The 72,089-nt window shown below is 42.8% G+C and overlaps 1 protein-coding gene, 1 non-coding gene and 2 pseudogenes across 2 annotated transcripts; 2 read left to right on the forward strand and 2 right to left on the reverse strand.

Moving 5' to 3' along the window:
* The first annotated feature begins 33,944 nt into the window (after positions 1-33,944).
* On the forward strand, positions 33,945-34,051 carry LOC136455672 (small nucleolar RNA R71). Its single transcript, XR_010759154.1, has one exon. It is a non-coding gene; the product is annotated as a small nucleolar RNA R71 (small nucleolar RNA).
* A 4,817-nt stretch (positions 34,052-38,868) lies between these two features.
* LOC136454823 (uncharacterized) lies at positions 38,869-39,684 on the forward strand. The gene is made up of 2 exons (XM_066455092.1): positions 38,869-39,469; positions 39,671-39,684. Exons 1-2 carry the CDS (start codon positions 38,869-38,871, stop codon positions 39,682-39,684), a joined length of 615 nt encoding a protein of 204 aa, XP_066311189.1.
* Positions 39,685-39,763: 79 nt separating this feature from the next.
* On the reverse strand, positions 39,764-40,543 carry LOC136452446 (protein DMP3-like; annotated as a pseudogene).
* Positions 40,544-50,663: 10,120 nt separating this feature from the next.
* LOC136454825 (uncharacterized) lies at positions 50,664-51,872 on the reverse strand (annotated as a pseudogene).
* Between the last annotated feature and the right edge of the window lie 20,217 nt (positions 51,873-72,089).

Below are 72,089 nucleotides of genomic sequence, written 5' to 3' on the forward strand. Positions count from 1 at the left end.
CGCTGCCTCCCCTTGTCGTGCCCTCCTCTAGCGCGCGTTGGCACCCCTGGCCCTAGGTGCTATTGGGTCCTGGGCCCCCTGCTAAACCACTAGGCCCACTGTGGGGAACCCCATTTGGGAGCATGACATAGCCCCCCTTCTCTGCTTGGCTCGTCCTCGAGCCAAATCATTAGCCATGCCTCATGGTGGTGTAGCCATCCTAGGTACTAGTTCAATGTGGATGAGTAGGTCACCGTGGAGAACTCCCATGCATGGATAGCAGGTTACGGTAGTTGTTGTTGATGATGAACTCAAAGCAGTATTATAGATTGTTGATGTAGCCATAGAGCCAGTAGCGGTGTTCTCCTATGGTCACATGGGGGAAGAGATGCTACTATGCTCAGACAAGTGCTGCCCTAGAGATGTTGGCGTCGATGCGGAAGTGGTGCGTGTCCAGCGAAGGTTGCTCAAAGCCCCATACCTTGTTGTTTGTGTTGGGGGGGATGTAGCTAGGTACTTTGCAGTAGATGGTAGAAGGCACATGTATAGCTGGCACGGTCATCAAGTAGAGCATCTCACCAAAATTGAACTCGATGCCATTGAGGTCATATGGCGAGATCAAGTGGCAGCAGTTGCTGGTGTTGAAGTCAATGGCAACATTATTGACGGTTATGCATCAACAACCCATGTTGTCGAAGAAGGTGACTTTTGCCTAGAGCGGGCTTCCACTTTGCCATGGGCGGGTGAGCAGTATGCTGATGACAAGCTGTAGGTCTGCGTCACTCATGTCGGGAGGGTATGGAACCCTACTGCTAGATGGTTGAGGTTATGGATGCGACCGTCGCTGATCAGTGTGTCGATGACGGCTGGAAGTAGTGGTGAAGCCACTGGTATGTAGGAGGCACCCATCGAAGAAGATGTAGCCAGCATCTATCGACCATGCTCTAGCCGCCGTCTTGTTGATGATGCTAATGGTGATGTTGCATAGTTCCGCCTCATGCAAGGTCGCCTAGAGGAGTGCATCGAAGACTAGTGCCCCTATGTCGATGTTCTCAAGGCAGGTGGGGCTTCGAGGGTCATGTTGCCCAATTTAGGCGGCAATGCATTGGCGCTGGTAGTGGAGGGGACCCTGGCTACTGGGCAGCTGGTCTGGGCATCATCATCATTAATGTCGGAGAGGGGAGCCATAGTAGTTGGGCGGTCAATGCTGCTGCCCATGTTGCTAGTGGTGGTGCCGGCGATGCATCTAGAGGCGTCACTGCCCATGTTGGCAGCATTGGTGTTGGCACTACTGCTGGTAGTGCTAGGGTCAGTGCAGGTGATGCCGGTAGGGTGAGGGGCTGCAGTGGTGCTTGACGATCTAGGATGCTGGTGAAGGTGACCGTGCAGTTGCCCCACTGGAATTGCATCTCTAGGGATGTAAAATTTCAGAGGGTGTTGTCGACGTCTACTAGCCATGGTGCACCCAAGATGATGTTGATGTTGTCACCAATGGAGAGGAGGAAGGCATCAATCTAGAACGTCTCACCGATGATGCGTAGCGATATGGTGAAGCAGGCTCCTCGACATGCAAGCTCCGTGCCACTACAAACAAGCACGGTAGTGGTGATGTGGCACTCGGTGAGGCCGATGATGCGGGCGGTGTTGCTGTTGATGATGTTGTGAGTGGAACCTGTGTCGATGAGGATCCAGATGCCCTAGTCGAGGATGGCTCCCACCAAGAGGATGGTGCATCCTCCTTATACCCCTGAGTTTAGGGCAATAGTGAGCATCATCATGTGGTCATCGGTGTTGATTCTATCATCATCATCGTCATCATGGATAATCTATGATGAGGACCATGTAGTTGTAGCAGTGGTGTCGGCAATGCTCTTTGGTAGATCCATGGGTGGAGAAGCTATGGTAACAGCTTGCTCACCACGGCCTCCACAAGATCGGGTGGCATGGTCATGTGGGGCCTCTTGCTTCCATTTGAGAAACATGTGGACGGCATCCTCCATGATGTGCTTGGTCTCCTCCTCGAGCTCCTTAGCTATAGCTTCACATGCCTTGGGGGAGTGTTGGCACTCAATGTTGGTGAGGCATGTGTTGAGCTTCATGAAGTTTATGTTGACTTCATCAAAGCGGTCATTCATGTTGACGGAGAAGATTGTCATCATCTTCTTCATCTCGGTGATTGTGGCGGAGGCAGTCATGGGATTGATTTGGTCTTTGGATACTAGGTGTTATGGTCTTTCTTAGGAGGGGCCAGTTAAGGGCGGCTAGGGTAGGGCCGAGCGATGGCTTAGGCAAGGTGGGCAACATGAGCAGGGCGGTAGCAGTGGCAATGCTAGGCACAGGGAAAGGATGGCGGTGCTAGGAGCCAGAGAGAGATTTGTTTAAAGATCAATGCTCTATTTCCTTCTTGAATTGAAACAGTTATAATGCCCCTATATTTATAGTCCCTGTTGGACTTGCAAACTAAGAAATCTACGAAGGAGTTCTTATAGATTTGGACACCTTTTTCCTAAAGCAAAACTTCCTTCTTTCCTAAAAAATATCAACTCCTTTTCCTAAACAAATCTCTACCTTTTATTCCTTTTTTTCCTAAATCTTTTAATTTGCCTAATTCTTCTAAAACATAGGATAACGTGGTAGTGGAGGGGCTCCGCCCCCTGCTGTGCCCTCCTCTAGCATGCACAGGGCGCCTCAGCCCTATGCGTCGCCGGGTCCCAGGCCCCTGCCGGCCTGCTAGGCCTGCTTTGGGGAACCCCATTTGGGAGCATGACAATATATGTGTTGGCCACGACCATGGTAACCATCATTGCCTAGTTCTTAAATTACCTAAGCCCGTGGCCATGCAGCTTTCAGTGGCTAGTGTCGTGGGTTTGTAACCATGGCAAGGCATTGTCTTCTACACCACATTAGCTCAAGTGGCTTGCTATAAACATTCAGCATTGTCATTGACTCCACCTCCACCAGTACTTTGGCTCGAGGTGTTTGTGGTCAACCTTTGGTCGTCGTTGACTCTACCTCTACCACTATTTGCTCAAGGGGCCCGTCATCAACCTTCAACTTGTATTTCTTCACATATGCCATTCCTTTTCATTCTCTTTTTTTGGGTTATATTATGACCATTGTTGTCTGCATTACTTTGATAAAACATAACCAAATGACTTGAACCATTTCAACACATATAGATTCAAGGCATGGCTTCAAGTCACTTCTTCTCTAGAGGGGTGAATAGGTGTTTCCAAAATTTAATAATAAACATAACTCCGTAGTAGATTAATAGAGTGCAGAGCTTCCATGCAATTTCACAACTTCTGCACAATCTCATGAAACTTTCGCACAACACAAAATTATACAAAGTTTGCTATGCCAAGAGAGATCAAACTCAAACCTAACTTGAAGATGTGTTTAGATATGTTTAGTAGCTAGTTCACGAAATACCTACACTCACAAACACATACAAACCTGACTTGTAGATGTGTTTGCTATTTCTTCATAATGTCATTATTATTGATATTCATTCTTCATAATTCTAGCTTGATCAATATCAATGTATAGTGACTTTCCAAGTCTTTGTCATCCATACAAGCAAACCAATATTGATATCATCTTATATCCAATACATATTGTCTATTTTGTATTTTGACCTTTGCTTTACATTTTTTGACTTATGCATTCTTGACTCATCGTTCAATAATTAACCAATACCAATCAACTTATCAATCTCTTCTTGTTTGTGCAAAGCAAGCCAATTGTATGAGACCAATCCATGTTCATCAACTTATGTCTCATTTGCCATTTGCCAAATATGCTTGCTTTCATGTGATGCCATGATATCCCACGACATAGAAGTCATTTCACTAATTCCATTTGTGTTGTTATCTTCTACTTGATGAACTAGATTTTCTCCATAATATTCTACCACAACAATACACAACTTTCAATTTATTTGTACTCAACATGAGATACCATCAAGTTTGCCTTCTTATTGAACCTTTGATACACTTCTCGTATACAATCTTCAAGTGTATGCAATATACTCATTTTTTCTATTCAACACTTAGCAAACTTGTTAGACCTTTAATTATGTTGGCATTCAATCCACCAAAACCCACTAAAGGGCTAGAGGCACTTTCACAACATCAGCATGCCATGTATGCTACTAGGTGCTAACATGGGTAACATGTGTAACACCCCTGGTGTTACGAGCTTGCTTAGCACCGAGATTTAGGTCCGAGAGGGATTAGCCTAACAAGTTTTCGGGTTTTAAAAATTTATAACGCACGTGAAATGATAAGTGAATCCTATGTGACTCACTTGTGTGGACTCAAATAAATATCAAAGTAAACTTACTTGGTGCATAAAAGTGCTAATGAAAATCCTAACTAGAAAAATGGGAGTTCAAAAAATAAGTCATTTTAATTGTTTGGCACGAAAAACAATTTATATAAACAAAAATAAAATATAACTTGTGTGTAATACTTAAGTAAAGATGACGAGCAAGTGGTGTAGTTGAAGATGCAACTTTAATTTGTGAAAATAAATAGTGTTAACTAGTGCTCTTGGGAGCTCAAAAATTAAATTTGGCGTTAAGATAAGCTCTTTTCGTTAAGTCGGCAAACACTTTAACTATTGTTTAAAATACCATTTTTGGTGAATTATATTCAGCAAAATAGTTAAATAGTGCTTAAATATTTTGCTCCTATGGGTTAGTATAAGGTATGGACTATTGCATGAAATACTTGTTGGTAGCAGTTAATAGGGTTTAGGCCTTTTAAAAATTGTAACAAAAGTGTTAATGGCTGTTAGTTCGAACTGAACCTTAACTTTTCTAAGTATGGGAAAAGTAGTAAGACAATGCTATTTTGACATTTAATTTCTAACAAAAATGTTTAAACACTAGATCCATGTTTTTGTACAATTGGTTGCTTCTAAGTAAGCACTTGAGTATGGTGTCGGTCGAAGTTGTGTTGGATGTCACATTGCTCTCGTAAAAATTGCCCAAACCTCTTTAGAACGTGTTGTGAACCATGCTTTGGTGCTCGGTTCATGAACCGATGTTCAGTGCGATGAACCTATCTTGGTGTCTATCCATGTTCCTCTTTGGTCGTCCTCTGGTTGTAGGAATTGCTTCGTTAGCTAGTCGTCGGTGCTGATTTTGGGTTCGTGGACTTGGTTGAGCTTTTGTCGAATTAGTAAGTGGATTTCACTCTGCTTTGAAAAGAATGCATGGCGTCATTCCCAGTCTCTCAGCCTGAGCCCTGTGGTCACCACGCGAGCACGATGCCACTACCGGGCCACGCCTGGCCGTAGCCGCTGCTCCGCTAGCCGACCTCATCGGCTACCGGCCACATGTAGGGCTATGTTGACCCCCCAGCCGTCTTCCATGGGTCTAGGTGGTGCTCCTGCTACGTGGCTGCCATGTGCACGCTGCCGGCACCGCCGTGCGTGGGGCCGAGCCGATGCCGCGGTAGTCGTCGTCTGATCGTCATGGCACCCGTCTTGCCACTCGTTCTACCTACCCATCAAGTCACCATTGTCTTGGCTACCTCGTAGCGCTACCATTTCACCACCGCTGCCTTGCCACCGACGTGCCATTGTCACCTTAGCATGCTATGCCTAGCGCTCCTGCTTGTCCTATTTCCATCCTTATCCCCTCACTAACGGACGCGTCTTTGTTATGCTCGCACAGCCATGCCCCCACGTGGCTATGCCCTCGTCATGTCTTGGTAGGCCCATGTTAAGTCGAGGCCATGGGCCACGACGTAGCAGCAGTAGCACACCATCCCCTTCTAAATCCCTAGCTCGGGATCCTAGTCCAATCCCTCATACCGTAAAGAAGTACAAGAAGTTAATTAGGCATCCCTTCCTCCTCAAGCCCGCCCGAGCACTATCGACCAAAAATTTGATGTTTTTCCCGCCGCTGGCCAGGTGCTTTGTCATGCCAGCGAAATTGGGGTAAGGTCTGAATTGGTTCAATTGTTTGTATCCATGATCTCACCTTGACCTCCTCTATCTGGTGCTCATGCCATTTGGCTAGGGCGCTTATCGGAGATGTGGTGTCGCATGGGTGTCCATCTCGGAGCACCGCTGCCCCGGCGGCTCGCACATGGCTAGACCGTCGCAGTGCTCCCCTGGTTCAACCGTCAATAGGGCATACACCATAGTGAGCTACTGATGCATCTCTACCATTCCGTGAGGGCATAGGCTTGCCGGAACAGTTGCACCACCACCACGGATAGCCGCTCGCCGCTACAGTGCGCCTCCAAGTCCCTAACCACCACTCATCTTAGTGTGTTTAGCCGTAGATGGCGATCAACCTGCTAAATGGGTCCACACAGGCCCCTGGTGGCCGGCATGGATGCCCAGTGCCGCCGCTCGCCACGCCGCTGTTCACGGGGTGGCCGAGGGTGCGCGCGGGGAAATTTTGAAAAATCAAGGGGGTTAAGTGAATTCGCTAGAGAAAGGAAGAAATGGTATTAGGACCTAGTTGTGGTTCAAGAAAAGTCTGAGGGCTCATTTGCTAAAGTGCCAGTGCAGGTTCCTCACGCTGAGCCGTCGGCCTGCTAGGCCGAATGGTTGCCACCGACCCTTTTCCTTTTCTAAGCATTTTCTAATTTAGTTTATAAGGTAAATTTATAAATTCAATATAAAATTGTGTAGTTAACCGAAAATTGTGAAACTAATTTTGTTAGGTTCCTAAAATCATGATCTATCTGCTAGTATATTTTGTTCACACAGTTTTGTAATATTTTTAGGAGTAATCCAATTAAATTGAGATGCTTAATATTGTAAGATATAAACTTGTAGGAATTATTGTGATAAATGGGTGATAGTGTTGGCTCTAAAACTTTCACAGTAGGTTTCACTGTAATTTTTGTAGCTCCATAATAATTAGTTTGCTAGGGTAGCTAAAGGAACGCTAGTTAAAAAATATATATTTAATCAATAAAAAGCCAAAACACCTTGGGATTGTAGGACTAAAATATTTTTCTAGAGACAAAGCCTTACTTGATGATGTGGATACGTAGACTAGTACGTTAGTCATTAAAGCTAGCTCATTAGCTTGCGGAGCGTAATCATATTTTAGAGTTGTAGTTGCCATTGACTATTTATGTCTCTGGGTTGCATCCACGTATATCATACTAGGAACAACGATGGGTCATGGAGTCGACCGAAGTAGCAGAAAAGATGGTGCCTGATGATTGTGTCGCCATGATCGAATGCTAACTTTGGTTTATATCTTACCCAGGCAAGCCCTGGTGCATAACCCTTATTATTCTGCACTTTTATGCTTGTGCATTAAATTTTAAGGAGTTGAATGAAAACCACTTGCATATATATCCTTATCCTATGAGTCCTACTAGTATGTTAGGATCATGTAGATTGCTATGCTATAGGATTCGGTAGAAGTCGAGTGATTACCTATCACTCGCGAGAGATAGGAAAGATATTATTGTTGTTATTATCATATTACTATCACATGAAATATATATATCAGGATGATAATTGGAGACCGGCAGAATGGTACTTTGGATCTAGACTTGGTTAGGCATTCAAGCGAGGCTTGGGTTGCATTTGTTCCGCCTATGTCAATTGAGGACCATCCGTTGCTGTGGATGGTAGTCAGATCATAGACTTATTATCCTGAACACATACTTGCTTATGGGAGTAGGAAGGCTCATTACGCTCTTGTTGTGGGTTCTGGCTCTTTCCGGACGGACTGATTGGAGGCAGAGAAAGGTGGAGGTCTAAGCACCATATTGAGACCGGGTCTCAAGTGTGGGGGCTTGGAGTCCAAGTTTGGACGGGGACTTGGACCCCTTGATAGGAGTGGAATGGGTTGGTCTTGTTTGTGCTTGGGGTACAAATGGGGCATGTGTTTCGAGGTACCCAGCTAGGATACATTGATTCGTGAATCGTCATTTTTATGAGATGGTACGACTTGGCTATGGTCTAGCTCCGTACTAAGAACTGGAATATGAAAGATGATAAAAATGGTTCTGAATTTTCACCACCTGCTTGTAAGTAGCAGAGGAGCTTACATAGAATAGATAGTTAATGAACTAATGATGACTGCTAATAAAATTTAATATAAGGATGCACATTTAATAATGCTTCCACAGATGCAACAATCCACAAGCCAAATAAGCCTTGCATATCCTTGGAGTCTTTTATTTTTCTCCTGTCAGGTGAGTCTTGCTAAATACAATCGAGTACTCAAGGTTCTTTTCCCTCTGTTGTAGGTGATCGGATGATACATAGAGCTAACTCTTGTGTGTGGAAACCTCCTAGTGGCTCAGAGAGGATTCCTTTCATGCTATGACTGTAGTGTTTATTTATAATCCTCACTAAAGGTTTTTATAAGAAAAGATGTAAAATCTGCTAGCATCTCTCGTATATAAATGTCCACTATGTTAATGCTCCACCATGTCATTAAATTAATCTTTGCTTCCTCTGTAACTCTGATAACATTGTTATATTCCGCTATTATAATCAATTGAGGTAATATTCTACTATTGTAATAAAGTGATGTAAGAAATGACTTAAGAATGTTGTAAGCTTTATTCTCTCATTTATGATCCTGATGGAAAAATGTGGATTTTTGAGTTCTCCCTTGGGGTGTGCTCAACGGAACTGCATAGTTTAGTGTCCTCTCTTGAGTACTTAGTGTCTAATGGAAGACAAGTACTCTTGGGAGGCATTATATTAGGTGGTTATGCCACAACATGGACCCACAATGCCCCATCAAGCAAATTTAGTAACCTAGAAATATGTTTTTAGAGTTTGTGGTTTGTGCGTGTATTTAACTTTTTAGATTTTTCTTAATTTTAAGGATTATCAAAATTAATATTCGAACCAACATAGATGTTACTGTTGGTTGTCCATAAATCCCAAATCTGACTATCAATTCAATCATAAAAATAAACAAACAAACAATTCCAACATAGTGGTAGGGTTTAATTCTAATAAATTCCACAAGTGTTAGTGTTTATTTGTAGGTAGGAGCTTTGGAGGTAAATAATGGAGATGGGGATCCTGATCTTCCGTCAGGTTCAAGATAAACAACGATTTGTTCGGAGAGCGATACACCGATCCGGTTTCAGATCACAAAGACCCGAACCCTGCAACCTTAGCACCACGTCTCCTCTGGTTATCAACCGTGTCACAATCCGGTTGACCTCGCCAAGAAGGCTAATCCCTGCTGCAAATCGAAGAACACAAGCAAGAACAAGATAAAAAGCAACTCAATTAAAGTGATAATTGCGGATGAATGATTAAGCACTCGAAGTTGGGGTCTTGCAAACCGATAACGGCGACTGTTCAATGATAGATTGATCTAAAACAAAACCCAAAACCTAATATAGGTGGTGGCTACTGATTATATAGCCTAAGGGACATCCAAGGATCCCTCTTCACGTCCTAAAGGTGTCCCAACACGTTACAAGGCCCAACGGCCCAAAAGAAGGTGTCGCAGCACCCTGACAGATTCTGGATGCTGAATTGTTTCGACGATTCCTATTGATTCCGAAGAGCTTTTGATGTGAAACCACTTGGATTGGCTTCCTTATCAAATTATCTTTCCATGCATATGTGGATCATCGAAAACGGAGTTCGGATGCGTCCTAGGCATCCGTTTTATTGCAGACTAGTCCTGACGGCCGAGGCAGACTCGAACTCGGATTGGACTGGGCCTCTGGCTTGGCTTGGACGTCCTTGCTGGCCTCCTAAGGTGGTGGCCAAGGAGGAGGACGTCCAAGGCCATATCTTAGGTGTTCTCCATCTTCTTGGGGCATGCTCCAACTTGGGCCTGGGTCCCAAGGATGTCTAACAAGCCCATGACGGCAGTGTAGCTCCCGCCAGAAATAGCGACAGAATATATTGGTGATTTGGAGGCCTTGCCGATGTGATATTGATATGGGACCAGATCTATTTGAAAGCTTATCAAACAAGCTTTCCATCAAGTGCTCATTGACCTCGATCGCACTCCAGATGGATGAGTTATGGCCTTCCCAATGAGGCACTGTCGGGCTGCCGACGAACCAAAAGTTCAACTTTGATGAACTTCCATTATGAAACACATTTGAACCTACAATCAAATAGTGACATGTACATGTGGAACCAAGTGAATTATAACCAAAGCCACTATGCAAATGTAGGAACGAGCGCACCTTATAATCATTGTTCGTATCCGAAGGTGCCATGTCCTCATCATCCTCCCCTTCTTGACAACAAACCGTCCTCGGTTTGAGCTTAGCTAGAGGACAAGTTGTCGGTAGTAGCCAACATTGCTCCCCTTCTTGAAATTTAACCTGTTGCCTCATTACAAAACTTGGGGATTTCGACATGACAACATTATCGCTATTGGTGCCCTCTAGTTGATCATATTTTTGCACAATGAAAGGAGATTTCAGAGTTGAACAAATATAGACACGATGCACCATATACTCTCGTTTACAATTATATTTGCCAATAAAGTGATATGTATAAGTAGGCAACCATGACAATTCAACACATTTAAGTTTCTCTTCTAAACTACTAAGAGCATATAAAGTATCAAACTCAATATAACCCAAAGTATTTGAAGAATACAATAATTTCTTTTCTTTTTTTCGGTAGCAATGGGAAGCAAACGTTTATGTTTAGCATAAGTAATTGGTTCCAAAACATGGAAAACTGAAGCATCATTAACTAATTCATCTTTATCACAAGGAACATCAAGCAAATTATCATGGGACAAAGATAAATCAAGAGAGGGTTCCACTAACAATTGCTCTATGATAGCATGGTTTGTGGAAAAATTTAGTACATTAAGACAATTTTCACCTTCCGTGAGTGTAGCACCATGGGCATTACTTGTGTTCTCAGCAGGAGTAATAGATGCATTGTGAAGTGATGGTTTTGAATTTGCATATGAGGTTGTGAGCTCCTCATTTTCTTCCATGTCATCCTCTCGCTTATGGATATTATCTTGCAGAAGGTTAGTCATAGCAAGAGGAATAACAATAGATTCTTCCTCCAAATGGTGCACCTCATCATATGAAATCAAAACAGGAGGTGGATTAACAAAGGTTTCTCGCATAAGAAGTTTCATATCATTCCAAGTTTAAGGTTTATCAGAAGGATCTAAAGACTCCCACCAAGATAAAGCAGAATGTCGCAAAACACTAGCTGCATTTTTTACCTTCCTCCTTGGACACATAAAGCGAGTAGCAAATATGTTGTCGATGGCAATTTCCCACTCCATGTACTCATCAGCACCTATACCATCATAAGTTGGTGGATACGAACAACCTGTCATTGTTAGAAGACAGCAAAAGACAATACAAAAATATTATCCCTATCAAAAGACTACGTTGTTGCAGTGGTGTCACTTTTGATAGCAAGTGGAAGCGTCTTACCAAGCTCTTACAAAATTCTTACCAATGCAAGCAGTGGGCGGTACAACCGGCGGCTGGTTTGTGATACCTATGAGGTAGTGGTACCGAGATTGCAAGGACCTTTTTTCTGTACTGATCTGAAGTATATATGTGGAGCTTGGGAGGCACGAAAAAAAAACAAATATATATATGTGGCACACAAGTCAGTGACAGACAGCAATATTGAATAAATGTCCAGAGCACTTGTCCTAGTTGCTGGCCTATACGTGTTCCTATCACCAGTTGTGATAAACAAGAGAGGAAACAAGGATGAAAGGAAACAAGTATTAAAGGTAGCAACGGATATGAACAAGGCAAAAGGTACCACAAACAATAGAGCTATTGAGTGTTCCTTATGTGCTCCTTTTCGATATCTTCTATTCTCTTTTACTATTTTTTTTCTTTTATTTTTTTTGTCCAATCTTTTTTTCTTGCTTTTGCTCTTTTGATATTTTTTCTCAGCAAGGAGCACACAAGAATAAACCACAAAAAATTTGAGCTCAATTGAATAAAAGATGTGGCCTATAGAAAATTAGGACTGTGCTCTAAAAAGCATACCAAAACTTGTGGGCCTAGAAACTCAATTTTCCTAATTGAATTTCGCAAATCTAATTTTTGCGAACCCAGCAATGCTGGGATGAAATAGATCTAAAATTTTCTGGCGTTCTCCGTAGATATAAAATTTTCCCCGTTTCAAGTTCGGATGCAAAAGTTATGACTGTTTTAAGGAAGCTGCTCGAATAAGGGTTTTAGTGGACACAAGATGCAAACCGATGGTGATACGGAATAGCGGCGGGTGGAGGGATCAACACAAACTAGAAAAGAACACAATCTAAACCAGCAACAAGACTTTGACCTAGGACACAAACTCAACAACGGAATCTAAAACTGAAACATGCAAAGGCTATGGCGCGGAAGGTTCTAGGATAGGAAATAAAAGTATGGCACTGGACTATGGGACGAATGCGAAATACTCAAAACTAGGGAATAAAAGTGAACCTAACGGTATACCTTAGCTCTAATTACCACTTAATGGAGACGGGGATCCCGATCTTCCGTCAGGTTCAAGATAAACAACAATTTGTTCGGAGAGCGACACACCGATCCGGTTTCAAATCACAAAGACCCGAACCCTGCAACCTTAGCACCACATCTCCTCTGGTTATCAACCGTGTCACAATCCAGTTGACCTCGCTAAGAAGGCTAATCCCTGCTGCAAATCAAAGAACACAAACAAGAACAAGATAAAAAGCAACTCAATTAAAGTGACAATTGCGGATGAATGATTAAGCACTCGAAGTTGGGGTCTTGCAAACCGATAACAGCGACTGTTCAATGATAGATTAATCTAAAACAAAACCCAAAACCTAATGTAGGTGGTGGCTACTGATTATATAGCCTAAGGGACGTCCAAGGATCCCTCTTCACGTCCTAAAGGTGTCCCAACACGTTACAAGGCCCAATGGCCCAAAAGAAGGTGTCGCAGCACCCTGATAGATTCTGGATGCTGAATTGTTTCGACGATTCCCAATGATTCCGAAGAGCTTTTGATGTGAAACCACTTGTATTGGCTTTCTTATCAAATTATCTTTCCATCCATATGTGAATCATCGAAAACGGAGTTCAGATGCGTCCTGGGCATCCGTTTTATTGCAGACTAGTCCTGACGGCCGAGGCAGACTCGAACTCGGATTGGACTGGGCCTCTGGCTTGGCTTGGACGTCCTTGCGGGCCTCCTAAGGTGGTGTCCAAGGAGGAGGACGTCCAAGGCCATCTCTTAGGTGTTCTCCATCTTCTTGGGGCGTGCTCCAACTTGGGCCTGGGTCCCAAGGATGTCTAACAAGCCCATGACGGCAGTGTAGCTCCCGCCAGAAATAGCAACAGAATATATTGGTGATTTGGAGGCCTTGCCGACATGATATTGATATGGGACCAGATCTATTTGAAAGCTTATCAAACAAGCTTTCCATCAAGTGCTCATTGACCTCGATCGCACTCCAGATGGATGAGTTATGGCCTTCCCAATGAGGCACTGTTGGGCAGCCGACGAACCGAAAGTTCAACTTTGATGAACTTCCATTATGAAACACATTTGAACCTACAATCAAATAGTGACATGTACATGTGGAACCAAGTGAATTATAACCAAAGCCACTATGCAAATGTAGGAACGGGCGCACCTTATAATCATTGTTCGTATCCGAAGGTGCCATGTCCTCATCAGTAAATACAAAGAAATACATGTGTAGAAGGCGAGGAAACACAACTCCGACCAATCAAAGCTTGCCACACATGCACAAGGTCCATTATCCCATAGACCTAAGGAAACCACTTCAACACTTTAGTCTGCAGGCATATCCATGACTATGGCCGATAGGGGAACCACCCCACCAATGATGGGCCCAAACAAGCACTAAAATGGTTTAGCCAAACCACCTTAGGGTTTAGGTTAGGTCGAACCTCCACTGAGCCCAAATAGGCCCAATTTTGACAAGCGCACTCTCCACCGCCCCTTGAAGCAAGCATGGCCTGTGTATCCCAAAGATAAGGCAGTTTGAGATTGGTTTGGAGCAGGAGAGGATAAGGACACAATAAATGAGAGGGGAATATTCCTTTGAATATTTCCACCTCCTCAAGGCACCTCCACTCCTATAAATAGAGGAGGCATCCCCCTCCCATTACACAAACAAGAAGTAGAATAAAGCTCCATTCCAAAGGTATAGTCCTACTTTGTAGTGCTAGTATAGGGAGAGAGTGAGGGAGAGTTATGGAGGAGTGTCGGGTTTGTCAGCCCGTGCCCAGCTTGTACCTCATCGGGTGTGACCTCATCTGAGTCCACACCGAGGATTACTAAGGTGATTAAGCGCAAGTTGAAGCAAGTATGGTTCTCTATTTTTTTATAGATTCATCGCTCTGTATTGACTGCTCTAGTCTTTTGGTCAAGATTATAGTAGTAATCCATAATGTATATGTGGTGTCTAAGTTATAGGTTACCTTTGTTTGTTATGTGCTCTACAGGTTGTGGAGCTAGGCGATAGGTGGTGACAGCCATGTTTGTCATTTGTAATCCTCCATGTTTGGGTATGTAGTAGTGCTATAGGCCGGAATGTCCTAGCTACCACTAGTTCAAAGCCAGCGCCCAAAGTAAACGCTAGAGAATGAGTCTTATAAAACTTACATTCATAACCCTTAGTTATCCTCTCTACTCTCGTCTATTTTATCTTGTTGCCCTTGGATGAACCTGTGCCTTTGATAAAATAGTCACATCCCTGTGGATTCAATAACCTAGGAATACTCTAGGGTACATGAAAGCTATTTTGATATTCGATATCCATATGCTTGGATTTATCTATAAATGTTAAAAATACCAATAGTTATTAGGATGAAGAGGTATGGACAAGCAATCACATATATGTGGCTGCATTTATGAAAAATTAGAGCTTGAAAATACTTCCATATCTGTCACCCTATTTGGATGATGGTTTTTGTGGCTGATAAGTGTTGGCATTCCTTAGCGTCACTACTAGGATTTGTGTTTCCTAGCAATGGCACCAGAAACGCCGTGATGATATTCCTAAACACATGTAGAAATACTCCACAAGCATATGGATATATCATTGTAGCATTTCACCTAGAAGTATTCGGGTATCAGTTCATTTATATTTTCCCAAAGGAAGGCATGGTATAAAAGTCTCTAATAGGGACATGGTAAAAATAACATGACCGTATAATAGACCAAAGTTCATAATAGGGGTAAGCCAGGATAAACATTGGATAGTGTGACACACACACTTAAGCTAGGATAAACATTGGATAGTGTGACACACACACTCTCTTTTCGATAATTGCCTTTTTATTTGAAAGTATCGACTATCTTTATTTTTTTCTTTTCTTCATGCTTTTTAGGATGGGATTTTTTTCTCATGCTCTTTGGCATGCATTTTTTTCTCTTTTTTTCTCTCATGCTCTTTGGCATGGATTTTTTTAGCATAACCCATACATCCTTTTTGTCACATGAAAACTTTTAAAGAGAGAGACTCATGATAAAAAGTGAATAGAGTATTTATTTTTTGTGGACAGAGAAGCATGTTTTTACGTAACTCTCAGTGTAAGAGTCAACATTTTATTTATGGGTGTACGTGAATCTTGATCATGGGTGTATGACAAGAATCTCAACAAGGGTCACTGTATGATCTCTGGTTGACCTAGAGGGGGTGAATAGGCCTGTCAAAACAAACACTCAATTTTTATTAATTCACCCTGTGGCACTGCCACTCTGGATTGCAGCACTACCAGACTATGGCACTGCTAGGCCAGAACAGCGACACTACCGACACCTACAAACAACTTCAAGTCATAGCTCAAAATCCATGAACGAAAACTTAGATTGGAGAAATTTCCTAGCTTACTGCAGGTATGACAATCATAGATCAAGAGCTAGAAGTGGTAGGAACACCACACACAAGTAGATCGACTAGAAACCCTAGAAATCACCTCAATCACAATATGTTATGCAAGTAATATAAATCAAGCATAAATGACATAATGATTTATCCTATGGTTCGGCTCGCCACCAAGGCTTGCCTACCTCCACGTTGTTGAGGTTAGCCACTAAAGCTTAGGGCTTTCCAACCCTTCCTCGTTCTCAAATCAAGAGACTAAACTCTTGAGATGAGGGTGAGTTTACTAACTTCAAGAGATGGTTACAAACCTCCCTAGAGCTGCCACACAAGTTGGCAAGCTCCACGGGCGATGCTCTAGCCGGCTAGGAGCCAAGCTCCAAGAGTAACAAACACAACTACCGACCAAAACATGAACCAAGTGCTCTTTTGAGTTGGAGAATCAATAGAGCTTCTCTCTAATCGAGTTTTGGACCATTTTCCCTCAAGGATTGATGGGGAAATCAAAGGACTTGCTTGGGGGCTTGAGGTCAACAATGGAGGGAGATAGAGAGCTCCATTTCTATTTTGAACCACTTGGAATGAGCAGGAGCCATAAGAGAGACGTTGGGGAGGAAGAGGATTGGTATAAATACCCCCTCAGCCCCAACGGTCACTTAAGTCATGGCAGTGCCTCTCTTCAAGTGCAACAATGCCACACCATGCAAGACAGCAAGGGTAAGAGTGAAGTGTAGACTATCTTGGCTGTGAATCTGAGGATGCATGTGTATGTTTGATCACTTGGTAGCACATATTAGCTTAAGCATTGTGTCCCTCTTTATAGTATGGCTTTTCCCTTACTCAAATTCAAAATATAAAAGAATTTAAACCTCCTTTGAGTTTGAAGTCATCTACATTTATAATTGGGGCTCCTCCATTTTGTGTAGCATCCTCGAACATGAATTCCCTGCTTGTCATCTCGATAAATCTCATTAGTTCTCTAATTGCGTGGTCATTATCACCAAAACCCACAATTAGGGCTTGATTGCACTTTCAATCTCCCCTTTTTGGTGATTGATGATAACCCTAATTAGAGCTTACAAAATATATGAAATAAATACTGAGATTTACAAGCCATGGGGTGAAGAGCCTCCCCCTAAGTATGTGAATAGAAAATTGAATTCTCAAATTGGCATAAGAAGCCAAGGATGCATATTTTAGTGAAAGCGAAGGGGCTCCCCCTACATCCATGCTCCTATGGGGTGCTGCAAACTGTGTCAGGTATGTAAAATGTGATGCAAATTACAGTTTATGCACAACATGTTTTGTTGTTTGCAACTGGGTGCGGCACTGCCGCACTTGCTGTAACAGCACAGATCAGAACAGACACCACACAATATGTGATAAATATAAAGACATATATTCTAGCACAATTGTATCACAAGCGACAACATAGATTAATATATGTCTATATCCCACACATATAAAAAGTACTTAAGTAGCACTATTACATAAATAGAGTTTCTAATGAACTCTCAAACTCTCACCTAACGAAGACTACTCTAAACAGATACGAACATGACTTCTAGCTACAGCAACCTCCATGGCGTCAAAAAAGTTGTTGCCCCTCTAATTTCTCCCCTTTGGCATAAAGCACCAAAAAGAGAACAAAGAAGAAAAACCAACCACTCACCCCTCATCCTCTTGGATGGTGTCCCAATCGACATCATCCCCACAAGTAGCTCCACTAGCACCTGCAACATCCTTCTCTCCACCATCATCATAGTCGTCGGAGGAGGAGAATAAGAAGACACCATCGCCCTCCCTTGGTGATGAGTGGTCAAAGTGTGGTGCTCATGCTTGGTGCTCCTCCTCATGGACTACAAGTTGGACCTCAAACTCATGTGATGATCAAGCTCTGGCTGCTCCTGCTCCTGCTCCTCCTCCTCCTTATCCTCTGAATCTATCTCAAAAAGACTAGGGAGGTCATCAAACCTTGGCGATGACTAAACTAGAGAAAGAGGTGGCAGCCCTACACACTCTCTAGCCTCCCGGTTGGCTTCACGGTTCTCCAACTGGTCCGGATATGTGGTCCTCACTGCATAAGTGCAAGTGGTGAAAATGGCTTTAATCCATCTCCCAAACTTCTCCATCTTCTTTCCCTGTGAGGCCTAGATCGGGATGACTCAGGCACATCCTCAACTGATGGAGAGCATCTCACTGCCCTGCTAGCACCTGCTCCTCGGGTCTTCTTAATTTTGTAGATGGTGTGAAGACAATCTTTCTCAAATCTATAGCCAGTGACCCTCTCAATCATAAACATGAGATACGGGGCATAGGGTATCCCCTTTCTCCCATCCTCCATGGTGTTCCTCAGCTCATGCAACATGAAGCGAGGGACATTAAACCTGTCACCTCTAGGAGCAAATCTAGCAAGCACATTCCTCACATATCCATTAAGATCAAAAGCTGCTCCATCCTTGGGATTGATATTGTGCCTGATCAAATTGTTCAGAATGTAATAATAGCTCTTTAGGCCACTAACCTTCCCATCTGCACTTCTTCTATTAATCCACATATATGCAATGTCATGGATCTCATCTCTAGCCTCATCATGAATGTAAGTGAAGCCCCGCTCCTCCTCTCCAAAACCAAGGATCCGACTAAAAGTCACAAAATCAACTCTATAATGCCGTCCCTCAGTCATCTAGTGAATCTCATCAGTGTAGATACTATAGAAGAAAGTGGCATGGAACTAGGCTAGCACTTCCTCATTCCAATTATATCTGAAGCTCATAATATTAGTGAGGCCAAATAACTCATAATCCTTGATCACCTTATTGAATTTTGGCTCATTCTTTGCCTTCATCTCCTCCCAATCAACATAATGCATCTTCACAACCTTGGATTTCTTAGAGTTGAAGTTCATAGATGCATAGAAGTTGGAATGAAACTTATTCCAAAACCTGTAGTAAATCTCCAAATCCTTTGGCTGCTCATAGGGATTATTCTCACGTGCTTCCTCCACCATCTTCAGCTTTCCCACATAGTTGAGCACGGGATGAGCACGTGTGTCAACAGGACACCTCATGACTACATCCTCATAGTACTCTCTGATGTAGCTCCTATCAAACTCCTCAAGATGAGGTGGAGTATCTGGGCAAGCACCTAGAGGAATGGTGTGGCCAGCCCTCTCCAGGTTCTCCTCCTCCTAGATCATCTGGTCTCTCCTTCCCCTATCTCTGCCAATATCTTTGCTTATTGCACTATTGCTGCCCCCTGTGGTCCTACCACAACAAAGAAAGGCATCTACTTATCCTGAGGCTCTGTCATCTTCCTCTTTCCCCTCCAGTCATCATCACCTCCGGAGGACATCTATGCAAATAAATATAGGTTCAAATAAGAAACTGTACATAAGAGGTATAGAAGAACACTTGTAAAACACTCTGGATAGATGAGATGATTCAAATCTCAAGTTAGGAAAGCACTCTGAACTAATCAGGTCAGAGGGTGCGGCACTGCCGCACCTAGTGCTTCACCTCTCCCACGATTCAATTCTTCTCAACTATTCAGACTATTTCTCAAACATTCTCCTAAACCACTAGACAATCTTAGAATGAGTAGACCTAAACAAATACATGGAGTTGTCTACAATGTAGGTAAAATGGCTACATGTTTAAGATGGAAACAAATCTGGTGCACAAATCCAACCAAAACAGAGAGCCATTGATGGAACAACATCTGCATTTACAAGTTCAATCTGTTGAGTGCGACACTACCGCACCCAACATGCGACACTCTCGTGAGTATAGATGAGGCTCAAACAATGAATCATTGTTTTGATTCAATTCATCCATCAAACAAGTTTCTACCCTAATCATGCAGTCACTAGAAACCATCTTCCAACAAATATAGAACTCCATGGCATAGATCGGGATTAGGTTAGTGTTTCACCTTGGTTCACATGGATTGAAGAGGAAAGGAAAAGAATATTGCCATCCACGAGCTAGAGTTGCTGCTGTTGTTAGTGAGGAAGAGTACCAGCAGGCTGCGGCACAGTCGAAGCGGTGACGCGACAGTAAGGAGACGGTGGTGGCTGGCTATGCACGCGTGGAGAGAGGGGGCGGCGGCAGCAGTGGTGAATGAGGGAGAGTTACCCTGGGGGCTAGTAGAAATAAGAGATAAGATGGGCCCCATGATAATAGCTGATATGGGCTGAATTTCTAGTTGAAATTCAAAGTGCGGCACTGCCGCTCGACACACGTGGCACTGCCACAGTGTGGCACAGTCGCACTTCCCAGTACAACAAATTTAGCTACTAACTAAATACCTCTATATATAGGATATGGACACATATCTCAAGCACACTATGATCAGCAACAAATAATCAATACAAACAGTTATCATAATGCACTTGTTTCTTATGATAAAAAAATTTAAGCATAATATTTATACTTTTTGCAATTCATTTCTCCTATCCATGCTAGTTCATCAATCAACGTGTGTTATAGTTCAAACCACATTACGAGAATCTAGTATATTTAGCTCACTACGCAAAGCACAAAACCTTGACTCATCAAGAGGCTTAGTGAAGATATCAGCTAGTTGCTTTTTGGTGCTCACATGGCGAATTTCGATATCTCCTTTAGCTTCGTGGTCTCTCAAGAAATAATGTCGAATATCTATGTTCTTAGTTCTTGAGTGGCTTACGGGATTTTCAAACTTTATGGCACTTTCGTTGTCACACAAGAGTGGGATTTTAGTGAAGTGACATCCGAAATATTGAAGGGTTTGCCTCATCCAAAGTAGTTGAGCACAACATGCACTGGCTGCAACATACTCAGCCTCAGCGATGGAAAGGGCTACACAATTTTGCTTTTTAGAACTCTAAGACACTAGGGACCGTCGAAGGAATTGACATGTCTCCGAAGTGCTTTTTCGATCTACTTTGCAACCGGTGTAATCGGAATCCGAATACCCAAGTAGATCAAACCTAGAGCTCTTAGGATACCACAAGCCAAGGTTAGGAGTGTGTACTAAATATCTCAAGATTCTCTTAACGACCACTAAGTGACAATCTTTCGGGTTAGCTTGAATCTAGCACACATGCACACACTAAGCATAATATAGGGCCTAGATGCGCATAAATAAAGTAGAGAGCCGATCATGGAGCGATATACCTTAGTATCCACGGCTTTCCCTTCATCATTGAGATCTAGATGTCCATTGGTTGGCATGGGAGTTTTGATAGGCTTGGCATTCACCATGTCAAACTTCCTGAACATATCATGGGTGTACTTCGTTTGGCTAATAAAAGTTCCATCCTTCACTTGCTTGATTTGAAACCCAAGGAAGAACTTCAATTCACCCATCATGGATATCTCAAATCTTTTGGTCATGATCCTACTAAATTCCTCACAAAAACAATGATTAGTATTACCAAATATTATGTCATCGACATATATTTGGCACACTAATATATCTTTGCCAACTTTGTGAGTGAAAAGGGTAGGATTGGCTTTGCCTATTTCAAAGCCTTGTTTAAGCAATAATTCCTTAAGGCATTCATACCATGCTCTTGGTGCTTGCTTAAGCCCAGAGAGCTCCTTTTGGAGTTTGTAGACATGGTTGGGAAACTTGTGATCTTCAAAGCCCGGTGGTTGTCAACATAGACAAGTTCCTGAATAGGGCCATTGAGAAATGCAATCTTCACATCGATTTGATATAGCTTGAAGTTGTGATGAGCGGCATAGGCTAGAAGCAATCGAATTGCTTCAAGTCTTGCCACTAGTGCATATGTTTCTTCAAAGTCGAAGCCCTCTACTTGAGTGAAACCTTGAGCAACCAACCTTGCCTTGTTTCTTGTCACAACTCCATTCTCATCTTGCTTGTTGCGGAAGACCCACTTGGTGCCAATGACATTGGTATTGGGTTGTTCCACCAAAGTCCACACTTGGTTTCTTTCAAAGTTGTTTAGCTCTTCTTGCATGGCCATCACCCAATCTGGGTCTCCAAGTGCTTGTTCTACCTTAAGAGGCTCCAAAGAGGAAACAAACGAGTAAAATTGGCAAAAGTTTGCTAAATGTGAACGAGTTGTTACCCCCCTTTTGAAGACTTCCAAGGATGTTGTCAATGGGAAGATCTCATTGTATGGTTTGCCATAGCCTTGGATGCTCAATGGCCTCTTATTCATCTTCTGTATCTTCATCATCATCTTGCTCAAATATGGGTTGTAGGTTGTCCTCGAGTTGGAGTCGAATCAGGTGCGGCACTGCCGCGCTTTGGAGTTGCAGCAGATGCTTGCTGCAGTGTAGCATCAGGTACATAAGCAAAAATAGGTGCAGCAGCAACTTGAGGAACCTCCACTTCAGAGACTTCTTCTTCTTGTGGTCTAATATCACCAATAGCCAATTGTTGATTGCTTCACATGGTGGATCCTCATTTCCTACAACACTTGAATCAACTTGCTCCACTTGAGAGCCATTAGATTCATCAAATGTCACGTCTACCGCAATCTCAACTCTTCAGGAAGTTTTGTTGAAGACACAGTAGGCATGCTCATTTGATCCATAACCAACAAGAAAACCTTCATCAACTTTAGGTGCAAACTTAGAGATTTTGGGTTTCTTGTTAAGTATGAAACACTTGCACCTAAACACTCTAAAGTAAGACATCTTAGGCTCATTACTGGTTAGAAGCTCATATGAAGTTTTCTTCAACTTCTTGTGTAGGTAGAGGCGGTTGATGGCATGGCAAGCGGTATTGATGGCGTCACACCAAAAGATGTCCGGTGTCTTGTACTCATCTATCATTGTCCTTGCCATGTCAATGAGTGTACGGTTCTTCCTCTCTACTACACCATTTTGTTGAGGGGTGTATGGAGTTGAAAACTCATGCTAGATGCCCTCTTCATCAAGAAACTCCTCAACTAGAGTATTCTTGAATTTGGTCCCATTATCGCTTCTCACTTTCTTGATGGGAAGACCGAACTCCTTTTGAGCTCTTCTAACAAATATCTTCACCTTCTCTTGAACTTGGCACTTGTCATGCAAGAAAAATACCCAAGTGAAATGGGAATAGTCATCAATAATAACAAAACTATATTTGTTACCGCCGATACTTAGGTAGGCGACCAATCCAAAGAGATCCATATGTATTAGCTCCAATGGTTGCTTGGTGGTCATGATGCTCTTTGGTGGGTGAGGTGCTCCAACTTGCTTTCCGTCTTGACAAGCGCTACAAATCCTATCTTTCTCAAAGTGAACATTTGTTAGTCCAAGAATGTGTTCATCTTTTAGAAGTTCGGCCAAGTTCCTCATCCCAACATGGGCTAGTCGGTGATGCCAAAGCCAACCCATGCTAGATTTTGCCACTAAACAAGTCTCAAGCTTAGCTTTACTTTTGTTGAAATCAACTAAGTAGAGCTTGTTCTTTAATTAACCCGTAAAGATAATAGAGGAATCCTCCCTTCTAAAGACTTCCACACCCTTATCTAAAAAGCGACAATTGTAGCCCATCTCACACATTTGAGAAACGGACAACAAATTGTAACTCAATGAATCAACATGTAATACATTTGTAATTGAATGCTCAAGAGTTATAGCAACTTTACCGAGACTAATCACATCCCCTTTTGAATTGTCTCCAAAGACAATATTTTCATTTGAGTGCATCATCGGGGAATATGATGAGAACATACTTCTTTCTCCTGTCATATGATTTGTACATCCACTATCAAGCACCCAACTTGATCCACCGGAGGAGTATGCCTACAAAACAAGTTTACTTGCTAGGTTTAGGTCCCTAATTTGACTTGGGGCCTTGCATGTTAGTCACAAGAATCTTAGGAACCCAAATATATGTTGGTTTCCTTTCCAACATATTTTGCAACCACTTTCCCACTGCTATTGTTCCTCAAAACAAAGCATGATGTCAAGCTTTGTTGAGGTGCATAAGTCTTCGGTTGATAGGCATACTTATTCTTGGTGGCCCACACTAATTCCTTAGGCTTCTGGAAAACTTGTTTCTCCTGGTACACCTTCTTCTTGGGCTTAGTTTGATCAGGAGTAGAATTGGTAGCCTTCCCATTTTTGCGGGACGCGGCACTGCCGCCCTTCACAATGGCACTGCCGCTCGTGGACGCTGCACTGTCACGGTCTATGCAGCCTGATCTATACCAATTTTGCCCTTCCTTTCAAACTACACACACTCATAGCCATTCACTATCCTTCTTCCATTTGTCTTAGCTCCTTTTGTGTGTCCAAGCCCATGCTTGATTGAGGGATGTCTCTCTTGCTTGAATTGTGACCCTTTTGATTCATCATTCTTCTTGTCATTAGATTGAGTCTTACCTATCCACCCTTTTCCAATGACTTCATTGAGCCTAGCAATTTCCTTTCTCATAGCCTCCATGTTTGCAAGGTTAGTGGAATAGGCATTCAAATCAAGATTAAAACATTTTCCACAACCTTGACTAGTGGAGGGAGTAGAGGTTTCCTTTGCCTTAGGGAGATGTGAGTTCCTATCCCAAAGAATGCCATATTACATCTCAAGTTCTTTGTGCTTTTCATCCAAGTCACAATACTTTTTTCTTGAGAGATTTATTTGCTTTCTTTGTAATAGCATGGTCGCAAGGATTCCACCTCACTTCTCTCTAATGCAAGAGCTTCTTTGCTAGCAATGTAGAGATCCTCTTGTTGGATAAGAGTCTCTTCTTTAGATTCTAGCTTGGCTTGGACACTCTCTAAATCCTCCATTAGCTTAGTGATGAATAATTTGGTCTTTCCATCCAAATTTTTAGTTGTCATGTTTATTTCTTCATCACTAGATTCATCATCACTAGAGCTATCACTAATATCACTACTAGAGATATCACTAGGAGGTGGAGGAGATTTGGCCTTCGATTAGGATTTTACCTTCTCACCCTTTGCCATGAGACAAATGTGAGGGGAGTAGTAGTCATCATCGGACATGTCGTTGAATAGTCTTGGTGTAGGGGATGACTTGTGAATAGCAATAGGTTTAACCTTCTCATCCTCTTCACTTGTGCTCTCTTTAGTTGAATCCCATTCATGCCCAATGTGAGCCTCTCCCATGTACTTCTTGCTCTTTTTACGGTCGGCCTTCTCCTCTTTCTTGTCCTTCTTGTACATGTTGTCCTTGATCTCATATGGACACTTGGCAATGAAGTGATCAGTGCTTCCACAATTGTAGCATGTCCTCTTTTTCTTGTTTGAAAAGTTTCTCTTCACTACCTTGTAGCCTTGCTTCTTTAGCCCCTTGTGATACCTCTTCATAAAGAGAGCAACATCATCAACTTTCTGATATTGATCATCATCATTTTCACTTTCACTTGAAGATGATGTGGTCTCTACTCTTTCTTGAACTTGCTTTCTTGCTTTGGGCTTGCTAGTTGAAGCTTGTTGGTTGATCTTGGACTTGCTTGTAGAGCCTTGCTTGCTTGCTTTGTTGGCCTTGAGAGCTACATCTTTGATCTTGATGCCCTCTAACTTTGCTTGCAATTCTCCAAGTTTCTTCCTCTCATTTGCTTCTCCTCTTTGCATGTCAAAGGTCAAGATCCTCCCAAGTACATCATTTGGTGTGAAGTACTCAAACTTCTTCTTGTCTCTAATTAGAGTGACTACGGTCTCATTTCTAGGTGAATAAGCATCCAACATAATCTTGACAACTTTGTGATCATCTAGCTCATCACAACCATACCCTATAATCTTTCCCACCATCATCATCAACCTATCAAACATCTTTTATGGCCTCTCTCCATCCAAGATTACAAACCGGTTGAGCTTTGACATCAACAAGTCAATTCTTGCCTTTCTCACTTTGTCAACCCCTTCATGTGCTAGGTGCAAAGTGTCCCATATTTGCTTGGCAACATCAACTCCAATCACTCTATTGTACTCATCACCATCAAAGGCACTAAGCAACACACTTATGGCTTGACCATTGAGGTGAATGATTCTCATCTCTTCTAGTGTTGGGTTCTTGGGATCAACTGGTGGCTCAAATCCATTGCAAACATCTCCCAAATAACAGGGTGAAGACCTATAAGATAGGCTCTCATCAAGTGCTTCCACTTGGCACAGTTAGTCCCATTGAAATGAGGTAACTTGCCTGTGGGCACATTGATGAAAGACTTCCAATCATGGTTAGTCATAGGAATAGAAGAATAGTTAAAGGATACGGCGGCATATTTTTTGTTGTCGGCCTTGCCCTTTCCTTTCTTCTTCTTGTTCCCCTTCGACACTTGGTATGACTCATCATCATCTTTATCTTTGGAACTACTTGATATGCTTGATGATGCACTAGTTGCCTTCTCTTCTTCTTCCTTCTTCTTCCTAGCTTCTCTTCTTTTTCTTCTTGCTTCTCTCTTGAGCCTTTTTTCTTCTTTCCTTTGCTTCTTCTCCTCTAACCACTGCTCCTCCTTCTTCTCTCTTGCTTCTCTTTTTAGCTTTCTTGCCTCCTTCCTTCTTCTTCCCTCATTAACATCGAGAGCTCTTTCGGCATCGGTAGCCTCAAGATGTGGTAGTGTGGTGTTGCTTGATGTCGACGCGCTCAGCTCACTGTTGTCCGTGTCAACATCCACCCGCTTCATGTTACTAGTTCCTCCTCTAGGCTCCATACCTCATGTGGTGAAGCGTATATAAGGTAACCTGCTCTGATACCACTTGTAGGATCTCTGGTTGGCCTAGAGGGGGGGTGAATCGGCCTATCAAAACAAACACTCAAACTTTTATCAAAATCACCCTGTGGCACTGCCGCTCTAGAGGGCGGCACTGCTGGGCTAGAACAGCGGCACTACCGCACTTGCAGACAACTTCGAGTCATAATTCAAAATCTGTGAACGAAAACTTAGATCAGAGAAATTTCCTAGCTTACTACAGGTATGACAATCACAGATCAAGATCTAAAAGTGGTAGGAACACCACACACAAGTAGATCGACTAGAAACCCTAGAAATCACCTCAATCACAATATGTTATGCAAGTAATGTAAATCAAGCACAAATGACACAATGATTTATCCCATGGTTTGGCTCGCCACAAAAGCTTGCCTACCTTCACATTGTTGAGGTTAGCCACTAAGGCTTAGGGCTTTCCAACACTTCCCCATTCTCAAATCAAGAGACTTAACTCTTGAGATGAGGGGTGAGTCTACTAACTTCAAAAGATAGTTACAAACCTCCCGGGGCTGCCACACAAGTTAGCAAGCTCCACGGGCGACGCTCTAGCCGGCTAGGAGCCAAGCTCCAAGAGTAACAAACACAACCGTTGGCCAAAACGTGAACCAAATGCTCTTTCAAGTTGGGGAATCAATGGAGCTGCTCTCTAATCGAGTTTTGGACCCTTTTCCCTCAAGGATTGATGGGGAAATCAATGGACTTGCTTAGGGCTTGAGGTCAAAAATGGAGGGAGAGAGATAGAACTCCTTTTCTATTTTGAACCACTTGGAATGAGCAGGAGCCAGAAGAGAGACATTGTGGAGGAAGAGGATGGGTATAAATACCCCCTCAGCCCCAACGGTCACTTAAGTCGCGGTAGTGCCTCTCTTCAAGTGCGGCAGTGCTGCACCATGCAAGACAGCAATGGTAAGAGTGAAGTGTAGACTGTCTTGGCTATGAATCTAAGGATGCATGTGTATGTTTGAGCACTTGGTAGCACATATTAGCTTAAGCATTGTGTCCCCCTTTATAGTATGGCTTTTCCTATACTCAAATTCAAAATATAAAAGAATTTAAACCTCCTTTGAGTTTGAAGCCATCTACATTTGTAATTGAGGGCTCTTTCGTTTCATGTAGCATCCTCGAACATGAATTCCCTGCTTGTCATCTCGATAAATCTCATTAGTTCTCTAATTGTGTGGTCATTATCACCAAAACCCACAATTAGGGCTTGATTGCACTTTCAGTCACAACAATTTGACAAAGCTCAATACAATAACAAGCAGCATATGACTAAGGTTTTGTATTTGTAGAACATATCATATGGCCTTGGTAGGAAATATAAATTACCGAGGAACTTTTGATTTTTAGTATTTTGAAAATAAGACTCCGGATATCAAATCTTTCTTAGAACAAAGTTATAGCAAATTTCCGTTGCACCATATCTTATCTCACAACAACTTGGACTAGATTAAGCATTTGCAACCCACAAGTTTCAAGTGTTTTTAGGATGAGACATTTTAGCCAATAAACTCAAATCTTGGGGAAAGCTAAGTTATAAACTAGGCACAGTCAAAATATAAGACAGAGCAACTATTCATCATTTCAACAAGGATGAACTAAACATTTTTACTACACATATGTGGAGTGGAATAAATATTATTGTTTATTATTATTATCATCATTATTATTTATTATTATTATTGTATATATATTTATTATTTTAATCAAGGTTCACAGACAAATTTTCATCTCTGTTGTCGTCTCAAAGACTTACCCTCATGAAGTTGATAAATTACTGCAAGGGTTAGTCCATATAATCAACCAATATCTATACTTAACAATTTTGGTTCAATATTCAAACTAGACACCATATCTAATTTGATCAAGGCAGGCTAATTAACCTAAGCACCATGCTTAAATTAAAAAGGTTATAAAAGAATGATTATTACATCCAAACTTCAAACTAAGCACCATGCTTAATTTAAATGATGTATAACCAACACTCCCAAACCAAAGCATGTCGGCATGGAGAGAGGAAGCATGAAAAGATAAACAAGAATCATACAACAGAGGTGAAAACATTGAATAGTGAACAAAACAACTATAAGTTTTTATTTATTTCTATCTTTTTTATGCAAGCTAACGAAAAGTAGTGAGTGTAAGATACATGTTACCTTGTGGGGGTCCTCCCCCAAGCTAGCTCAAAGCCTGTGGTTTAGAGTTGTACTCCCGTGCTTCTTGGCTTCTCCTATATGGTTAGGATATGGTAGATCATGAGTGGACTTACCATCCCTCGTCATTACCGCATTGACATTCTCAAATGAAATTTTAGGTTGCTCCGGGATCTTTTCAAAATCATATGTAGGAATTGAAGCGACAATCTGAGCTAGTTGGGTTTCAAACTTTTTATAAAGGCTTAATTGATCTTTGAAGGGAAAGGTTAAGCCTTTTGTTGGTGCAAAAATGTGTCGATGCAGTCAACACATAGCAAGTCGAACGATCTGAACGGAATGTGATTGGAGATCTGCTTGGCTTCAACACAGGACCAGTCGATTATGGAAATCCAACGACATGCTAGTCAATTTGACCTGCAATTGACAAGGAGAGAAAGTCTTATTAGTAGTTTCAGGTGGAACATATCAGTGTTCCTCCAGACAGTTCCAAATATGTGGCTAAACAGCCGATTCGATGGGGCTATTGACTAAATAGTCGATATCCAACATATTAGTAAAGCACGGATCGCTAAATTAAAGATTATCGTCTATTATCAATGATGATGGTACTAATTCAAAATAACCGATACTCATGGGTCATAGCGATTTTATTATGATTGATTAATCCAGACAGAACAAGTGCAATACACCCAAATATAAATAATATGAAGAAACTTCATCAGCTAGATGGATATAACTAGTGTAAAGCATTGAGACATCTAATTCATCGGCCTAGGCCTATCTGTAGGACCAATATCTATCTTCTCTAATTCATCGGCCGATGTAAAGCCATGTCCTAGTTTACCCTCTGTACCATCTATTGGATTATCCATTAAAACAAACTCTTAGAGCCGACTACTTGGATCGGCTATTGGCTTTCATCATAGATATTAATGAAGCCTCCTTCCCATCGCTTGCCAGAAAAACACTCAAAATCTTCTAATTCCCAATACATTAGGTCAGTTGTTGCTATACTCATAGAATCATCTGCATGAACCTGCTTAGCATCATCTCCATGCCACTGAATCAAGCATTGATGCATAGTTGATGGTACACAATAATTTGCAGGAATCCAATCACGACCAAGGAGTAAACTATATGAACCCTTTCCATCAATGACAAAGAATGTAGTGAGCAAAGTTTTACTTCCAATTATCTATTCAACATGTTATTGCACCCCTTGGTCTTGGATGCAGTTACCCCCAAAATCCTTAAGCATCATGTCAGTCTCAATCAAATCTCCTCGTCCCTTACCAAGCTCAGTGAAAAGTAGTATAAGGCATAAGATTAACAGAAGCACCTCCATCCACCAACATTTTGCTCATCGGCTTTCCAACAACAAAACCTTTCACATATAAAGCCTTCAAGTGCTGATGCTTGACTGGCTTATCAAATATAGCTTGTTGTATCACTGTCAATTTGGCAACCATCTCCACATATTCTGATTCATCAAAATCTGAATAGACTTCTTGATCTGCTGGAGCTCTAAATTCTGATGGCAAAAGAAAAGCCATTTTAATATTAGCCGATGGTTGACCCTTATCGGTTGTTTGTTTAGCACACCATACTTGAGGTTTACCATATTTCTAAGCCTGTTCTAGCTCTCTATTCCTTAGGCATTGTACCCTTCTTTTCTGACTTCTTATTAAACCTCCTAGACACCATTGCCCTTCCTGCCAAACATATTCTTCCTCATCACCTTCTTCTTCATAATCAGCCCCATTTTGATCAACAACTCGCTTTCCAAACCGATCATGAACACTTCTATTTTTTAAGCGCCAATCCATATTATCATGATGATACTCAATTCGAGCATGGGTAGACCGGCGGTTGGCTTAAGATTGCCTAAACTCCCAATATTGTTCACTACACTTTGGACAATTATTTCTAGTAGGCAATTTCAAACCTTCATTCTAACAATGTCTGAAAAAGAACAATTTCAATGTGATTCAGCTTGTTCTCTTTCATACCTCTCCTCTTCTTTTTATGCTAATATTCTTTCTCTTCTAACCAATGATGGTAATCCTTTTCTTTTTGTCGTTGCCATTTATTCAACTAAAATTCAAGATGTAACACTGCGGCCTCATTGCCCCATTTCTTGATGTCTCTCCCTGCTCATATCGGCTCTTCTAGTTGGTCATGATGCCTTTTAATTTCTTTATATTCATCCACCGATATTTGCATCTCTGGATCAATTGTTTTCAGTTTCCTTTGCCCTAATTGATGTTAGAACTTTAGTCTTCCCTTTGAGCAACTTAGCATCAACCATATTCTGATCTTTTGGCAAAGGATTATCATCAACTTTCATCTTCTGAGGTGTATCAAATTTAAACTTCCCTTGCTGAATAGCCCTCTGTATATGTTGCTGAAAATTCTGCACTCATTAGTAGAATGAGAAGTAGTGTTATGAAATTTGCAGAACTTCTTATTCTTCAACTAATCAGGAGGTAATATAACATGATTGGCAGGGCAATTTGATCTGTCCTTTCTTAAGCAAGAAATCAAAGAGCTTGTCTGATTTTGTGATGTCAAAATCATAACTTTCTTCAACTCCTTTTCCCCAATGATTTGAAACATCACTATCTTCTTACCCTAGTTCCATTCAGCAACAGCAATCTCATCTTCTTCATCATCCTCACTATCATCATCAACTAAATATGGATTATAAGCTTCAACAATTGCAGCATTCTTTCGAAATCGGGTATCTCTGCGCATATTCTGAAATTGGCTATTAAGTGCTACCACCCGTTGAGCCAACTGACCTAAATTGTCAAACTCTTGCCCAAGAAGTTTTTCTCTCCATGTTAGCAACATTCCTTGAACAGCCAAAGCAACTAGCTGATCATCAGTCAGATTCAATGAAAAATACAAATTTCTTATTTCTCGGAACCTCTGAAGAAACTCAGCACCCGATTCATTAGTTCTTTGCCTTATGGTCTCAAATCTGTGATTTTTCTTTCTTGTGTCCTAGTATAGAAATATGTATGAAATTTCTTCTCCAGGTTAGCCCAATTGGCAATAGAATTAATTGGTAACTGATGAAAACCAGGTGAAAGTTGGTCCTGATAGGGACAAAGAGAAGAAACAAACTCGATGAGCTTCTTCAATGGATACTTCATCCAACTAAGTAAGATACCGACTGACATGTTCTATTGTACTTGTACTATCTTGACCAGTGAACTTAGCAAATTCTGGAAGCCTGTAATTTGTAGGAAGAGCAACTAAATTATATCACTCTGGATATGGACGTTTGTACGAAAAGGTTTTCCCTTTTGGTTTTAAACCGAACTGATTCTTCATCATTTTAGTTACTCTGAGCAACAACTCATCAGCATTTGAATTTGGATTTCTTTGCAATTGCTGTACCCATCTACGGATTAAAATTTTGGGTACCTTGACTACTCGGGATTTGGAATCATATGAAGGGTATTATAATCTGTGCCATAATGATATCCTTGTGGAACCTCTATCTATTGAGTCATTTGCTGATTTGTTGCTTGAAGTCTCCGATTGTAAATATTGGGATCTGTATCTCTATGAATCCTTTGAACTGGTGGTGCTATTTTTTGAGCCGACGGCGGTATTTGGCCTGATGTGCCAAAATTAACCATTTGATTCTGAACTTGCCCCGTCGACTGTGGCACATGCTGCACTGATGATCCAGGATTATACTATATTTGATTAGTAGTAGTACCCTGAACTTGTTCAGATGAGCTCTGAACTGCCTGGATATCATCATTGCCAGCTAGTGCTGCTTCTTGGTGGCTAGTACTAGCTTGATTAGTCCTCTGAGTCGATGAATGTCAAATGTTGTAATAAGCCGGTCCAATCTGATCAATTGGATATCCATGAAACACCTCCTTCATGGTATTGTGGAATGTGTTCAGGAAAGTTGTATTATGATTCAACATGGCATCATGAACTGATTTGCTAACACCATCTACAAAGAAACGCCTATCATCAGCTTCATTTGTATCTGACTGTCCTTTATCAAAACTCTTGGTAGTGGATTTATCTGAACAACTTTATTGTCACGTGTCTTGATGTAGGACAACAAACACTTGTTCTGAAACTCCTCTATAGCTTTACTAATGACATGTTTATCCTCATCAGGTAAGTCTTCATAAGGCACCATAAGAATGTCCCTATTGTTATGAGCTGCCATGACGATTATGGTCCCACCGGGCAGTGCCAAAAAGTGTGTTGGTGCAAAAATGTGGCGATGCAGTCAACACACAGCAAGCCAGGACGATCTGAACGGAATGAGATTAGAGATCTGCTTGGCTTCAACACAGGACCAGTCGATTCTGAAAATCCAACGGCATGCCAATCAATTTGACCTGATAATTGACAAGGAGAGAAAGTCTTATCAGTAGTTTAAGGTGGAACATAGTCGGTGTTGCTCCAGACAGTTTCAAATATGTGGCTAAACAGCCGATTCGATGGGGCTATCGACTAAATAGTCGATATCCAACATATCAGTAAAGCAAGGATCACTGAATTGAAGATTATCGGCTATTATCAATGATGATAGTATGAATTCAAAAATAACCGATACTCATGGGTCATAGCAATTTTATTATGATTGATTAATCCAGACAGAACAAGTGCAATACACCCAAATATAAATAATATGAAGAAACTCCATCAGCTAGATGGATATAACCAGAGTAAAGCATTGAGTCAATAAGTTTAACAAGAAAGGATATTTTCAAAAGTTTTATTGTTTAGAGGCAAGATTTATAATTAGATTTTCATTTATTTTGGCTTGCCCTAACATAAGTTCTTTCAAGGAAGGTTGATTTGTGAAATTTGAAAGAGCATAGTTCCTTTCCTGATTTTGTGGGTGCGACTAATTCCACCCTAGATCTCCTTGTGGATAGAACCCGTTGTAGTTGTTATACCACGCATCTACCTAGGTTTTAAGGAAGTCGTTCCCCGAATGTCTAAAGTCTCCTCACATCTCGCATGGTATATGCAAGTAGAGCGATTGGACGGTACCATAAGTTGCTCCTTTTATGGCACCATGCTTGTCCAAGCATTTTATTAAGAGATCTAACTTTGCGGCCATCATATCTGTTTCCCCCATGGTATGTATGTTGTCTTTTGGGTTTGGAGTCTATCTTCACTCCAACCCTGGTTTAAGACCATCTTCTCAATGAGAGCCACAGCTTCGCTAACTGTGAGTGAGAGGAAGGCTCCTTCGGCAGCAGCATCTATGTGGGCTCTGGATGTGGAAGTTAGCCCGTTGTAGAAGTTCTAAAGGATCAACCAGTCTTCCATCCCATGGTGTGGGCAGGCAAGGATGTATTCTTGTAGCCTCTCCCACACTTCTGGGATGGATTCTGATGCTGTCTGTTGGAAGTTGGAAATTCTTCCACGAAGGGCATTGGTTTTGCCCTTCGGGAAGAACTTCACGAGGAATGCCGTGGAACACTTGTTCCATGTGTTGATAGCTTCCCGGTCCTTGTAGAACCACTATTTCGCTCTCCCCTGGAGGGAGAATGGGAACAAGTGGATTCTAATTACCTCCGATGCGACACCCTCCGTGACGACAGTGTCGCACAGCTCCAGGAAGTGTTGGAGATGTGTGTTGGCGTCCTCGCTAGGCAATCCACAGAATGGATTTGCCTGCACCATCATGATTAGGCCGGTCTTCAATTCAGCCATGGTGTTTGGTATAGATGGTGCTGGGGTGACAGGTTTGGTTGCCGGTGGAGTAGCTGAAGGAGGATAGACACGGGATCGGGCCTACTTTTGGAATGACTCTAGCTTCTTGGCGAAGGTTATCGGCAAGTCGAAACCATCTTATACTATCCTATTTTTATCCATAATAGGAGAAAATAAGCAAAGTTATCCTGTTATGAGCAATGGCTATTACATATGCATATTATCATGAACATGTCCTAATAGATTCTTTTAACCAGTGCCTTCCCTGGCAACGGTGCTAGAAATGCTTGTTGTTGTTTCTTGGCGTCACTACTAGGATTTGTGTTTCCTAGCAATGGCACCAGAAATGCCGTGATGATATTTCTAAACACATGCAGAAATACTCCGCAAGCGTACGGATATATCGTTGTAGCATTTCACCCGGAAGTATTCGGGTATCGTTCATTTATATTTTCCCAAAGGAAGGCAAGGTATAAAAGTCTCTAATAGGGACATGGTCAAAATAACATGACCGTATAATAGACCAAAGTTCATAACAGGGGTAAGCCAGGATAAACATTGGATAGTGTGACACACACACTTAAGTCAATCTCAAGGATAAAGGTAAAAGAAAGAATAAAAAATAAAAAATATACCTAAACAGGAGCATGCTTATCCTATATAGCTATGCTAAGATGAGCAGATCATACAACTACATGAATATCTAAGGGTAGCGATCCTAAGTTAAGATAGCTTTGGTCACTATAAACTTACTTCGGGCACCGGCATACACCTGGTCCGCCAAGCGATACCGACCGATGGCTCTAAGTTGTATCCGAACATGGGAGATTCCGAGGGATGGACAAAGCTCTACACTATAAAGTTTCATATGCTGAATGAATAACATAAGAACTTGGCTCTAATTTCATAACATAGCTATATTGATAAAATGAGAATAAGAACATAAGGGAACTCTTCATATCATTCATACCAAGTTTGCCCCAAGAGGTTCAAGCTCTCCAATGAAGCTTGCCTTGCTCCAAACACTACTAAAAATAGTAAAAGAGTATAATTATGGAGTGAGAGAGAGCTCAAGTGTGGTGTGTGTTTTTGGTGTGTGGCTCTACTCCACTATTTATAGATGTTTAAGGTCGGTCTCGACTGAGGTAAAAAAGCAAACCATCCAAAACCACCCCTGCATGGCACCATGCAACCGCCTGAATTGAGTGGACCCAAGAGACGGTGGTAGGGGTGCAGGCGCACCCCCGGTGCGGCCACACCAGGGCTGGCCCCCATCGCCACCAAATTCGCGTGGTCGATCCCTAAGGTGGGCTAGGCCACTGCTATGCCGATACTTGGCCCATATTTGCAGGGTACATGGACCTTTCTTCTATTTACTTTGAGTGGATCTGTATTACGCTTTCTCTGATGGCGCACTTTGACTATAATTCCACCGTATTCTTGTATGTCCTTCAAAACATTGATCTTCCAATACATGTGGAAATATGTCAATATGAATAACATATGTGTGTAAGTCATGCTAATTCTTCTCTTTTTGTATATTACTTGGCGGTCGAATTTGATCGATAAGGACCGCCAATAATAAGTCGGCTTGATGCTATTTTGTTGTGAGAGAAAAACTATTGTAGCATGGCTGATAAGCCGGGCTGATAAGTTCAAGTGAACATGACAAGAAAAAAAACTAGTTTTAGTGTATATTCAAATGAAATTGAACATGCAGGTTACAAGGGAAAATCAGAAGACCCAGCAATAGCAATGACACTATATAAACATAGCGTAGAAGATGCATTTAAAAGTACAAAACTGAATGCCATTGCAATGGACGTTGGAGCTAAACAAACGGAGAAAACTGAGGCATATTTCTAATACAAGCTCTAAATTTCACACAACGGAGTCGATGTCAAACGGGAAGAAAGAAAGCTAATGTTCAGCGATACAACGCATCAACGCCACTGCCTGCGAGGCTCCTAATTTTTTTATTTTTTCGCCCTTTTTTGAAAAATTTCATAAATATGCCCCTGGAGGAAAGATTTCAGAATCTGGACCCTTAGCTCTTAGCCATCGTTGCTAGCGCTGAGCTTACATGTCTCGGCGCCAGCGTCACTAGCGTCGAGCTCTTGGGCTCGAAGCCAACGTGGCAGTGACATGGTAGGAAGCTCGACGCCAATCACCCTGGCGCCAAGCTCAGCACCGTAGCTCCTAGCGCCGAGCTCGGTGCCAGGAGCTATGGCACCGAGCTTGTGTTTTAAGCCTGGCCCCAACCTTCCTGCTCAAGCCTTCTTCCTCTTCTTTCTCCTCCCTTTCGGGTTTTTTCTCTCCCCACTTCGCCGTACCTCACGAATCGATATATTGGACCTTGAAAACTTTGATTTGATCCGTAGATCTTCGAGAGCACGATATCCTCGCTCCCCTCCTAGTTTTTTTTTGCATCAATTCAGTATATATTAGTCGGATTTTTCAACCTAAGAATCATCATGAGTTAGGGTTTCATGCAATTTTTAATATTTGTATTAAACATAGATAACCGCAACGCATGTTGTTATGTTTTATGGGTTCATTGTTGTGCATAACATTGGAAACCCTAGGTTTAGGGTTTAATGTTAATTGCTTTCGGTTCTTAGAATGAAATTAGTTGTATTGTAGTTATGGTTCTCATTGGCATTTATTTATGATGTTTTGATTTTTGTTTGTTAAATTACATGCTGTTTTGTTAAATGCAAGAAATGTATCGGGAGGAGTTTTGGCGAAAACAGGGCCATCCTCGAGAATTATACCCCGATGCGTCTAGTAAAGATTCCCCCGCCCCTTCTAACCTCCCTGTCCCTAACTGTGACTGTGGTTTCCCGGCCCACGTTTTTCAATCGAAACATCCAGGACACAACGGCGCGGTGCTTCTACACATGCAGACGTCTTAATGTAAGAAATTGTTTTTACTATCTTTTTTCTTTATTTGTGTAAGTATGCTACTAATATTTTGTTGGAATCTCATTGTATAGGACCATGAGAGGTGCTTTTTTTCTTTCAGTGAATCTCATTGTGTGTGTGAATGAGAGGGAATGAGAGGTTATTTATAGGTTGAGAGGAGGAATGGAGGCCTCTCAATGTGCCATGTCAGCGATCCATGTGCTTCTTCACCTCAGCCCTTGGATCAAATAGTCATAAGATGGATGGTGGACATGGAGTGGAGTTATGCTTCCTTGCATGCCAGTACTATATCAGTGAAGTGATAAATCGATGTTGTCCGTGTAACTGAAAAGTCTATTTTCATTGTCTGAAAAGCCTTTATTTGTTCACTGTTACTTGAAAAGCCTAGATTTATTTGCAAAGCGTCTGTACGATACGATTGGACTATACACATTCTAATTAATTTATGTTTAATCTGTTTACTATATTTGTGCCTTTTTAGCAGTGTAGAATGATTAATAATTCATGGAAAAAATCGTAAAAGTTTCCCTTGTTTCGGGAGCATCCACAGTTACAAACAGATACATCATTATATAATCCAAACATTTAATCATCCAAAGAGCACAATGCAACCACAAAGCACATCACAATCAACATAACATGTCCTGCACAGTCCAAATAGTCCACAATATCCATACAGTCCCAAATAGTTACAGAAAAGTAAATACAAAATTCATAATAGTGCATACTAACATCTACCACAATCCTCATAGCCTCTTACTCTTACCCTTACCCTTGTGACTGAGAGCGCTCGTACCTAGAGTGTAAGGGTCCGGTGGACGGCGTCGTCTAGTGCTTAGAGGTTGTGTAGGCTGGGTTGAGAAAGCGTCATGGAGCTAAGAGGGGCCAAGCTCCTCGTGTCTCTGGTCCACGTCGTCCTCGTCGGCGTCCTCGTCCTTGTCCCCGTCCCCATCCCCTGTAGCTGCTTGGCTAGAGGAACCTAAGCCTCATCTGCCTGTGGAAGGAACGTACATGTCTTGCATCGTGTCTGTCCTGCAACTACAACGAGCAGCCCTTGCAACCATCTCATTAAATGAAGGCCTATCATTGAATAGCACAGGCACGCTTTGCATATCAACAAACTCAACATATTCATAGCGATCATATTCAACGGTGTCTACATGATATATGGTCACTAGGTTGTCCATCTAGTTCAAACACATAACGAAACACATGTCCTTTAGTCTAAATTAGACGATAGATAGTACCTAACAAGTACTTTCTAACTACAAACTAAGTAAATAAGATAATAACTACGTACATAGATACAGTGTACTAACTAAATAGCTAAATCATATTTAGGTAACTAAATATGTAACTACCTATCTAAGTAGCTATCTAACTATATCTATGTACCTATGTATCTATGTTTCTATCTATCTACATATATATCTCACTAGTTCACTAACTAAATCAACTACCTGAGTCATCGTATTAACTAGTAAATAACAAATGCAATAACTACTGCACTACAATCAAAGCTAACTAAGTGCGCACATTGCAAATTCATAATTTTTACCTGTCCGACGACAGAGTCGCAGACGTCGACGGAGTCGCAGCGGACACCGGGCATGGGTCAGGCCGACGAGCCGGGCCGGCGGTGGCAAGGACAGGCACTGCAGGTGCCAGTGCCGGTGGGGGTGCGGCCGAGGACGGCGCTGGCGCGTGGCGGGCGCGGGAAGCCCGGCTCTCCGCGCGGCAAGGCCGGCTCAGCGGGCGCGCCCGAGGCCGGCGGTGGCGAGCGGCACAGTCACGGTCACGGTCACAGCACCGGCGCGGCGGGGCGGGCCAAGGCAGCCGCGGGAGCGGACGTCACGTCGGGCGAGCGCGGGGCTCGGCGCGGCCGCGGTGGCGGCGCAACGAAGGCGGCCGGTCGCGGGCGCGGCGGTCCGGGGGGGCGCGGCGCGGCCTTGGTGGCGGCACGGGCAGCCGGCGCGGACAGCCGGCAAGGGCGCGGCGCGGCCGCTGTTTCGGCGCGGCGCGGGCGACCAGACGCGGGCGCGGGCACGGAGCGCGGCGAGGCGCAGGCGCGGCCGAGGCAGAGGGCGCGCGGGCGTGGACGGCCGTGGGCGGGAGAGGGCGCCGGCGGCGGCGGCGCTGCGCTGCTCGAGCGACTGGGAGAGGTGCGAGAGAGAGAGAGGGAGAGGAAGAGAGAAAGGAATGGGCCCATACGTAAGGAAGCTAGGCGCCAGTCAGCCTGGCGCCGAGCTCGGCGCCAAGATGTACGGCGCCGAGCTTCCTACCATGTCACCGCCACGTTGGCTTCGAGCCCAAGAGCTCGGCGCCAGTGACGCTGACGCCGAGACGTGTAAGCTCGACGCCAGCAACGATGGTTCCGAGCTAAGGGTCCAGATTCTGAAATCCTTCCTTCAGGGACATATTTATGAAAAAATAAATAAAAATTAAAAATTTGGGCGAGGCTCTGAGGGACACACAAATTCACTGCAGTGCAATACAAGCGTGTTTCTAAACATTAGTGAGTGGCCCGGTGTAATCGATTCCCTTCTGTGTCGTCGGGAAAACTAGGAACACCATGGCGGAGAAGAACCCGGCGCCGAGAGGCAGATTGGTGAGCATTTGGTTCACGTTCTCGCTCGCGTCGGGGAAGAAGCAGCTCTGCACGGCGACGGTGCTGAACGCCACCGTCAGGAACACCACGGCAGAGAACACCGCGTGCACGTAGTCCACCCACCGTATCCTGAGCCTGCGGAGGTCCTTTAAGACCTGCCTCCGTCGCTCGGCGTCGCCCTCGTCGTCGTCGCCGGTGTCGCCGGTGTAGTTGAACGCGACGAAGCCCTTGACCGTACGTGGCGACGCCGTATTAGAGCTTGCCGTCGCTGCCGACGAAGCTGTCGGTGAAGGAGAAGAAGACGCAGGAGAGGAGGCAGAGGTAGAGCAGCGCGGCGGTAAGGTACCGGTTGGAGGGGAGGCACGCGCCCCGGTTGGTGAATGAAGGGGACAGCGACTGAACGCCAGCGCGGTGCCCGTCGGCAGCAGCTTCGCGAGGTTGGCCACGCTCGCCAGCGTCTTGTCCATGGCCGTCGCCGGCGTGTCATCAGCTACTGCTGCCGCCGGGGGCGGGGCCGCCTTGAGCTGCCGCGGCGGGGTGTTACCACGGCTGTGGAAGGGGCTCGGCGCCGCCGAGCTCTCGCGTATCACGTCTGAGGTGGTGGCCGCCATGGGCGGGATCGGTACGTGGACTTCGCCGCCGCCGCTCAGCCCGCTCTACGTCTCCGCGGAGACCATCGTCCTCGCGCGAGAGAGACCGGCACCCAACTGGCTAGCGAGGAGGGGTGGCGATTGATGGATTATTGTCAAGATTAGTCCTTGATGGGGGTTGCGCGATTAGTTAGCACCACTCATACACCATGTTCGTCATATATAAAATTATATATAATTTTTATGTTCAAATGCTGACTTTGTCCAATCAAGCTGTAGCTTGCTTCAAAGACCAAGCGTCGAAGAAGTTGACTGGATTGCATGGGTACAATGCATTTCTTCCATTATATATCTTCGTTTGGTTCAACAATGTTTTCTTTTGAAAGACAACGACGCGCGATTGGTATATGAAGCATATTCTGCCCGTAGATACTAAATCTATTTCAAATTATAAGACGTTTTGACTTTTCTAAATACATTGATTTATATCTAGACATAGTATACATCTATATGCATAGCAAATACAACGTATTTAGAAAAACCAAAATATCTTATAATTTGGTATGGATGGAGTATTAAAAAAAACAGTGTTGTTCGGCCTCTCAATAAGTCTGGGTAGCAATTTCTATTCTCGTTTACGTATGTACTCCTACTTAATACTAATAAACATAACAATTGAATAACATTGTTAAGTCAACACCTCAAGAAAAAAGTAGCCATTATACAAGAAATTCCTATCTCACTGTACCTATATATCCTGTTAATCAAAGGTACTTTAATGTCAACAGTGTATAGTTTGGCCAGTAAGTAGGTGTGGGTATCCTGCATGCGTGACCCCTTAAGCAAACCAGTAGTCGAAATATTGGATTGCTCTTGGAGACAAATGGACTTATCATTTTCGATACCCAATCCAAGGCCTAGTTTGGATCCCATAGTCCAAAGTTTAGCCACTGAATTTTAGACCACTTTAGCTTTTGAGACTCCAAACAGGAGATAAAATGTTATCTAAAGTTTAGACCACCTCACAAAATTTTAGACCACAAAAGTGAGTTAAAGTGGTCTAAACTTTTTAGTCTTTAACTTTAGCCACTAAACTTTAGACTAGACAATCCAAATAGGTCCTAAATATTATGATAAATCCCTAGAAACATTAAGGTTACTTTAAGAGGATAGTTAGTGATTTAGGATAGTTATGTTAGTGAATTTGTTTGTAATTTAGGTAGATAGTTTTTATGTTTGAGGTTGTGTGTCATAGTATAGTTAGGATTTTGGGTTTAGGGATTGATTAGGTATTTATTATTTAGTTTATAGTTAGTTATTTAGTTAGGGATTTTGAGTATAGATACTAGTTTTTAAATGTCGGTACTTACTAGCGCGTGATACGTCGATTTTGATGACTTGATAAAGTTTCGTCAAATGCTTATATTCCTAGTAAAGTTGTTTAATATGTCTGTTAATGTTACTTTGAATATATACATGTGCTTTCATATTATGTTCGTATTGCATAATAAGTAGTTCAAATTTTGCAATGCTACATAATGTTAATTTTAATTTTGTTAATTTGAATACTCTAACCCTTTGTTTATCAATTTTGTAACAGGATGGCCCCTCCCACGCAGCACCTATTGTATCCCATTCTTGCGGTGGAGTACGACGATCAGCACCGAGCACACATCTTGAGTGACAACGACGCAGAGGTGGCATTGCCTCCTTTGAGACCCCGCACGTACACCAGAGCGCACCAGTGGGACGAGCGTTACGCGCCGTACATACGGCGTGCCGACTTCCTCGAGCTTGTCCGTGTTGTCAACTACGGTCTTCCGCCCCTTAACCCAGCACTACTTACTGCAGCTGTAGACATGTGCGAGTGCCTTATTTGTGAGTAAACATTCTTGTAACAAATTTGAGGCAACTAGCAGTCGTTCTATTCTTATAACAGGTGGAGGCCTGAGACCAACACGTTCCACCTACCTTGTGGCGAGATGACCTTGACCATGCAGGACGTGAAGGCTATTTTTAGCCTTCGGTTGGGAGGACTTCTAGTAACAGGGATAGTTGGCAACGATCATTGGAGGGAGCTGGTGGCTCAGTTTACTGGCTTTCTTCCACCGAACGACGAGGCTTCCAAGAAAACTAAGTGAGAAATTCAACCTATTTAATACTTGCATTGCTTTCCTACAGCCATCGGGTCTCATTTTCTTTGGTCAATTTCAGAAAAAGTTCCGGTGTTTTGTCGTCCTGGATCACAGAACGCTTTGATTACTTGCACCCATAGGTTGAGGAGACTCAGATTGACAGGTTCACTCGAGTGTGGCTCTGGCACTTTCTTGGTGCTTTCCTCTTCCCAGACGCCTCGGGCAACACCATCAGCTGGATCTTTCTTGACATACTACGCCAGCCGTGGGAGAACATAGCGGCGTACAGCTGGGGCAGCGTGGTCCTGGCATGGACGTATCGACAGCTATGTGTTGCCTGTCGTCGCACCTCAGGGTATGCGAACCTTGGGGGTTGCTCGTACCTACTCCATGTTTGGTGTTGGGAACGATGGCCCGTTGGGAGGCCCCTTAATACTGGTTTTCCGGTAAGTACTTCGGTTCATTATATTCTTTGATATGGTTAGATATGATGAGTTTATTAATGGCTAATTCATTATCGTGTTCAATGCAGCAATGGAACGGGTAGGATACACTCCCTACAGCTCTGTATAACTGGACCAAAGCAGAGTTAGTTAGAGGGAATGCGAGGCGCAAGTACAGGGAGTACACGGACGGTCTCGACGTCCTAACACAGCACCAGGTTACGCTGTCTTTACTATCATACATGTGTCTTGTTCGATGTACACTATATCACAACCTAACTCAATTACGAGATGTTCAGGTGCATTGGTGTCCTTAGGATGCTCCGGAGCTCCAGTACTATCTCAGTCATGTCACTAGGGACGAGTCAGACGAGTATCGCTGCAACGTCCCTCTTATTTTCTTCCACGTGGTCGAGATTCACTTGCACATCAGGGTCTGCAGACAGTTTGGAAGAATGACAGGCTGCCCACTACCGCTTTACTTCACCAACCAAGGATTGCACGGGTGCGTTATCGATTAATAACAAAGCTACAATTCAGAGGTGTGTGTGGTGCAACTAACATCATTTTGTTGCAGGTATGACCGCAGGAAGAGGAACAAGTCCAAGGATTGGCGCGTGACACACAACACGCACATCCACCTGTGGGAGAACAGGGAACGACAGTCGGTCCATGCGGGTCCTCCACACGATCAGCACACCTTCGACAAGTACCTACGGTGGCTTCACAGGTCTACGAGGACACATATTAAGCCTCCATACACTGTGGAGGCGATTGACGAGGACTCGGAGAAAAATGTGATCGAAAATATGTACGACGTTGCCACTAGAGAGGACACAGCAACAGAGAGCCCCGCTTCAAAGATACGTGGTAAGTTCCTTGAATGGTACAATTTGTTATTCATTTGGTATTAAGTACGTATAATAAAACTGTCCAACCATGTTTCTGTACCCAGGTGACACAATTGTCGAGGATGTCCAACGAAGCAGCGTTCCGGCTTCACAAGTCCGAGGACGACGATGAAGACGACGACCCCCCGGGCTTCCGCAGACAGCACGACCAGTGGGACGATGTCTCAGCTAGGTGGTGCCCCGCTTGGTACCCAAGGAGCCTCACAGGTACTAACAAAGGTAGTTTCTTTAAATACGTAGGCTTCAAGAACTAACGATCATAAAGAATTATAAGTAATCGTGCATATCATATACTTGCAAGGTACGAGCCGTACGCACCGGCGACACAACCACACCGACGTTGGCTACACTCTCAATGTGTTGCCAACAAATCCGAACAGACAGAGGCGTCCAAGGGATTCTTACACTCCTGGGTCTTAGTTTGTTAGGTCGAATCAATATTGGCGTCCGAAACTTATAGGCTTAGTTGGTTATGTTATGTCGAACTTATGTCAAACCAATGAAAATATTATGTGGCAGCTTGTCAACTTGCGCACGGACTTCATTTATTTGCTTCATATTTATTTCAATGCTTCGCGGCAGCACTGCCGGCGAGATTAAGTAGCAACTAGTTCAGGAAGCGGCAGTCTCGGGGTATCTCGACGCTGAGGTCCATGGTCACATCGCTGCCGATCCTACAATATAGGGTCAAAAAGCCAAAAAATTAAGTTCCTTTAAAAAATATTCGACCGTGAAAAAGATTCAACAAAAGACATAAACAAATCCACTATTGGTTTTACGTCAAGCAATACCTAGAGTAACTCCCACTATCGGCTGAAAAGTTCCGATTAAATGGTCCAGGTACAGCCGCGCCATGCGCCGTGGCGCGGCACTGCCGCGCCAAGATGGGTGGCGTGGCAGGCCCTACCACGTCAACGGTCAGTCTTTCCGGTCGTCGCCACGTTAGTCTCCTGCCGCGCCATCATGCATGGCGCGGTATAGGTTTTTGGCCACGCCATGACAATGGGCACGGTCAAAAATGTCATGACGCGGCTAAAAGTATTAATTTAAAAAAAGAACAGACAATGTTAGATTTAAAATTAGTTTTTAAAAAATATTAAAATTAAAAAAAATCCATGGGGATGGGGCTCGGCGCCGCGGAGCTCTCGCGTATCAAGTCCGCAGCGATGCCCGTGCCGGGCTGCGTTATCTGGATGCGAGCGTCGCCTCCGCTCGGCATAGTCGCCGGCGCGGCCATTGCGATTGCGAACAAGAGACCGAATGCACACAGTTGATGGCCCTTCGGTATGATGGCTCGGCTCGGTCGTTGATCTTGATGGTGATGGGGCTCGGTGGTGCTGTACGCTATGGAGACATGGAGTAGCTTGCTTCCGAGACCAAGCTTCTGTTAACATACAGGGACCGTATAGTACCATTTTTTTTAGAAAAAAGATCGTATGCACACAGTTGATAGTTCACAACATACGAACGTGATGCTGATTTTCTATAATAATGATGCACTATTGGCACGAAGCATATTCTCTCTCTAGATAAAACAAAGTATGCTCCCTCCCAAATAGAACATTACTAGTTACTACCGATTTCTATATTGTTATGAGCATATATATGCAAATGTAACAACACTGTCCAATATTTTTGAGTTGTTTTAGAAAAAAAAAATTGCTTATCTTTTTTGTACATCAATCAAAGTATTGGAACATATTTTGTTGAGCAAGTGTAAACTATTTCTGCAGGGACTACACTTTGTTTTTTTCAACCAGGCCAAGTAAAATAGTACAGTACTACGTGTCCGGTAGGTGATTGGGCTACCCGCTAGCGGATAAATTGACCCTTGAGAGTGACGAAACGCTTAAACAAGTGACGAGAGGAGGAGTTCAACTCAAGGCATCTTGCACTACACTGCATACTTCCTCTGCGAGGAAAACGGTTGGGTGGTGTTGACACTCAATTAGGTCACATACCCGATAAGAAGCTAGATCCCTCGATGTAGGGCCTATCCGATTTTTAGATCGGCCAGCGCCTAGGGGTCCACACCCAGACCTTGTGCCTCCAGCGATGAACGTGATACGCAAGACATGTCACTGGAGGAGCCTCACCGGGAGTGCAATACGCAGGCCACGCCGGTGAGGTCTCTTGACACCTGAAACCCCACATGCCTGAGAGAGACCCCGTCGGGGCATGCAGCGGCTATGGACTGCTCTAGCCGGCCTGACTGCTCTAGAGCTTCGCCGTCATCGATCCACCGTCCATGCAGCGCCGACGAAGAACGAGGAGAAGTAGAGAGAAAGATAGGGTAAAAGAGAGGTAGTAGATTGGTTTTTTATACGATTTTGTGTGTTGAGCACCTAAATCGGCCGTGGACCTTATATTTATAAGGTGGGGGTGGCCTTATCCCTCAAGGAGTCGAAACCCCTTCCAAATCACATCAAAACGTATTTAGATCTATTCTGAACCTGACAAAGTCGGCTAAGCCGACACCCAGGTCGGCTAGGCTGACTTCCACGGGACTGGAGCACTATTTTCGGGCTAAAAACAGTGAGAGTCGGCTTAGCCGACTAGGTGACTCGGCTAAGCCGAATGGCACTGGAAATTTCAGGTGAAAATCTTTCAAAATTCATAATTAATTTATCGGAACTCCAAATCAGGCGAACCATATATGTTTTTTGATCAGCTCGACGAGAGCGACGCAATGATGAAGTCCGTTTGTGCATCTGAGGAAGTTGGTCAAGTCGGCTGCCGACTTAGGGAGTCGGCTAAGTCGACTCTGGCTGGATCAGGCCTCGAAAAAGTTGTTTCCTTCGCCCGGGCCCCAAATGCGATGATCCAAATATCCTTTCTGGTCATCTTGACGATAGAAACATGGTGGAGGAGTCCATTATGCACTTTGGACACTTTTGAATGTCAACATATGCCCCCTGTTATTAGTAAAGCTAGCGTACTAAAAACATCTTTGTCGGGCTCAAACTCAATTTCTTTTTTAAGGTGACAAATTCTGTTTTCTGCCTTCAATGATATCTTCTGTTTGCTACTATGAACTTTCCAAAGTGATGTCCTTAGCTGTTTCAGTCAAATTCTTGCATATGCACCAAGCAATCAGTTGTCACCATCCATAATCTTTTCAGATCTTAATTCTGAAATTGGGCTTGGTACAGCCAACATCTAGCCTCTGTGTTCACTCCAAAGCAAAATATAATTAATGAATTTAGTCTCTCTACAAGTCTGAATTACCATGTTGCTTAAATAGACTAAATGGTCGAACTCCCAAACACCATCACTTGACAATAAGATGCATTAAGGTGGTAAGCTTCAAGTGGGCATCAACATCCTGAATTCAAGCATCTCAAAGGCAAGCATTGGGCAAAAAGTCAATTAAATCGTTATTGATCATAATACTATTGCATGTCAATTGCTAAAAACTTTTATCAACTTTAGCACTCGGATTACTTAAATAATCCATAATGGAAGTTCTTCAAGCATCCAAATTGGCTCTAACATCGCTGAAGTTTGAAATGAGCCAATTTGGGGCCTCACTGGACAAACCGGCCTGGCTGACCCTAGTCGACTGACCCTAGTCGGCTGAGCCGATTCTGTTGTTCCTACATACAAAACAAATGAATTTTCTTGCATCGGCTTTTCTTTGATGTGAAATTTATGTCCACCGACGCCAAAGCCAGATGCTTGTTGAGCTAACATGTTGGCCTTCAAATCCTCAGGCCTTAGAATATGCCGAATTCAAAATTCAACAAATGTATTAATAATGTCAAGGCACATATCAAGACACATATCAAATGGTGACCCTTTAAATTATGGAAACTTGCTAGCCACTTGCTATACCACCAGTAAGGAATCACCAAAGGCCTTAACATGTTTCACCTCCATAGAATGCAATATTTCCAAGCCGAATAAAAGAACTTCACATTCGGCTTAAATGCTGGTGCAAATATAGTTTTAATCGACTTGATGTCTCAAACAGTACCATTGTGAGAAATAACGACTATGCCAACACCTTGGCCCTTTTTGTAAGCCGATTAATTGAAATAAAGCCTCCATGGGGTAGAAAATAGGTAATTGATTTCATCTCCTAAATCAATTCCATGCTCAACAATCAAATTGATGAGGATTTGACATTTCAAAATACTCAATGGCTCAAGAGCCAAATCATAGTCAATTAATCCGTATGCCCATTCACCAATCCTTCTACTAAGGATTGGCCAATATAACATGTGCTTAATAACATCGGCCCGGCAAGCCATCACGCGTGTACTAGATCAATTAATGTTTCAATTCAACACATGCATAGTACAGCGCTAAGCATAATTTAAAGCATGGGCATACCTTATCTTAGGAACAAGAAGACATCAACCAACATGGATGATAGCATATCCTTTTCTTTTGTCTTCTTGAGTCAACACAACACCGATACACCCTCTTCGGCAATAACATATAATGTGAATAGAGCTCCACTCCTAGATGCACGAAGAACTGGTGGTGTTGATAGAGAATTCTTGAAAAGGGCGATTAACTTATTTATAATCGACTTCTAAATTTGTCCTGCATACGTCGGCCGCGGTCTAATGTTAAACCCAACGCCAATTGGCTCACATGGGTTGGCCGATGCAATCCCCGGTCCAAACCAAATTTACATTACATAATGATATGGAGCCGATCACGAATCGGCTCTAGAGAAACGGGAACAAAGCCTCCTCTAGTGACTCAAAACCAGCAAGGTCTCTCCCTGACATGCAAATCATATCATCATGCCCCCCAAGCAAAGGGGCATCGGCCATGGCATAGGCCGATGAGTCTGCGCGAACAATCTCAACTTCAATATTCACCCACTGAATGAGGAACTAGTGCAAGCTAGAAGGCATACATCGATTGCCATGAATCCATTCATGGCAAAGAATCAAACTGTAGCTCCCTTGCACCTCTAAAATGAAGAAGATGGTGGCCAATGTTTTGCTCCCGATGGTAAGCTTCATCAAAGCCAATCCCCTAGCCAGAATAGGTTTTCCTCCAACACCTTTGACCATCCTCTTGGTCTTAATCAACTCCTCATCAGATCTGCCAAGCTTATTATAAAGTGAATATGGCATTAGAATCGCCATGGCTTCATTATCCACCAACATGTTGTTGACCATTTTGCCATTAATGAAGCCCTTCACATGCAGTGGCTTGAGGTGATTCACGTGGTCTGCTGGCTTCTGGAAAATAGCTTGACCTCTAGAAAGCTTCTCAACACCAGCAGGGACCAGATCAACAACAACGGGAACCGAATCAACTGGAGATACCCCGGTGGCACCCAGGCACCCAGGTTGGCTAGGCTGACTTCCATGGGCTTGGAGCATTGTTTTCGGGCTAAAAACAGCGAGAGTTGGCTTAGCCGACTAGGTGACTTAGCCAAACCGACTGGCACTGAAAATTCCAGGTGAAAATCTTTTAAAATTCATAATTAATTCATTGGGACTTCAAATCAGACGAACCATATATGTTTTTCGATCAGCTCGACGAGAGGAATGCAACGGTGAAGTCCGTTCTTGCATTTGAGAAAGTTGGTCAAGTCGGCTTAGCCGACTACTCTGGCTGGATCATGCCCCGAAAAAGTTGTTTTCTTTCCAAAATTCATAATTAATTCATCGGGACTCCAAATCAGGCAAACCATATATGTTTTTCGATTAGCTCAATGAGAGAAACGCAATGGTGAAGTCCGTTCTTGCATTTGAGGAAGTTGGTCAAGTCTACTTAGCCGACTTAGGGAGTCGGTTAAGCCGACTCTGGCCGGATCAGGCATCGAAAAAGTTGTTTCCCTCGTCTGGGCTCCAAATGCGATGATCCAAGTATCCTTTCTGACCATCTTAACGATAGAAACATGGTGGAGGAGTCCATTATGCACTTTGGACACTTTTGAGTGTCAACAGGTGGCATTCTCTCAAAAGCTTGTTATATTAGTAGTACTTTGTTAGCATACCAGGAAGAAACTAAGGTCGCTCTATGAGCCTCTGGGGCCAAAATTTGTGTGAACGTGACCAAAGACTAACTCACATAAGTCTCAGGCAGCAGGTCGAGAACAATGCAGAGCATTGATTAACTTATCATACATGCAGGTGCAGGAGAACGGTTCCAGTCTTCCAGACTACTAGTGCTACCAGGCCATTCCTCGCTAGTACCGTATTACAAATGGCTATATGCACGCCGCAGTCGATAGTCTGGCCTGAAGTCTGGTTTTTTGCCCAGCCCAAGCATAGCATGGCACAGTGGCCTGCGTGCCCGCGCCAGACCAGCCTGATCCAGCGTGCCGTGCCTGGGCCGCTAGGCACGTTTGATCACAGGCGGGCGCAGGATTTGGACCATGGGTATTCAAAATTGCAGATGGCAAGAAAAAAAATGGCAGCCTAAATTATAGATTTATAACACAGAATTAAGTTGCAGCATCGTTGATTAATAAAATTAATTACAACTTGAAATTGACTAGCTACTAATGATCAACATATAAAGTGGCAACATGTGAAATAAATAGAGGATAAAATAGCAAAAGGGTAACAAAGCTTACAACTTACAAGTTACAGGACAACTTTCCAATCCTTAATGCTTTGAAAATCAGCGATGATGTCCTTATCCTTAGCTTGCATGAAGAATTCCCTTTCAATCAATGTGACCAAGCAACCATTCAAATATTTCTACCCCATCTTGCTGCTTCTCTTGTTCTTTATCAAATTCATTATAGAAAAGACCCTCTCAACACCAGCAGTTGTAACAGGGAGAACAAGCACCAATTTGAGAAGTTTATAAATAATTTCATATCGAGCAACCTTTCCTTGTTTAACTAGCATCATAGACAACTCTGCTAGACTTCTCAAATTTTTGAAGTTTTCATCATTTCTAACATCATTGATATAGTGGTGCAACTGAAAATGAAGCTGGTTCATTTCTTCAAATTCAAAGTCGTGTGGATAGAACCCAGCAAGCTTAACCAAGTTCTCAATATTAAAAGCAGCAAATGAATTGGCTGGACTGAATGATGCCATGCATCTAAGTAGCTCTATGTTTACCTCATCAAACCTATTATTAAGCTCTTGAACTTGCCTATCAATGACACCCAAAAACATATCAGCATGAAACCGGTGATAATTAATGGCACCTTTGTAGAACTGCTTTGATCTTTGCATAGGAATATACTTCCCATTCATGTCAACAACTTTAACATTGTGCTTCTCACAAAAAGAAGTGACCTTGGTAAGGAATTCTTGCCATCCAGAATCTTGTCTCAAAACATCCAGTTCTACCTTTGTGAACTCTAGAAGATCCATTGCATTTATGATATTTTGCTCCCTCTTTTGCAAAGCACTGCACAGTCATTTGTGTATCCAAATATTCCATTCATCAAGTGTAGCAGGAAAACAAACTCAAAGGACTTAAATACTATGAGCATAGTTTGAGCTCCATTAGCCTCAGGCCCTTTACTTTCATTCCCAATCCTAAAGAGAACTTTCTTGATTGAAGGATACAAGAACATAACATGCATTACAGTTCTGTAGTGAGATCTCCATTGTGTATCACCTGGCCTTGCTAAGCCCATCTCTTGATTCAATCCTTGCCCGGTTTTAATTTCACCCAATTTCAATGCTTCAATCATGTATTTAGCTTGAGCAATGCGAAACATACGGATCTTTTTACAAGACATCCCTAGAACATTCAACAAATATGAAAGTTGCCCAAAGAACCAATCACAATCAGTATTCTCCTTAGCAACTACTACAAGTGTTAGTTGAAGTTGATGGGCGAAGCAATGAACATAATAAGCAGAAGGGGACTCATCCATAATTAGTTTCTTCAAACCATTAACATGACCCTTCATATTACTAGCTCCATCATACCCTTGACCACGTATGTGGGGGGTACGACCCCAGATACCCATGGCAGACGACATGGGCTGCACCCCTAGGGGCGGCCCATCCCATAAGACGAAGCCTTGCAGGGCACGACCTGCTCAGCGCCTCCCGCAAGACATCGGGAAGATATCCTGAAGATACTACGAGATCTGTTAGGATACGTATGATCCCATGATTCCTGTAATCTGTTATTACTTTTCGGTTATCTCTCATATCTAACCGACTTGTAACACTGCCCCCAGACTATATAAGGCGGGCAGGGACCCCCTCCAAACACATGCAATATCATACGATAGCCAATACAATCCAACAGACCATAGGAGTAGGGTATTACGTCATACTGATGGCCTAAACCTGTCTAACTCGTGTGTCTCTATTGCCTTCTTGTTCTTCATTACATGCCTCTCTGCCGATCAATCTACCTTCGTGGGATACCCCTCAGAGGATTGCCGATGATATTCTATCGACAGTTGGCGCACCAGGCAGGGGTGTGCGTGCTATTTCTATATCAAACAAGATGGTACATTCCATAGGCTCTTCGTCCATCCCACAGCCCAGCCAGATCTTCATGATCGGATCGATCTCGTGGATCATCAACGCTGACGGAGTCGAGAGCTCATCAAGCCGGTGCAGATCGATTCTGCGCCGATCACCCCAACACCTGCAACTACAGATCTGATCTCGGAACTGCCTCCGAGGTTGCCTTCATTGACAACTCACCGCCTGCTTCCTCACTACTAGAGGAGGCAGGTCAACAATGATGATCTAATCACATCCATTGATCAGGTTGGTCAGAAGCTCGCCAATTACCTCTCCATCGTCAAATCGGCTCTGGACACTCATGTTCAGCGCCGAATACCCTCCAGTCCATATCTATCGGAGGCTGCTCGGCAAACTCCAGGGGTTACGACCCTACCCTTCAGGCTCACCAACATCGGCACCACCTACCAAGATGCCCTAAGGGGCAAATTTGCCGACCAGGTTGGAGTTGTCCATCCTCTCGCCGACCAGATCGCCGACCAGCTCTCGCTGGCTGTCAACAAGCTACATGTCAGCCGATGCCCCGGAGCGTCCCTCTAGACCACCTGCCGCGTCGCAATGATGATCATCACAAAGAATGGCACCATGGCAACCGCGACCGCTGCCATGACAATAGTTCGGAAAGCTCGAGGGCTAGACAATTTCGTCAACGCCGACTAGATAACGCCATACGCCGCCGACCAGATGTTCTGTCTAAAGCTAAGTCACACTTTAATATTCTTCTAAATATTCTCCAATTTTTGTATATCGCCATAATGTTTCTCTGAGCTGTTTTCTCCATGTTTGCTCTCTAAACGATTTTCTGAACCCCCAAACAGTCATGTTGACGCTCGGATATCCCCAGAGACGGCCCTGTCTCCAGCTCCTCTCTATACGTACACAAGCGTCTACCCTCTGTGTTATGGGTGGTCGGCAACGGCTCCTTAGCGATGCTTTGTTCTTCCTACATGCACACGGGCTCCGCGCTCTGCGTTACGGTTAACGGGCTAGCTAGGGCTGGAGACTCAGCTACACACTAACTGGCCAGGCGGTTTATATTAAATATAAATACATCTTCACAATAACTGATCGCCGAGCTGCATATGCTATTTCATCACCATTACTGATTCTTCTCCAGAGTTCATATATTTTACATCATGTACTACCCGTTCTACATATTTGTATTGCAGGATCATCGTCCAGGTGATCGGACCACCTAGTGCTCAGACTTCTCCACCGCTCAACTGGTCAGCCCGCTAGGTTCATGGACTTCGTCGCCGACCAGTTGATCAGACTGTTCACCGGTCGCTTCTACTCAACGCTCACTTCACCGCCGACCAGTTGACCAGACTATTCGTCGCTCGTGCTTCATCGCTAGCTATGCCAGGGGCTCCTCGGTGCTCGGACATCACCAGATACGCCGGGGACTCCTCGGTGCTCGGACATCGCCAGCTATGCCGGGAACACCTCGGTGCTCGGACATTGCTAGCTATGCTGGGGACTCCTCGGTGCTCGGACATCGCCAGCTACACCAAGAACACCTCGGTGCTCGGACATCGCCAGCTACACCGGGGACTTCTCGATGCTCGGACATCACCAGCTACGTCGGGGACTCATCGGTGCTCGAACATCGCCAGCTACGCCGGGGACTCCTCGGTGCTCGGACATCGCTAGCTACATCGGGGACCCCCTTGGTGGTTGGATCTTGCTACATCTCATCAGTGTGCTATCAAGCTGCTCCATGCTGTTCGGATCAGGGTGCTGATTTTGGGCAGCACGTCTGGGGTCTTGATACGCACATGTCAGATGATGTCGGCAAGCTTTCAGACTTCTTTTTCTTTGACCCTACTAGAAGATTCATTCTTCATCTTCCAGCAGACTCGGGGACTAAGTGGGCACACTTCACCTTGCGGTGAATGTGTTTTTTCTCATATCGAGGCTACGCCTAGGGACTGGCTGCCTGCTCGGCTGGTCTTCTATTTTTCTTCTACTTTGGACCCTGGCACCACATGAATACGTCATCTACTATCAGGCTCGGGGACTAAGTGGGCACACTTCACCTTGCGGTGAGTGTGTTTGATTTAATCTGGAAGACTCCGCACCTCTTGAAGCTGAAGAAGACTATCTCCCTTTCTCGTGGTTGGACTCTAAGTGGGCACACTTGGTCCACTGTGAAGAAATTTTTGATTCTGAACTTCGGTTAGGTGACCTCAACATCGTCGGCCAGATGTCATGCACTCCCCTACCTCTTTCGTGTCATCTTAGTATCACATCTCCCTTCCATAAACCATGTGCGGCCATGTTTGGATGAATATGTATCCACTTGAATCCACATGTGTAGGAGTGGAATGGAATGGAACTTAGTTTAATTTCATTCCAATCTACTTCAACACATGTGGATTGAGATGAATACATGTGCATGCAAACAAGACCTAAATTGGTGTGCTAGTCTGTCACCTCTCCCTTCCATAAACCATGTGAATTGGTACGCCAGTCCGTCCGCTGTCCACCGCTCGCTGTCTTTTTTTATGCGTGCATCATTCTCGTTCCTCAGGCTCTCCCTCGGCTTCCGACTCTGGGCTTTAGTGGCGCACATATGAAATCAACTCTGAACTCTAACCCTAACCTTCTAGTTCTAGATCTGCTCAATCCGACCTCTACAAACTATGTTTTTTCCGAAAGTTTTGACCTCTAATCTCTCTCACATATCTATGTATTGTGAATTGTGACATTGTAGGTTGTCGTTGACCGATACCTCGTGCTCATGCTCGTGCACCGTGCGTGTGCGGCAGCGATGCGCACCGTTGAGGAATGAAGCTATAAAGAAGTCATCTGCACACAAGGTCACCATGGCCGATGAAGATGTCATCTATCCTATCACCAGCAACAAAGACCTCATCACGGCAGGGCTGGCTCCTGAGGACAACGATGACATGGGTGAGGACGCTGCTGCCTTCTTCAGCACTGGTAGTAGTGCTTCTGATCTAGCTGGACGACAGTGCTGATGGTGATGGAATGTGGACATATTAATCTCTTGTATGAATTGTTATTGATTTGTTGTGTTGTATACTTGTATGGAATGTATTGATTTGTTGTATGAATTGTTATTTGAATTATTGATCTTTGAATAGAGTATCTTGAAAGCAACAATTTTAGGTATTTGGCTGACGGCGAGCCTCGGGCTGGCCTAGCCTACTGAATTGGTCATGCTTCGTTGGTCAGGCATGGCACTATTAGGCACTGCCCGATGGCATGGCATTGCTATGCTTGGACCAGCCACAGCAGGTCGCATTGGTCATGCCCAATGTCATGTCGTGCCGGGTGGCCCAAATGGCCATCTATATCATCATACTAGCAGACATTGCCCGTCAAACGGGACCAAATGGAAGGAGAATGAGCACGTGGATGGTGATTTTAACGATGTCGATATTTGAAGTGGTAATTTTGCAAAGCTCAGCATTTAGAACGACAATAATCCAATTATCTCTCTTGGTGGGACCAAGTGGGCAACGATAGGGTAGCTCGGTGGCTGGTTCGCAGTAGAGGTGGAGTTAGATTCACCGATGGCCGACTCAGAGACGTGGTAAGCCCTTGATGTGGTGATGATGTCGTGAGCGCGCAGCGCGATTATGGATCAAAAATGAAACGACAACTCCACCAAGTGAATAGCGATGCGATGCAAACTCAAGATTCACGAAGGGCTTTGTTTGGTAGTCTGTATAAGGCTAGGTTAGGTTTACGGGGTGCAATTTTCAGTAGTTTGGTTGGTTAAACAAGGGTCTAAGCTTTATCCTGAGGGTGCAAAAGAGCTCCTTCAGTCTGGCTCTAGGGAAACAAGTTTTACTTTTCATATCCCTGCGGCTTGGCTCGCTAGATGCGAGGTGGCTAGTGGCTAACAATGTAGTTAGTATATAATTAGTGTAGATTAAGTGATAGTAGTGTATTTAAGAGCTAACTAAGGCTTAATAAGGAAAGTTAAGACCACTAAAAACATAGTTATATGCAATAAATATAATAATTATTTTTGCCCTACACATTTTATCTCATGTGACATATTCTTATACGCACAACCAAACATTGTATATCTATTAAGCTAGGATAACTAAATAAGAGCAACCAAACAAAGCAACCTTCTTTTTTTTAACAAACAAAGCAACCTTCTAAGAATCCTACCTAGCTTAACTAGGCCTATCTAAGCTCATGAGAGTCAGGCTAGGTTAACAGGCCCAAAGAGCCATAGACAGAAGGCGTGCTACCGGTCTGGCTGCCTGTTGGGTGCCTTAGTTGGGCCATGCACTACTAGAGAACAGACTTTAGAATGATGTTCCAATTTGGCATTAGCCTCGGCATTTTTTGCCCCCGGGATTAAAGGACCCTTTAGTCCCGGTTGGTAATATCAACCGGGACTAAAGGTCCCTACCCAACGGTCGTCCGCGGGGCAGGGATCTTTAGTCCCGGCTGGTATTACCAACCGGGACTAAAGGTTTACCTTTAGTCCCGGTTGGTAATACCAACCGGGACTAAAGCTTTTAGTCCCGGTTTGGGTGATGCCCCGGGAATAAAGATTAATCTTTAGTCCTGGTTTGGACCCCTAACCGGGACTAATCATCCTGGCCTATAATTCAGCTCATTTCTTCCTCCTCGAGCCTGAGCCATTCCATTCAAACTCACTGCCTCTGTTCTTTAGCTTGCTGTTGTTCTTGCTCTCTCCCCCTCCATTGGTGTTGCTCTTCGATTTTGGAGGTAACAAACTTAAAACTCTTATGTTTTATCAGTAGCTTATCTCATTTTGCGATGTAGATGCATGTGTAACTTTATATGTTGGACTTTATTATGATTTTATATGTCATTTTTAGCTCAAAATCACATGATGATTTGCATATATGTTTGGATAAACAAAAGTTAAATTAGTTCATCAAAATCACGCCTCGCTCGTCCTCGCTGGAGCACGCGCCATCCTCGTCCCCGGTGGCTTACGTGATCTTAGAATTAAATTTTCCATGAAATGAAAAACTTAGAAAATAGTTAGAAAATTGTAGAAAATCCGTACTAGTTGAACTTGTGGACCATGTTCATCTCGGCGAGCATGTTCTCTGCCGAGCGGTAACGGACGTCAAGGAGGAGCTTTGATTCTATGAGGGAGAGCGGCAACGGTCGTGGAAGACCGTGTTCCCTTTCTCGTAGAATCGGAGCTCTTCCTTGGCCAAGTACGGTGCCGTCCGGTGGAGAAATGCTCGCGAGATGATCACGTAAGCAAGGTCAACTAGTACGGATGATTATTTATTGAAACATGTTTTTGAGCTATAATTTGATGGATATTTGATAACTTCAGACCTACAAATGTCATCTACAAATGTTACTATCATCGGCAACCTAAACGCCCACGCGCTCGCCGATATCGAGCAGGTCACTTAGAATTATTTTTTCCATGAAATGAAATACTTAGAAATCATGCCTTTTATTTTTTAGAATTAAATTTTCCATGAAATGAAAAACTTAGAAAATAGTTAGAAAATTGTAGAAAAACCGTACTAGTTGAACTTGCGGACCGTGTTCAGGTCGGCGAGCATGTTCTCTGCCGAGCGGTAACGGACGTCAAGGAGGAGCTTTGATTCTACGAGGGAGAGCGGCAACGGTCGTGGAAGACCATGTTCCCTTTCTCGTAGAATCGGAGCTCTTCCTTGGCCAAGTACGGTGCCGTCCGGTGGAGAAATGCTTGCCGAGTTGATCACGTAAGCAAGGTCAACTAGTACAGATGGTTATTTATTGAAACATGTGAAATCCGTACTAGTTTTATTTAAATATATCATTTTAGAAAATATGAAATTTACACTAGTTTGTAAAAATAAGTATAGAAAGTAGATGACAACTGGTACTGGATCCTCGGCCTCTTGTTTGGTTGCGAAACGGCTGAGGCCAGAACTCCCTCTCATTATCTGTGGCAAGTGTAAGCAGAATATTGTGATGGAGTACCGAGTCAAGAGACAGGGACCCAACAAGGGTCGTGTTTTCTATAAGTGCCCGGATCACGATGTGAGTTTCTTACGCATTTTATAATTATGGCTAATTGACCTGCTTTTCTTGAATATTATGTTACTGAAGTGCATTGTAGTTTTAGTTTGTTTAGTGATAGTTGGGATTGCTTACGTTGTAGCCAGGCTTAGTTAATTAATCAACCGTGTGTGTGTCATTTATGTTGTGTAATAAAATACTTAATTATGTTCAAGGTTTTCATAATTCGTCGTGTAATACAGATTATGTCACGCCATTGGATGTACAATGCCGATCGCCGCTCCCAAGACTTTATTGAGGGCTTGCACTATTTCTTAGGTGTGGCCGGGGCAAATAAGCGGGATGGTTTCATGTGCTGTCCATGTGCCCTATGTAAGAATTTAAAGGAATATTCAAGCTCAATGAGTCTTCATTCACATTTGCTTAAGTCAGGTTTCATGTCAAACTATATATGTTGGACTAAGCATGGAGAAAGCGGGGTAATGATGGAAGAAGGTGAAGGAGAAGATTTAGACATTGATGACATTATTGCTCAGTATGGTGCCTTTGATGATACTACAATGGGGGGAGATGAAGAAGAGGTAGCGGTAGAAGATGATCTCAGTGATGCTCTTGGCGATGCCATTCGTGATGCACAACAAGAATTGGAAAGTGAAAAAGAGAAAGTTAAGTTTGAGCACATGCTTGAGGATCATAGGAAGTTGCTATACCCAACGGCCGAAGAGGGGCAAAAAAAGCTGGGTACAACACTGGAATTGCTATAGTGGAAGGCAAAGAATGGTATATCTGACAAGGCATTTGGGAATTTATTGAACCTCATAAAGAAGATGCTTCCGAAGCCAAATGAATTGCCCACCACTACGTATGAAGCAAAAAAGGTTGTCTACCCATTGGGATTAAAAATCTAGAAGATACATGCATGTCCTAATGACTGCATCCTCTACCATGGCAATGAATATGAGAATTTGGATGAATGCCCGGTATGTAAAGCATTGTGGTATAAGATCAGGCGCGATGATCCTGGTGATGTCGAGGGTGAACAACGTCCTAGAAAGAAAATCCCTGCCAAGGTTATGTGGTATGCTCCTATAATACCACGCTTAAAACGTTTGTTTAGAAATAAAGACTATGCAAAGTTGTTGCGGTGGCATAAAGAAGACCGTAAGGTAGACAATATGCTGAGACACCCAGCTGATGGGTCCCAGTGGAGAGCGATAGACAGGGAATTTCCAGAGTTTGCAAATGAGGCTAGAAACTTAAGGTTCGCCTTAAGTACAGATGGTATGAATCCTTTTGGGGAGCAGAGCACGAGTCATAGCACTTGGCCAGTTACTCTATGTATCTACAACCTTCCTCCATGGTTATGCATGAAGCGGAAGTTCATTATGATGCCGATCCTCATCCAAGGTCCGAGGCAACCTGGCAACAACATTGATGTCTATCTAAAGCCATTAGTTGAAGAACTTCTAGTTTTATGGAACAAACTAGGTGTACGTGTCTGGGATGAGTACAAACAAGAACACTTTGACCTACGAGCAATGTTGTTCGTAACAATCAATGATTGGCCTGCTTTAAGTAATCTTTTAGGTCAGACAAACAAAGGATATAATGCATGCACACATTGTTTTGATGACCTTGACAGTATATATTTGAAAAGATGTTGAAAGGTCATGTACCTTGGCCATCGTCGATTCTTTCCTTTGAATCACCAAGTAAGAAAGAAAGGTAAGCATTTTAAAGGTAAGCCAGACCACCGGAAGAAGCCTCATAACCGAACCAGGGAAGATGTACTCGCAATGGTCAAGGATGTGAAAGTAGTATTTGGAAAGGGACAAGGCAGTGAATCTGTTCCCAAAGATGCTAAGGGGCACGCACCCATGTGGAAGAAGAAGTCCATCTTTTGGGAGCTACCCTATTGGCAAGTCCTAGAGGTCCGCAACGCAATCAACGTGATGCACCTGACAAAGAATCTTTGTGTGAACCTGTTAGGATTCATGGGTGTGTACGAGAAGCCAAAGAATTCACTTGAAGCACGCCAGGACTTGAAGGGCATGAAAGAACGAGACAACCTTCATCCAGAGAAGATAGATGATGGACGTCATTACTTAAGTCCTGCTAGCTACACGCTTAGCAAAGAAGAGAGGGACAGCATGTTCGAATGTCTAAGCAGCATCAAGGTCCCATCGGGATTCTCCTCCAATATAAAGGGTATAATAAATGTGCCAGATAAGAAATTCCTAAACTTAAAGTCCCACGACTACCACGTGCTTATGACGCAATTGCTTCCAGTTGCTTTAAGAGGAATTCTACCTCCACATGTACGTCTAGCCACCGTGAAGCTATGTGCATTCTCAATGCAATTTCTCAGAAGGCAATCAATCCAGTGGAACTAGCTACTCTACAGAATGATGTGGTTCAATGTCTTGTCAGCTTTGAGTTGGTGTTCCCTCCATCCTTCTTTAATATCATGACACACCTCCTAGTTCATTTGGTGAAGGAGATTAGTATTCTTGGACATGTGTTCTTACATAACATGTTCCCCTTCGAGAGGTTTATGGGAGTCTTGAAGAAATATGTGAAAGTCCATTCTAAGCCTGAAGGAAGCATCGCCTAGGGCTATGGAACAGAGGAGGTCATTGAGTTCTGTGTTGACTTTATTCCTGACCTTGCCCCGATTGGTGTTCCCGAATCACGACACGAGGGGAGACTCAGTGGTAAAGGAACTTTAGGGAAGAAAACATATATTGGCATGGAAGACGATTATTTCAATAAAGCACACTACATAGTTCTTCAGAACTCATCATTGGTGCATCCGTACATCGAGATACATAAGGAGTTCTTACGATCCAAGTTTCTAGGGAAGACTGAAGCTTGGATTAGGCGTCAGCACATGGAAAGTTTCAGTGGTTGGTTGCGAAAAGAATGTCAAGGTGATGACAATATTGATGAGCAACTGTATTTATTGGCTAGGCAACCATCATGGCATATCCTCATGTACCAAGGGTACGAGATAAATGGGAATACATTTTACACAGTTGCCCAAGATAAAAGGAGCACCAATCAAAATAGTGGTGTTCGCATAGATGGCACAAATCCAAATGGGAATATACAAACATATTATGGCCGCATAGAAGATATATGGGAACTAGACTACGCACCTAATTTTAAAGTCCCTTTGTTCCGGTGCCAATGGGTGAAGCTAACCGGAGGAGGGGTAACAGTCGACAAAGAGTATGGAATGACAACAGTGGACCTCAACAATATTGGGTACAAAGATGAACCATTCGTCCTTGCTGCCGATGTGAGTCAGGTGTTCTATGTGAAAGACATGTCTACAAAATCAAAGAGAGGAAAAAACGAAGACATCAACTCAATGATCAATGAGCCAAAGCGCCACATAGTTCTTTCTGGGAAAATAAATATAGTGGGAATTGAAGACAAGTCAGACATGTCAGAAGATTACGAAAGAAATGTCCGAATTCCACCCTTCATAGTGAAGAAAGATCCAAGCATCATGTTAAATGATGAAGACACTCCATGGTTATGACAAGATCATAACCAAGGGTCATACGTCAAGAAGAAATTCACTGTTGTGCCCGCATGATACAACGATGCATGTTTAATATATTATGTTTTAGAGACGGATATTATGTAATATGTTATGACTTCACAATTGTTTTTTCATCTAAGGTCATTTAGTGTCTCATTTGAGCAAGTTTGACCAAGTTTGTTAAACTCAAAAAGATCTACAATTGTTGTTTTGGTCAACTTTCCATTTGAGAAAGTTTGTACGGTTCAAATTTGTGATTTTTAAATTTTGACGCCTACAAACTAGTTTTCGGGACCCTAGATTGTCTCAAATTGAAAAGTTTTGAATACCAAGTTTGTTAAGCTCATCAATATCTACAATCCTTATATAGACCATTTTTTCATTTGAGAAAGCTTGAACAAAATGTAGTTCAAATTTCACAAGTGTGTGACATAGTTTTAGAAAGTATATGAGATTCAAGAAGTTCTGACTAGTGTTTGATAAAAATTTCTCAAATGGGAAAATGAGCTATGTAACAATTGTAGATCTTTCTGAGATGATCAAACTTGGTATTCAGAGTTTTTTCATCTGAGGTCATTTAGTGTCTCATTTGAGCAAGTTTGACCAAGTCAAATTTGGTCAAATGAAAAAACAACACTTTGACTCTAGTATTATGAACTCTAAATGACTTCAAATTGAAAAGTTTTGAATACCAAGTTTGTTAAACTCAAAAAGATCTACAATTGTTGTTTTGGTCAACTTTCCATTTGAGAAAGTTTGGATGGTTCAAATTTGTGATGTTTAAATTTCGACGCCTACAAACTAGTTTTTGGGATCCTAGATTGTCTCAAATTGAAAAGTTTTGAATACCAAGTTTGTTAAGCTCATCAATATCTACAATACTTATATAGGCCATTTTTTCATTTGAGAAAGCTTGAACAAAATGTAGTTCAAATTTCACAAGTGTGTGACATAGTTTTAGAAAGTCTATATGAGATTCAAGAAGTTGTGACTAGTGTTTGATAAAAATTTCTCAAATGGGAAAAATGAGCTATGTAACAACTGTAGATCTTGCTGAGATGATCAAACTTGGTATTTAGAGTTTTTTCATCTGAGGTCATTTAGTGTCTCATTTGAGCAAGTTTGACCAAGTCAAATTTGGTCAAATGAAAAAACAACACTTTGACTCTAGTATTATGAACTCTAAATGACTTAAAATTGAAAAGTTTTGAATACCAAGTTTGTTAAACTCAAAAAGATCTACAATTGTTGTTTTGGTCAACTTTCCATTTGAGAAAGTTTGGACAGTTCAAATTTGTGATTTTTAAATTTCGACATCTACAAACTAGTTTTCGAAACCCTAGATTGTCTCAAATTGAAAAGTTTTGAATACCGAGTTTGTTAAGCTCATCAATATATACAATCCTTATATAGGTCATTTTTTCATTTGAAAAAGTTATAAAACAAAAAATACTACATTTTCTTTATTTTTATAGGTTCAACAAAAATTTCCTGTCAATTTTGGTCAAAAACCGAGACAAAATTGAAACATTGACGTTACAATAATGTGATAATAAATTTCCTATCGAATAATATTAGTTTTATTAATTTTAAGTTACAAATATATTTTTGCATTAACAAAATACTTAGTATTAGTAACATTTATATTCTATATTCATAAAAGAAATTAAAAACTTTAGGTTACAAAATTTTCCTACTTACAATAAATAATTAGTTAATCAATAGTATTTTTTAAAATAAATATTGCAAAGTATTGAAGTTGCTATGGAATTAATTGATTAACCTAGTATTAAACAAAATCAAAATCCCAGGCCTTTCCAATTACGCTGGCGGGTTGCCAAAATTTTCAGGCCTTCAGTCCCGGCCCAGACCAAGAACCGGGACTAAAGGGTGGGCGGCAATTTCGGTGCCCACCCAAAAATACCTTTAGTCCCGGCTGGTAACATCAGCCGGGACTAAAGGACATTTAGTCCCGGCTGGTAAGACCAACCAGGACTAAAGGTCCAACCCTTTAGTCCCGGTTGGTCTTACCAGCCGGGACTAAATGTCCTTTAGTCCCGGCCGGGACTAAAGGGTCCCGGCCTATATATATCGAATGTCTGTTCTGTTCACCTTCGATCTCGCCTCCGTCGCTCAGCCCCGCCTAGCCGCGCCTTCTGCCATCATCGATCGTCTCTACCGCGCCGCCATCGTCTACCCCCGCCCAGCCGCGCCATTCTCCCGGCCCGCAATGCCGCATCCCGTCTCCGCCGCCGCACCCGACCACACCCTCCATCACCGACGCTTATCGCGCGCCCACCGTACGGCCTCCGTCGAGTACTCTGCTTGATCTGCTGCATGCTCTCAATTGGCCATGTTTTTTAGATTTTTTTTACAAAGTCTCGGCTGTATGTTAGATTAAAATGTATTAAATTTTAATTAGTAGTTTATTATTGTTAGTTTTTTAGTTATTTTTTAGGTAGTTTTTGATATATTAGATTAAATATATTAAAATTTAATTAGTATTTTATTTAGATAGTTTTTTTAGATAGTTTTTTATTATAGTTTTTTATATATGTTAGATTAAAATGTATTATCTATTACTAGTTTATCTAATTTCATGTTAGATTTATTTAATTGGATTTAGTAATTATATATTCTATCTCTCTATATATATTATATCTAGAGAGAGATTCTATATGTATACATATGTACTTAATTATTTCTATATGTATATATACATGTACTTATTTTCATGTGTTGAGAGAGAGAGAAAATTGTATCTAGAGAGACATTCTATGTGTACTATCACATGCATATCTAGAGATATAGACATATGCACTTATTTCTATGTGTTGAGAGAGAGAGAAAATATATTGTATCATTATATGTGTATATATATACATGTACTTATTTCCATGTTTTTGGATCGAAAGTGTTTTTGATTCGATTCCAAAGCCTATACCTTATTATTGTTTATCCTTATGAAATATTATGTGTTATTATATTTAATTGGATTTAGTAATTCTATATGTGTTATCACATGTACTTATGTTATGTACCATAGTAATTCTATCTATGTGTTATCTTGAAGATACAAATGGCTGCTCCAGATGATAACTTGAGTGATGACATAATGGCGGATATTATCAATGCCGGCACCAATGTGGATGTAGATGACACGAGTCAGTACTTTGCTGATTATGAGGATATCCTGAATATGCCGGTGGTTGAAGATCAACAAATTGTCGCGCAAGAAAATACTGGCGAGGTATATTCGATTATCTATCATCTCTTATAGATGCATGCGTACGTATATTTGTTGTTAATCGTTGTGTTTCTACTCATGTAGCCGATCTCTGGATCTACATCAACCACCGACAAAAGTAGGAAAGTCCGAGGGCCAAAAAAGCCATTAGAGGGCCGTTTCATAATATCAGAATTTGACACCGACACCGGCAAACCATTGGGACCACATGCTCAGACATATGTCAATCAATGTGGGTTCATTGTAAGGGATAGGATCCCAGTTAGTACTCGTGAATGGAAGCAGAAGATATCCGCTCCTTATGTTAGTTTTGTATCTGATCGTGACAAGAACCTAGCTTGGAGAGATATCACTCAGCATTTCACATTACAAGCAGATGATGCTTTGAAGGAGCTAGTGAGCGATTGGACAATGAAGAAGATGGCAACATTGTTCCAGAGTTGGAAGAAGACATTGTATAAAAAGTTTATCTTGAAGAATGCTACGCCAAATTTCAATGCTAAGGCGTTTGTCAAGTTGGAGTCCCATTGGGATGCCTTCGTAGAATACAAGACATCTCAAGACAGTGAGGAACGTGTGATGAGGAATCGACAGAATGCTCGACAGAAGCAATACCATCATCGCATGGGATCAGGTGGTTATAGGAGTGCTATTCCCAAGTGGCAGAACCTAGAAGCAGAGATTACTGCCAAGGGAATCATACCTGAAACAATAGAGAAGAACTGGCCTCAACGCGCGAAGAATTGGTTCTACGCTCATGGGGGAAGCCTAGACCCAGACACTGGCAAGCTAATTTTTGGCCAAAAAATTGAGAGAGCAACACAGAGACTAGCTCATGCTAGGGAAGAAGCTAATAGTGGTGTTTTCAAGCCCAACAGAGAAAAGGATGAATTGACATATGCCCTAGAGAATCCCGAACACGGTGGTCGAACAAGAGGCTATGGGGCGGTTCTGTGGCTACACGCATTCCCAGCAGACAAGGATACCTACAGAAGCCGCCAGAGAAAGAAGGATGAGGAGGCAGAACGAATCCGTGCATTGGAGCAATTTGTTGATGAGTCACGACAAGCATTGCTTGAATCACGTGAACGAGAAAAATCTCTTGAGGCAAGAATGCAGGAGGAGATCAAGAGGCAAGTGCAGCTAGCAATGAGTCAAATGCAATCGCAATCAACGTCGGGAGTCACCATTAGCCCCGTTGGTCAGATCAAAAGCAGTTGTGCTTCTACGAAGCTACCAGTTATTCAAGACGATGCTGGGTTGCGCTTCCCTGTTGATGACATTACCGAGCCTCTAACAACATGTGAGCTACACATTCCAGATGGTAATAATGCATCAATCATGGTGGCTGTCGGGGTTGTATCTCCAATAGACCGAACGAAGACACCAAGAATCCATGGGTCAGTTATTCAACCTAGATATGCTAGCGTCTCGGTCGATAGAGTGCTCAAAGGTTACAGCAATGTTCCTCTTGACATTGAAGGCGGTGATGGGGAGAAGACACTAGGAGAAGCAGAGAAGACATTTATTCAATGGCGCAAACGCTTCATCATCATTCCTGGGGCGCCACCACTTCCCCTACCTCACCCTAGGTACGAATGAAAGTGAATGAAATATTATTTTCCATTAATTTTCTATTGGCTTCAAAAATAATTGACACACAACTTGTTTTTGTAGCAGGGTCTCCCCCTAGCCTAGCCTAATCATTCATTCCCCATCTCATCACAGCGTCGCGGGGGGCGAGACAACTTCATCCCCACAGTGATCGCCAACTCCTATACCGGCCCCATCGCCTCCACAATGATCTCCAACTCCTACACTAGCCCCACCGCCTCCACAACGATCTCCAACGCCTCCACGTCGATCTCCACCAACACCGGCCACATCGCCTCCACGCCGGTCTCCAACACCGCCCCCACCCCCTCCACAGCGATGCACTACAAAGACGTCTAAGGTCCCGGTGGCAAAGAAGACCCCGAGAAAAAGAGTTATTTCTCAAGAAATACTTCCTGAAAAGACTGATGAGCAAATAGCAGCTGAAGAAGACAAAAAAGTGAAAGATTTTTTTATAGATACCAAAAACAAGAGTCAAGCGAAGCTTAAGGAGAAGCCATACTTTTACCTACCACGAGAGGTGCTGAGGTAGAAGGTCGATGCTCACAAGAAAAAGATGATTGAACTTCGTAAGCCTTCGCCACTATCAGACTATGACTGCTCCCTCGTGAAGTCACATGATGCAGGTAAGAAAAGGAAAAGAGCATTAGGGAAGGATGTCCCATAGCTCGGACAACAGAAGCAACCAATGCAAAATCTTGTTGTTGCTAATGAATATGGTTCCAACATAGAAGTCTATCGACCAGACAACTCTGGAGAAGTGTCGGTTCAAGCCCTTAATGCTTTTTTTAAAGATACTGGTTTAACCTTGGATCAATTGATGGGCAAAGCTCCAATCCAGAACCTAGAAGTTGATACCTGGAAGACTTGTAAATATGGCAAAAGTATGTACAATCCTACGGCTCTGAATGAATTGGGTACGCAAATGTACTTGCTCAACAAGTGGTACATGCAGGCATGTGGCAGGGGTGAGCAGTGGATCTTTGTCAGATTTAGAGACCATCATTACTTCCGTGGCGATGGCATCTTACATATTAGTTTCGAAGAATTGCATCAACTATTCCACTTGGACGCTCTGGACAAATCAATCATTAGCTCCTTTTGTTTGTAAGTGATTCTTACTTTTATTTAATAAACTCACTTCCATGCGTACGTGTATATAATTATCCTCACATGTAACTTATATTTATATATAGATTCCAGATGTCAGAGCTCCAAAGAATACAAGACACCAGTGTTGGCTTCATTGATCCTTATATCGCATTCAAAACCGGTATTATTGTCAAGGAGCGGTGGATATCTGAAGCACAGGAGAATATCATGATGTTCTTCGTGAAGCAGCATGACAAGACAACAATACTTTTCCCGTACAACTTTGAGTAAGTGTTAATAATAATGTAGTCTACACATTTTATGTAATATCAATACAACTTATATGCATGTACGTGTGTGTATAAACCAATGCAGGTTTCACTAGATACTCATTGTCATTGAGTTAAACTCAAGTCGGTTAGTAATCTTTGACTCATTGAGAAAAGAGCGGGCACTATACCAAGATATGATAGACATTATCTAGGGGTAATTTCGATCTCTCGCGCACAACTATTATTGAATAGACTTTGCCATAATTTATTAACGATCGTACATTATTGGTCGCACAGGGTTTGGAAAGAGTTTATTCGGCAACATCGCAAGGATTGCAAGGCACCACTTAATGTAGTTGAAATACCAGTAAGTTGTACTATATACACTTCCCCACGTGTTTAATTACTATATCGTACTTCAATTTACGTGTGAGATTATGAGAATAATCTTCTTCTCGTACAGTGGTGTTTACGGCAGGAACCAGGTAATAACTTGTGTGGATACTACGTTTGTGAATGTAACAGAACCGACCAAATCATAAGAACGTAAGTATAAAAACAATCACCGAAGCGATCAAATTCCTGTACTTAAGCTCCCATAATCCCGGTAGTCCGAAAATCATGAAGAATTTCAACCAACTCTCAACATACAAACCAAGATCGTAGTGATTCAACACAACACATCATCCGTTACAACATTTCATAAGTAGCATTCGGGTTACATCCATTAGAGTTTAAATAGAATATTACAAACCAAGTTTGAGTGTGCGGAAGCAACACAGTTTGGTACAAAACATCATAATTTTTTATTACATTGCCAAGTCTGAGTCATGTCCCACAAAAGCATTACCAGGTACGAGAACTAGTAGAGACCGTGCCCAATGGTCTAGTCTTCATCCCCAGCTAGGAGAAGGCAGTACTTGCAGCAACCAAAATAGAACTGGTCATCTGCAACAGGTGGGAGATAAACCCTGAGTACGAGAAGGTACTCAGCTAGACTTACCCATCAAAACTAGAAATAAAAGACACCAAGGATCATGCAAGGCTTTTCGGGTGGGCTAGCTTGACATAGTTGCATAAAAGAGCTTATGATTATAGTAACCAATTTAAACTTAGCATCAAGCTTATCATTATTTACCTGTCTACTAGATTAGCACCTATACTAGAGCACTCACTTATTAGGAGCAAACAATATTAACCATAGCAGGTATCATAAGGCTATCATCATCATATCATCATTTCCAAACCATTATGTTATTAAGTGTATCTACATTGGAGATAAGCCCGTCAAGTTCTCACTAACCGGGAGAGACGGCGACTCGAATCAAATTACAACTCAGCTGAGGGGTATTCCTAACTCTCACCCTGGCATATTTAGCAAGGGTAGCCGTGGGTTACCTTTGGTACATCTCAGGAACCAAATTCGCGGGTTCGATCAGCGCCAGCACTCTCAGGGATTACCCTTCTGCCAGGACGATCAGGACTTTTAAATCACCTGCCCTTGGACTCACGCCTACGGCTCCCTTCTAAGGCGCAATTTATACTTATCGACTCCCGGCCTAAGGTGAGCTACTCGGCTTCGCGGTCGGTCATCGGACATGGCCAACTAAGAGAGAGGCATGCGTTCAACATGAACAGGAAAGGCTCCAAGAATCAGTCCTTAAGCGACACAGACAGAGTCACTGCAAACCGGCAAGCCTCCATCTGGTCTTCATTTCAAATTAAGACTGGTTCTTTTCCACGATAGCAAATATAGCCAACCATGCCACATGTATCTTCCTATGTCTCGTAGGTGATAGGAAATCACCCGACTTCTACCGTGTTTAAGCAGGGCTAAGCACTACACGAGCCTGAGCTACATAGGATTCAGGGTAACAATATCTGGACAAGGATTGGGTAACCAATGCAGCAATTGTTTGCATCCAACACCTAAACTTAATGCAACAATATATATATGTAACAATAATACTGTAACTGCATTTCGGAAATTAGGAGGCTTAATATGCTCCGGGGCTTGCCTTTCACAAAGTTGCAAGGACGGTGGTCCGGGCACTCAACGGCGACCTCATCTGGCACTTCTCCTGAAGGCTGCTCCTCCTGAATCTTTGGCGTCGGCTGCTGCTGCTCGCTCGGTTCCTCGAATTCCAGCAGGGTTACTCCTTCCGGTACACCTATTGTATGACGATGCAAAAGATAAATATCATGGATGCATAAGTAATGACATGATGCTCATGATGAATGAATCACAGTAAGTGTTTACCGAAAACATCACTGGACACTCGTTTACCGAGTAGGACTAGCCCTATTCAAATCACTTTAAGCATGTATCTAACTTAACTTAAAGAACAAGATCAACTTACCTAACTTGCATAACCTAAGATAAAGATGCTCATCTTCGGTTAAAGGCCTAACACCTAGGAACATTACCACAACTTAGAAATAGTAAATGTATACATAATTTAACATTTAAAGTTTCATATGCATACAAGTAGTCCCTTAATTCAATCACAACCAAAGTTCTACGATTCCAAATGACTTGTATGAGGACATTCTGGAAATCTTATGAAATTATCTACAAAACATTTGTAAACACCAAAGCATGATTCTTATGTTAACCAAATCGAATTCTAGTAAACTTAGAATCTGTCCAGAAATGACAGGGTTACTAACTTAATTATTTAATGATTGTGCAAAAGCATAATTTGACCAAACCAAGTTTACCAACTTGTTGCACATACCAGAGGAACACTAGAAAGTATAGTGCCAACTTCTAAATAAATTATTTAATATCCTTTTCTAATTTATTTAGTTAATTAGGTGATTAAAGCAATATATAGTAAAACTGTTCAGAAAAATCTACAAAAATTACAGTAGCTATCTCATGCTTCACATAGGCTACCACAAAAATTTCAAAGCCATTGGGCAAGTAGAACTTGCTGTATCCAAAATAACAGGTGGCATGCCTATTTTTAGCATAATTAGGAAACCCTAATGAAAAGTGTCAAGCAACAGATTTCACATTTTTCCTAGTATCATTCAAGCATAAGAATAGCACTCACCAAATTTTACCTTTACTGGATCTATAGAAAAATTATGAAAATTCATACAAGATCCATCCATTAATAAAAGGAAATTCTATAACTCAAAAACTACACATGCACTAGCTCTGAAATTTTAACCAGAGCTTCTACTAAGCAATAATAGATTACCCACAAAATTTCATAATTTTTGGACCACAGAAACTCAAGATAAAATTCAAACAAGTTTGCATGTATCCAAAAACACATTTCAAAGTCCTATTTAATTCATCCAGAATTTCTAAAACATGTGCCCATATAATATTTTTTTATTAAATACTAGACATTATCATGAACTCAACAAAATTGGAACCATAGCATTTGGATCTGCCAACTAGGAGATACATATTTTTGAATATCAACACAAATCTGTGAAATAATAAAGCAAAACAAATAAGAAAATAAATCACGGCCGCTGTTGGGCCGGCCCGAAGAAACGACGGCCCGCGAAGCGCACTGGCGTGGCCCAAGATGCGGCGCAGCCCACGCTGGGCTCCCGCCTGAGCCTCGGCGGCTGATAGGGAGGACCCACGCGTCAGCAAGAGAAGCAGGGGAGGCGGCCCCGGCGACGGTGGAACTCGCCGACGGCGAACCCTCCGGCGAATTGGACAGCACCAGCGTGCTCCCCAAGTCCCCACGCGTCGATTGTCCTACCAATCCGAAACTCTAGTGGTCCTTAAGTGCTCCGGCCATGGCGCACGGCGACTCGGCCATGGCGCACGGCGGCGCTCGGCCGTGTCCCGGTGCGGCTAGACCGGCACTGGTGGTGGCCGTTACACTCAAGCATCTATGCGTGATGGAGACGACTAAATGTGAACTAAGAGAGGAGGAGGGGAACGGTGCTGTGCTGGCCATGGTGAGGTCACCGGCGC

This window comes from Miscanthus floridulus, chromosome 5 (assembly GCF_019320115.1).
Source record: "Miscanthus floridulus cultivar M001 chromosome 5, ASM1932011v1, whole genome shotgun sequence".
In the NCBI taxonomy this organism is placed as follows: domain Eukaryota; kingdom Viridiplantae; phylum Streptophyta; class Magnoliopsida; order Poales; family Poaceae; genus Miscanthus; species Miscanthus floridulus.

Coding starts and splice junctions, on each gene's coding strand:
- LOC136454823 (XM_066455092.1), top strand. CDS start 38,869: ATGGGTCAGGCCGACGAGCCGGGCCGGCGGTGGCAAGGACAGGCACTG.